This window comes from Lolium perenne, chromosome 3, assembly GCF_019359855.2.
Source record: "Lolium perenne isolate Kyuss_39 chromosome 3, Kyuss_2.0, whole genome shotgun sequence".
Lineage (NCBI taxonomy): Eukaryota > Viridiplantae > Streptophyta > Magnoliopsida > Poales > Poaceae > Lolium > Lolium perenne.
In genome coordinates this window covers 68,388,615-68,453,740 of record NC_067246.2, presented here as the reverse complement: position 1 = coordinate 68,453,740, position 65,126 = coordinate 68,388,615, and the positions used below count along the sequence as shown (strand labels likewise).

General features: G+C 46.5%; 3 protein-coding genes across 3 annotated transcripts in view; all 3 read right to left on the bottom strand.

The window, feature by feature from the left end:
• Positions 1-7,179: 7,179 nt before the first annotated feature.
• On the bottom strand, positions 7,180-9,523 carry LOC127341591 (uncharacterized). The gene has a single exon (XM_051367456.2). It carries the CDS (start codon positions 9,339-9,341, stop codon positions 8,802-8,804), a length of 540 nt encoding a protein of 179 aa, XP_051223416.1. The 5' UTR covers positions 9,342-9,523; the 3' UTR covers positions 7,180-8,801.
• Positions 9,524-15,277: 5,754 nt separating this feature from the next.
• On the bottom strand, positions 15,278-16,300 carry LOC139837907 (uncharacterized). Its single transcript, XM_071827222.1, has one exon. The coding sequence runs from the start codon at positions 16,298-16,300 to the stop codon at positions 15,278-15,280; it is 1,023 nt and encodes a 340-aa protein (XP_071683323.1).
• Positions 16,301-64,575: 48,275 nt separating this feature from the next.
• Positions 64,576-65,126, bottom strand: part of LOC127341596 (uncharacterized) — an 840-nt gene continuing 289 nt past the window's right edge. The window contains exon 1 of the mRNA XM_071827985.1: positions 64,576-65,126. This exon is cut by the window's right edge and continues 289 nt beyond it. Coding sequence (XP_071684086.1) covers positions 64,831-65,126 — 296 coding nt within the window. The 3' untranslated portion in view covers positions 64,576-64,830.

The following is a 65,126-nucleotide window of genomic DNA, read 5'->3' as shown; positions in this document are numbered from 1 at the left end:
TTCCGCCACTCTCTCGCCGCCGCCGCTGGGTCGCCGCCGGGGTCGCGCCGCAGGACCTCGAGCTTCCAGAGACAGAAGCACAGCACTGCGAGCAGGTAGGCGGTAGGGCCCGGGAGCACTCCGACGTCGTAGCCCGCGCTGCGCAGCCCCCACGCGAAGGCGAAGACGAGAAGGACGCAGAGAACCTGCGGGAACGCCCAGCGGACCCATCCTTCCAGCGCCGGGCCATGGCCCTGGCTCAGGTGCGCCGTCTTGGTCGGCGGTGGCGGGTCTCGCGCGACGAGGAAGGAGGTCGTCGCGGGCTCCATGTGCGCCGCTGCCATCGTGAGCTTCAGTTGCAGTAGCCGCCAGCCGTCGTACGTCAGCTGATTGAGTTGCAGGTGTCGGCGCTGCGCGGGCGTTTGTTTGTTGCGAGCATGGTTGTCGGTCGTGGTTATATAGGGCAGACACCGAGCTGAGCTGAGCGGCGCAGAGAAGCATCTTGGACAGCGACTATGTCCGCGATTGGGGCCAAATCAGCAAGCGCGTTCGACGTAGAAAAAAAATACTCGACAGATATGGTAAGCTTCTGACTCCTCAACTCTGACCAAGTGGTAGTTGACAAATTCAGTCGTCACGTCTTTGCCCTCAGTGCTAGTTCGTTTCTTCATATCATAAAGAAGGAACAACAAACTATCCTCTCTAATCATATATCTCTCTCTTCTTCTTCTTTTTGTGTGAGGACAAAGAAATTTCGTTGACATGAAATTCTTGGAGATGCAAACATCTACGGTTAGTGTACTTGTGTCATTGGCCCGATTTAGTCCTCATACTTGCCAAATGCACAATCGTTCGCCTGAACCTGACATTTTAACTCGATTTGGTCCAAATTAGCTCAGTAGTTGAAATTTCGGTGACGTGCAAGTGCAAGACACGTGAACATGGTCCACCTGCGCTGGAATTTTGTAGATTGCCACTAATTAAGAGCATCTCCACCGGTGCGTTTCGCCGGTAGAGGCGCCGACACTGCCGTATGAGGGTGCTATCACTGCATCCTCTATTTGGGGGTGTTGTTCCCATACTGGCGCCCCCAAACCGACGGCCCCGATATATGATTTGAATTAAAATCTCAAATAAAAGCATAGAAATTCGAATAAAAATGAGAAACTTTCCACAAACTAACACATAATTCGGAACATGGTTTACACAAACTAATATATAGTTTGGAACATGGTTTACACAAACTAATACATAGTTTGAACCATGGTTGACATAAATTAAAACATTGGAAAATGAGGAAACCTAATTACTGTTGGCATTGCAGATTTCGTGTGTTCGCTGCCAAGAAAGAACACTCTCAGGCACTCCCAGTCACCCAAACTGGAAAATCCAGCTGGTGATGATAGCCCTATTGGTCCTTTCGAGGAAGAACATCCAAAAACATCCGTGTCTATTTTTGCTGCGAAGAAACAACACTCAATCGCCGTTCTCCTTATTGTCGTTGTGGTAGTTCAGGTGGCAGCGAACACCTTGACGCTCATATCCCCCTCGCCTAGGTAGGAGAATGTGAGCACGCAACCGGCTTCGAGGTCGTGGTAGCGCGCGAACTTCTCCCAGCCGGCGTGGAGGTACATCTTGTCGCGCCCATCGAAGAGCATGCCCACCGGCATCAGTCGCAGGCAACCTCCCGAAGATGCAGCGAGGCCGGCTCATTGACGGCGACGAAGTCGGCTAACTTGTCCGGCAGCCTTTGTATGCCGAGTGGGTCGCCCTTGAGGACGACGACAAACTCGAACAACACTTCCCGATCCTCCTCCTCCTCCTGCAGGTCCGACAATGAAGACGATGGCGTCGCAAGTGACAGCGAGCGTGCAGCTCTGCTACGGCTACGACCACGGTCGCAACCTCGGCCTCTGCCTCTACCAGCCATGGCGTCGTCTCTTGAGATGGTGGCGGCTAGGGTTGGGGAGAGAGGTACTAGGGTTTGTGTGGGAGGGACGATGCGAGAGCGCCCTTTTTATAGGCCGAAGGGAGGCGGCGGAGCGGTGTCACTCATTAACGCCGGCACGGAGAGCTAGGCGCGACGAGACAGTTCGTTGCGCGTCTGTGGAAACTGCAGCACCGATGCGCGCCAATAACTTCTATCGCGAGGTAGGCGACGGTTAGGTTAAAATTGAATGTGCTGCTGATGCGTCGGCCCCGCCACTCCCCGCTGGGGTCTACTTTTGGGTTGTGTGGCTGACAGGCGGCTCCCACGTCCAAAAATTTTTGCCTCGCGAGGCGCCGGCGCGCCCGATTTGTGCCCTTCGCCAAGGGGCCGACACGGGGTTGCCGATGCTTCTATTGGGCTCGAAAAAGCGCCGGCGCTATTTGGGGTGCGCTGGTGTGAGCCCATTTTTGCTGCTCGCCCCCAAAATGATGTCGGGGCCGCTATGGGGCGCGCCGGTGGAGATGCTCTAAGCCAGTGCCCCCATTGATTCGGCTCAATTCCCGTTCTATGATGGTGCCGATCATACTTGATGGGGAGGTCGAGCCAGTTCGAGAAGGAGAAACAACATCGGGGAGAACATCGATATTCAACTTGGCCTCTATTTATACACGTATGGATTAGTAGTAAATTTTGTGTTACGGTGAATTCCACTTGTTATCCCATGTCTACGAATTTTTGTAACTAGTAAACTAATTTAATTTTTATGCCACATTTTAGGTAGGGCAAGCAATAGGAGGGATGATGGCACATCCATATCTTCTTGTGTGGAGGCAGTGGCAGAGGTTGCTGGGAAAATTTTGGGCAATTCTGTGGGGTGGGGGGGGGGGGGGGGGGGGGGGTAATGGATAAACATAAGATATTGTAGGCAATTTTTGCCAAATATAAAGAGATTCTAGAAAAAAAAATTTGTTGGGCTGGGGCCTGGGGCAGTGCCCCCCTCCCCACAAGTTGCACATAGCTCTGCCTCTTTGTAGAGGCCTCTTATATTGTACTCCAATCTGGCTACCTACCTCTAAATGACGAGGTGAGTACAAACGTCTTCATCTTAATTTTTCTTGCTTGTTGTGGTGGGCAACAATGCTCATGTTCTTGTAGGCGGTGGTGCACGTAGTGTTGGGGGGCGGGGCTGGAAAAACTCTCTTATTGCGGTAATAGAAGCTAAGATCTTAAGCCAATTAGCTAAATGGATGTCCCATAGGCCCAGATCTTGAAATGGATGAGTCTGAATTAAAATCAAAACTTATGCGACAAAAAGCAGAAAAAACAAGAACCCTCTCTATCTCTAAAGAGGTGGAGGGCCGATTCAAATACTACATCATTATCAATGTTGGGTAAACACCCTTGACCGCCCACTCTAAACACATACACACAACCGTAAACAGGTTGTTCTGGTCGCCGACGAATAGAGGACATGAACGGAACCTCTATGTACAATTGTAGATAGCCCACAAAAACAATTAATTTTTGCCATCAAACAACATGTTATTTCTAAGTAATCGCATAGACCAGATTAAGGCTACATGATGCAGGTAAAAGTTTAAAGCCACCTTAATGTTCACCATATAGTGCCCATAGACCTACAATGAAAGAGAGATGTTTAATTGTTTCTAGCACGCGGGTAGAGGAGGTTCCTCCACCACCGCCTGCACGCGGGCTTTGCCCGGCGATGAGGGAGGAGGGGTCGGGAGAGGAAGACGAGCTGCGCTAGGATTAGGTGCATCTCAGTCGACCACGCGTGACGCGAAGCGTTTCTTTCACCGCATTGATGGAAGACCGATGTTAGTGTTTAGCCATTTACCCTCACATTTACCCTCACATAACCGAATCTTCGACTCGTCCCTAATAGAGAAAGTTTTGAAGGCCAATAAATGCTTCATCATCACCATGAGATCTAACCAAAAGTGTTATTCCCCAAGCTTCTAATATAATTATAAGTCAGCTCTTGAACCAGTATATTTTCTGTTCGTCGATATACTTGATACAAAAATATAGTTTAGACGTGAAATTTTCCCTGGAGCGGAATGCATGAGAAATAAGCGAAACATTACGAAAATCGTGTAGATATAGTCATCGGTGGAAATTTACAGGAAAGACGTGGTGATTGGTCATTGCTCCGTGTGTGAAACAACACAGGTCATCGATCGATTTCATACGTGTACAGGTCAAACCCTGTGCTCCGGAGACAGCTCGTGGTCGTGGAGAACCTCCTCCGGCTCCGGCCGGCGTGCGCCGTCGTCGTCCACACGGGCATCGGTGCGGCAGGCGGCACCCAAGAAGTAGAGCCCGAGGCCCATGACGAGGAGGTCGAGCACCCAGATGCCGAAGGGCGGCGCCAGGCTTGGCACCGCGTTCAGGACGAGCAACCACACCCACCAGGCCAGATACAGCAAGATCGCCCACGGGAGAAGCCTGGCCCGTCGCAGCTCGGTCGCGTCGCCGACACGGGGAACATCACTGCTGCGGGCCGCAACCGCGAAGTAGAGCCCGAGGCCTATGGCGAGGACGGCGAGCACCCAGATGCTGAACTTAGGCTGGAGGCTCGGCACCGTGCTGGGGACGGAGAGCGCCATGGGGAAGCTCAGGAACAGCGAGATCGCCCACGGGACGATCCTGACCCGTCGCAGCTCGGTCGCGGCCGCCGGGTCGTCGTCGTCGCCCCGCAGCAGCTGGTGCTTCCTCAGGCAGACGTAGAGCAGCCAGAGGCCGTAGTAGGTGATGCAGTAGTCGCCGACCACGTACACGAGGTCGTGCGCGTCGTGGCGTGCGCGGTACAGTCCCCACGCGAAACCGCCGGTGACGAGCGAGAGGATCGCCCAGACCGCCCATCCGGGCTGGCCCAGCTGCACCGTCTTCGGCGGTGCCGGTTCTCGCGGTTCGAGGAAGGGGGCCGCGGCGTGCTCCATGCGCCGGGCAAGATCGCCGTGAGCTTACGGTGTAGCTCACCTGCTGCTTTCCGGCGTACAGGAACTGATTGCGCTGTAGGCGTCGGCGCGGCGGTGGTAAATGGTGTGCCTGCTGGCTGCGACTTGCGAGCAGCGGCTGCTCTTTATGGCGAGGACAGAGATAGAGTAGCATAGAGAAAAGGCTGGCACTGACTCTGTCCACGGGTTCCTTTTCTTTCTTTTTTTCTTAATCACGATACAAGGTAATATTATTGGAGTCAAGTAAGAATTACTACAACATATGGCTAGCATGATTCATCGACGCAAGCTAATGTTATAAGAGTCAATTGAGAATTAGCACAACCGTTAATTTTATTGAGTTTGTATAGTTGAATTTTGTGACATGTTATGACTATGCTATGTCCAATTACTCACTTAACTTTCAGAATTTGCAAGAATTTTTTGTCTAGATTTTTTTATGTCAGGTGAACCAGTTGCAGGAAAACTATGGAGACATGGCACGCATGAGGATTATAGAATTGCGTAGAATTCACTAAGCCGGGTTCGAGGAGACATATCGTTTAAGAAAAAGACTTGTCTTTTGTTGGATCGTAATTAGTTATGTTTGTATTATATAAATGCATCTTTGAAAGACATAAAATTTTCTTAAAATTAAATTAATGATTAATCTATTTGAGATATAATATTAATATATACATAGTTTTTTATTTAAAACAAAAATCTCATAGTATCGTGATATTACGATACGATATTGTCGACAAGAAAACGATATTACGGCTCCTTTGATTCATAGGATAGGAGAATTGTAGGAATAGGAAAAGGATATGATCAGTGGCGGAGCTACAACAAAATAGTTGGGCGGGCCAGTCTAAAGGGCAGAATTTTTTTAATTGACTAAATAAGAATTTGGGGAAATTTGGGTAAGAAATCATGCTTTGCTTTTTTGAGGGAGGGTGAGAAAATCGTGCTATTAAACAGCTAACTAGGAATTTGGGGATAGAAAAAAGATATATGTGCCAGTCTAGCGAAGATACAGGATCTTTTAAACTAGGACTAACAAAAAAAAATTGAGATGAGGACTAACAAATCTAGCTAGCTTTGCTACAGAGAGATTTTTTGGGGCTGCTACCTGCGACAACGTGTTCAACCAAGCAGTCCAAGCAGTGTAGTGTGTGTTCTTGGACTATTCTCTTATTGGGCTTTCTATCACAAGTTCACAACTTAGTACCATGTGTATTGCCTTCTTAGTGGGGAATAGGCCTGCTCGTCGGGTTGCTGGGTCACTCTGAATCTCCGCAAACCTGCCGTCCTGTTTGTGCGCTTGCTCGTTAGATGGCTTACTCTACATATTCTGCCGGACTGGGCCAACAACACATAGGTATAGAAGCTTTTGGCGAAAATCCTGGGCGGGCCATGGCCCAGGTCGGCCCCTACATAGCTCCGCCAGTGGATATGATTAGTATGTCATGCCTAGTAGAATCCTATAGGAAGATGAATTCTCTTTGATTGTACCAAAGTAATTTTTCCATGAGGTATGACCTCATGTTCTTTTCCTATAGGATTTGCACTAAAAGATTCCTATAGGATATGTTCCTATGAATTAAACAAGTGGTGTAGGAAAAAATCTCATAGGATCTATATCCTACATAGTTCCTACACAATTCATATGAATCAAAGGAGCCCTTAGATTGTTCACATTGTTCCATGAACTCCAACCCAAGAGTTTGACGTGCCCATTGATGGTCGAGCGCATGGAAACCACCTGTGCATACGCCTTCCAAGGGAGCCCCACGTATGTTGTTGTCGAGGAAGGAAAATCTCTAACAACTAGAGTTGTGTTCAAGGTTTCTTTTTTATATAACAAATTTGCGTGTGTATGTGAAGTGTCTACATATATTTTCCATGCTCGATTTCTTAATTATTTTGAAACTTATAGATATGATTTTGCCCCAAGTTATTATATCATGATCATATGAGTCTAGTTAAGGATCAGAAAATTTCTAGTCTCACATGCATGACTGTCATGCTCATATGATTCTAGTCAAGGATCAGAAAATTTCTAGTCTCACATGACTGTCATGCTCATATGATTCTATTCAAGGATCAGAAAATTTCTAGTCTCACATGAGTACATGACTGTCTGTCATCAAACCGATAGAAAACGAATTCGTCCGCGATTTATGAGACTCTACATTTGTTTGGGCACACAAATTTTGAGCACCTTGTTTCCGATGTCAGAATATACGCCTTTGCCACCATATCGCGGGTTGTGGAAACATGAAGAAGAACAGGACGGCGCCAAAAAAATAATAGGGTCAAAATCGTTAATATCCTATAGTAGATATTATCATGAGTCAAACTCACACCGACAATGGCAGAACAGTTTATAGCACAAAAAACAATAAATTTATGACTATGGAAAACAATTTTATACAGTTTATGGCAGAACAATTTGGGCTGGAATTGCTGAAGTTAGGCATCATTAACCGCATTGGCGATGGGAGGAATACCCAGATTATGCGTGACCAGTGGCTGCCTAGAGACAGTGGTCTGAAGATTACCGCTCTAAAGAAGAACTCCAGGAAATGGTGGGTTAGCCAACTGATGAATACGGAAGGTAAGAGTTGGAATGTGCCACTACTCCAAGAATTATTCCTTGAACACGATGTACAGGCTATCCAAAGCATCCAGATCCCTCCTCAGGCCCAATGTGATCGGATTGCTTGGCACTATGAGAGTAACGGGGTCTTTACCGTGAAAAGTGCATACAGACTCGCCATGAAGCTTAAACACCAAAATAGGGACAATGTGAGCAGCAGTACCAACGCGGATGGCGAACGCTCGCTCTGGAACTGTATCTGGAAATCAAGGGTGCCTCCGAAGGTCCGCGTCTTTGCTTGGAGGCTGGCTACCAATACCTTGCCTACTAAAACAAACAAACTCAGTCGGAAACTCGAGGTTTGCGACCGCTGCGACATCTGTGCTAGGGATGCAGAAGACGCGTATCATGCTGTTGTCAGATGCACCAAGGCGAATGGGCTCCGCTATGCTCTCCGCAAACACTGGAAGCTTCCACATGAGCACACCTTCAGAAAAACCGGGAAAGATTGGTTGCTGATCCTTCTCAACCAAGTTGACATGGACACCGGGGCAAGAATCTTACTTATGTTTTGGAGAGCCTGGCACTTAAGGAACAACATTGTGCATGATAACGGCAAAGAGACGATCGAACGATCGATCTCCTTTCTCCTTTCGTACGCCACTGCCCATGAGAACCTTGACGTCTGTGCGGATGACAAAGGGAAAACTCCCATGTGGAGCTCGAAGGAAAACGGTGATGGCGCCTCTTTGGGGGGCAGCACTGGGGGTTGGGATGCCCCGCCCCAAGGCTGGATCAAGCTCAACACGGATGCCTCCTTCATCTCCGCTGATCAAGCTAGCGGCGGTGGGGCTGTTGCGAGAGATTCCAATGGTGTGGTTCTGTTTGCAGCATGCTCTCCTATTCGGAACTGCAGTGACGCGGTTGATGCTGAAGCTAAGGCGGCGCTGAGAGGCATCGATCTTGCCTTCAGCCTTGGGCACACAAGAGTCATTCTGGAGTTGGACTGCGCTGGGGCGGTCTCTGCTCTTCGGTCTGTTGATATTGACAGATCAAAACAATGGGCTACTTATGACCATGCGAAGAGCATCCTAAAAAGCCTTGATGATCACCGTGTACTCCACACTAGAAGAGAGAGCAACAGAGTGGCTGATGCCCTTGCTAAGATGGCTAGATCAGCTGGAAGTTGCATTTGGTGGAGCCAGTTACCGGACATTATCTGTGACCTTGTAACACAGGACCAAAACTCGATTGTCTACCCGATAATATAATGCTCTCTTACACTCAAAAAAAAAAAAAAAATGAAACAGCAGCCAGGTCGAGGTACAGTTCAGACCCTCTGCTCCGGGGACACCTCGCGGAGATCCGTGCCGTCCGTCTGCGTCCGGCGGCCGGCGCCCGCACGGACGAAGAAGAAGTAGAACCCGACGGCTATGCAGGCGCTGGTGAACACCCATACGGCGACCTTGAACCCCGCGCTGGGCATGGCGTCGGCGACGCGGGCGGCGACGGTGTTGGCGAGCGCGACGGAGACGCACCACACGGCCATCCTGACCCGCCACCGCTCCGCCGCGACCGCCGGCGCCGGGTCGTCGCGGCGCAGGAGGTCGAGCTTGGCGAGGCAGCAGTAGAGCAGCGCGATGAGGTAGTAGGTGACGACGACGAAGGCGAGGTTGCGCGGCCGGTGGCGCGACTGGTAGACGCCCCACGCGAAGCTGCCGGAGAGGAGGAGGAACGCGAGCGCCAGGATCGCCCAGCTCCCCCACCCCGGCCGCGCCGGGCCATGGCCCAGCTGCGCCGTCTGCGGCGCCGGCCGCGGCGGCGCGTCCCGCGCCACCGGGTAGGATGTCGCCGCCGCGGCGGTCTCCATGTGTTCCGGTTCTGGGTATGGTGGTTGAGGGAGGGCTCGAGCTGCCGCTGCTGGTGCCGGAGAGCGTGGAGGGAGCTCTGCACGTGCCGGCGCGTTGCGGTGAGCACGACGGGAGCTGCCAGCGGCTGGCTTGTATAGGGGAGAGTGGCCGCAGATGCGAGGAAAGAGCAGGGAAGAAGCGGGGCAGATCGAGACGAATGGGCAAGCGCGTCTGACTTTTAGCGCGTGCTCAGGTACGGTCAACCGCTGGACTTAATAAACTACTGAACTGTGACAGATTCGCAACAAGATCAGCTTGGTATGAAGAAGATTTCAATAATTACAGATTTGTACCCCCAGATGTACTGTTAACGTGTCTCGCCTCACTGATTTCAAGGGTCAGGTTAGGTAAAATACAGTAGTAAGCTATTGTACGGAGATGAAGTGCAAGCAAACCGCATATAGACAGACAGGCACACGCAACGACGGAGCTACTCGAAGTTCAGGCCACCGGTTTTGCAACAAAATGTACCACGAATACGTCCAATATACTTTCCCCGCAAAAGGAAGAAGAACACGTCCAATACTTGGGCACTGGACAACTATGTTTCCCTAATCTACCTCCATCGAGAGAACGAACAGTGGAGCGAGAGGATGAACACGAGACAGGTTTTTTTTGTGCTACGTACTGCTTATGCAGCTTTTTTCATTCTCTTCCTTTTATTCAACGATTACAAAAGGGAAAAACGTGGGCGACGAGCTCCACTACTGATCGTGCCATCCCACGATCCAAGCTGTGCGCTACACGAGCTACGACTCAGCCAAAACGACGCACAAAATGCGCTCGGATGGTTCCGAGCTAAAACAGGAAATCGGCTAAGTGCTAAACCTGACGAAACTGACGAAACTGAAAAACACAACACTAGCCTAAGGTTCAGAGATGTGAGGGAGCAAGGGTTTAACCAACAACCTCCCCCTCAACCCTGGCGAGCGAACTGTGTATCAACGATTCCAACTTTGCCACAGAGCTCCTGGAAGCGAGTACGGCCAAGTGGCTTCGTCAAGATGTCCGCCTTCTGCTCGTTGATGCTGATGTAGTCCACGATCATCCCCTTCTCCACGCAATCACGGATATAGTGGTACCTCAGGTCGATGTGCTTGGTGCGCTCGTGCAGAACGGGGTTCTTGCAGAGCGAGATGGTCGATTTGTTGTTGATGAACAAAGTGACCAGCGCAGCTTCCTTGTTCAGCAGCTCGCCGAAGAGACGAGCGAGCCAAACGCCCTGACGCGCTCCCGATGACGCCGCGATGTACTCCGCTTCACAGGAGGATGTGGCGACGACACTCTGCTTCAGCGACTGCCAGCTGACAGGACTGTCGCCGAGGAAGAACAACACACCAGATGTGCTCTTCCTTGTGTCGATGTCGCCGGCGTGATCGGAGTTCGTGAACCCCACCAGAGTCTCGTGATCGCCGCGACGATACACGCAACCGAAGTTTAGTGTACCGGCGACGTAGCGGAGAAGATGCTTCACTGCCGCCAGATGATCTGCGACCGGTGCCTCCATGAACCTGCTCAGGAAGCCGACGGCATATGTGATGTTTGGCCGTGTATGCGTCAGGTACCTGAGGCTCCCGATGATGCTCCGATAGAACGTTGCATCCACCGGAGTCTCCTTTCTCTGGCGACTGAGGTTGCAGCGAGCTTCCATGGGCGTGCGAGTGGCGTTGCAGCCAGACATGCCTGCTCTGTTGAGCAGTTTGCCTGCATAGGCTCCCTGCGAGACGGTGATCTTCCCTCGTTCCTGCTTCACCTCCAGTCCCATATAGTATCGGAGGAGACCAAGATCACTCATTGAGAAGAGATTCTTCATCTCCTCCTTGAAACGACTCACCTCCAGCTTGTCGATGCCAGCGATCACCAAGTCATCGACATAGATGCCGACGATGAGCAGTGCTTGTCCCTTGCCTCGAGCGTACACGCCATGCTCCGAAGTGCAGCGTCTGAAGCCGAGCGACGCCAGGCTTGCGTCCAGCTTCTCGTTCCATGCCCTGGGAGCCTGCCTGAGGCCGTACAGGGCCTTGTGCAGCTTGTAGACGATGTGCTCATGTTCGTCCGCAACGAATCCTGGAGGTTGTGCGACGTACACTTCTTCTTCAAGGTCGCCATTTAGGAAGGCGAACTTCACGTCCATGTGATGGACCTCCCAGCCTCGGTGAGCTGCGACGGCGAGGATGAGTCGTACGGACTCGAGCCTGGCCACCGGCGCGAACACCTCCTCGAAGTCCACGCCCGCCCTTTGCACGTACCTTTTTGCGACGAGGCGTGCCTTGTGCTTCACGACGCGCCCATGCTCGTCCTTCTTCACCTTGAAGATCCACTTGAGGCCGATCGCTCGGTGGCCTGCAGGAAGTGAGGTGAGTGTCCATGTTCCATTTTCATCGATGGAGTGGAGTTCATCGAGCATCGCTCGCCGCCAGTGATCCTCGCGCTCTGCATCAGCGAAGGTAGACGGCTCCTCTCCCACAGCGAGGTGCAGTTCCTCGTCGTCGTCTGAACGTTCCTCCTCAAGCTGCGGTCGCTGCGCGAGCTGAGAAGGCACGGGTGGCGCTCCTAGCAGGTCAGTGATCAGGCGAAAACGGTGCGGGCCCGTCGCGCTGTCAGAGGCGTCGAATTGCGAGGAGTTTGTCGATGGTGGTGTTGCGAAACGCACAGGGGACGCCCTTGGAGTGAGGGCGTCGCCGCCCTGGTTCTGCGCCGTCGTGGACGAAGGAGAGGCAGCGATCGACGTTGATCGCACAGGTGGGCTTTGGCCTGAGCCCATTGATAACGCGTGAAGCACACGTCCGTTGGGAACCCCAAGAGGAAGGTGTGATGCGTACAGCAGCAAGTTTTCCCTCAGTAAGAAACCAAGGTTATTGAACCAGTAGGAGATGAAGGCCACGTGAAGGTTGTTGGTGAAGGAGTGTAGTGCGGCGCAACACCAGCGATTCTGGCGCCAACCTGGAACCTGCACAACACAATCAAAATACTTTGCCCCAACTTAACAGTGAGGTTGTCAATCTCACCGGCTTGCTGTAAACAAAGGATTAAACGTATAGTGTGGAGAATGATGTTTGCTTGTAGAAAACAATAGAGAACAGAGATTGCAGTTGATTGTATTTCAGATGTAAAAAAATGGACCGGGGTCCACAGTTCACTAGTGGTGTCTCTCCAATAAGATAAATAGCATGTTGGGTGAACAAATTACAGTTGGGCAATTGACAAATAGAGATGCATATACATATCATGATGACTACTATGAGATTTAATCAGGGCATTACGATAAAGTACATAGACCGCTATCCAGCATGCATCTATGCCTAAAAAGTCCACCTTCGGGTTAGCATCCACACCCCTTCCAGTATTAAGTTGCAAACAACAGACAATTGCATTAAGTATGGTGCGTAATGTAATCAACACAAATATCCTTAGACAAAGCATTGATGTTTTATCCCTAGTGGCAACAGCACATCCACAGAACTTTATGTCACTGTCCCAGATTCAATGGAGGCATGAACCCACTATCGAGCATAAATACTCCCTCTTGGAGTCACAAGTATCAACTTGGGCAGAGCCTCTACTAGCAACGGAAAGCATGCAAGAACATAAACAACACATATATGATAGATTGATAATCAACTTGACATAGTATTCAATATTCATCGGATCTCAACAAACACAACATGTAGCATTACAAATAGATGATCTTGATCATGATAGGCAGCTCACAAGATCTAAACATGATAGCACAAGAGGAGAAGACAACCATCTAGCTACTGCTATGGACCCATAGTCCAAGGATGAACTACTCACGCATCAGTCCGGAGGCGGGCATGGTGATGTAGAGCCCTCCGGTGATGATTCCCCTCTCCGGCAGGGTGCCGGAGGCGATCTCCTGAATCCCCCGAGATGGGATTGGCGGTGGCGGCGTCTCTGGGACTTTTTCCGTATCGTGGCTCTCGGTAATAGGGTTTTCGCGACGGAGAGTTTAAGTAGGCGGAAGGGCAGAGTCGGGGGGCGCTCGAGGGGCCCACACCATAGGGCGGCACGGGCCCCTCCTTGGCCGCGCCGCCTTGTGGTGTCGCCACCTCGTGGCCCCACTTCGTATCCCCTTCGGTCTTCTAGAAGCTCCGTGGAAAAATAAGACCCTGGGCGTTCATTTCGTCCAATTCCGAGAATATTTCCTGTGTAGGATTTCTGAAACCAAAAACAGCACAAAACAGGAACTGGCGCTTCGGCATCTCGTTAATAGGTTAGTGCCGGAAAATGCATATAAATGATGTAAAGTGTGTATAAAACATGTGAGTATCGTCATAAAACTAGCATGGAACATAAGAAATTATAGATACGTTTGAGACGTATCACCCATCATGGGAGAGACGGGCCCATCTCCTTCCGTTGCGCCCTTCTTCCCAGTCGTCGAGCGATCGACGTAGCTGGGGTACTCCACGGTGAAGGAGCTGCTCGCCGGCGGCTCCCCCGGTGCCTCCCAGTTCCAGCGTGCCTCCACGTTGAACACGACGTCGCGGGAGACGTGCAGGCGCTTGGTGGAGGGGTCGTACATCCGATAGGCCTTGGAGCCAACCTCGTACCCCACGAACACCATCGGCACACTCCGGTCATCCAGCTTCTGCAGGTGAGGGCGCACGTTCTTGACGTGGCCGACGCAACCGAACACGTGAAGGAAACGCACGTACGGCTTCGTGCCGTGCCATGCCTCATACGGCGTCATCCCGTCGACGCTGCGGGTGAAGCTTCTGTTCAGGATGAAGACCGCCGTGAGCACGGCCTCGCCCCAGAACAAATTCGACACTTGCTTCCCCTTCAGCATGCTCCTCGCCATCCCCAGCACCGTTTGGTTTCTCCTCTCCACCACACCATTATGTTGAGGGGAGTAGGGAGCGGTGAGGTGCCTCTGGACGCTGGACTCGACGCAGTGCTCGTAGAAGGTGGCCGACGTGAATTCTCCGCCGCGATCCGTGCGCAGGACATGGAGCTTGTGGCCGCACTCCACCTCCGCCGCAGCCTGGAATTTGACGATGGCGCGGGCGGCCTCGTCCTTGGTCTTGAGCAGCTCCACCCACATGTATCTGCTCCGGTCGTCGATGAGCAGGAGCACGTAGCGTCGGCCGCCCGGAGTCAGAGGAGAAACTGGCCCGCACAGATCACCATGCCAGTTCCAGTGGCTTCTCTGCTCTGAAGTGAGCCTTCTATGGGAATGGAAGGCGCCGCTGCTTCCCTGCGAGGCACGCCTCGCAGAGCTCATCGGCATTCTCGATGCGTGGGAGCCCTCGCACCAGTCCGCCATGCGCCATTTTCTTCAGGCCGTCGAAGTGGAGATGGCCGAGCCGCGCATGCCAGCGCCAGGCATCGGACTCGTACCCAACAGCGAGGCACACTGGATGCACTGGCAGAAAGAACAATTTGTACAGACGATTCGGTGAACGTTGTACCTTCATGACCAGGCGATCTCGCTGGTCGCGCACGGTGAGGACGCCGCGGCGGATTCGCATGACGTACTAGCTCTCATCGAGCTGGCCCAAGCTCACGATGCTGCTCTTTAGTGCGGGGATGTAGAACACCTCCGTGAAGGCGCGATGATCTCCCCCGTCGACGGCAAACACGACGGTGCCTCTACCGCGGATGTCGACGACAGATCCGTCCACGAACCGAACCTTGCCGGTGACAGAGCGATCGAGGTCGGCGAACGCGTCGGCTGCGCCGGTCATGTGGTTCGTGGCGCCCGTGTCCAGGAACCACACCTGGCTGCCCTGCTCGCAGGCGTGCGAGGGCGTGACGATCGCCCTCTGCTCGTTGAGGAAGACGTGGCCTCCAGTGCAGGCCAGCGTGTCGTCGATCACGGAGGAAGCCGAAGGGGGTGCGTGCTCGAGCACCTCCTCGACGCAGGCCATCATCATGGCTGGGCCCTCGTCCTCCTCATCCTGGGCGAGCAGCCCGCCGCAGCTTCGTCGCGCTGCTTCTTGCGGCATTCACGGGCCCAATGCCCTTTCTTTCCGCAGTAGCGGCAGCGATCCTTGGGAACGTCACCACCGGCGGCAGGCGCCAGTGCACCTCCCTGTTGCGGCAGGCCAACCTTGCCCTTTCCTTTGCCCGTGGATGCGCCGCCACGAGACTGCCTCTTCTTGGCTTCCCACTGCTGCTCCGTGAGCAGTAGTTGGCTGTTCGAGCCTGATCCGTCCAGATCGCCCTCCAGGCGCTCCTCGACGGCGCGCAGGTGACCCACCACCTCCTCTACGGTCATGGTGGATGGATCCATCATCGTCTCCATGCTGAAAGCGATCTGCACGAATTTCCAAGGCACAACGGACAAGAATTTTCTCACAATCTTTTCGTCGTCGCAGGCGTCGCCGAGGGAGCGCAGGGACGCGGCGAGGTTGGAGATACGCATACCGAACTCGTCGACTCGCTCGCCGTCCCTGAACCATACGGTCTCGAATTCGGTGCGTAGACGTCGCACGCGAGTGTCGCGGACATGATCCGTGCCCTGGTGCTGTACGCGGATGGCGTCCCACGCCGCCCGTGCGCTGCCCTTGCCAATTAGCATCAGGTGCATCTCCTTTGGGGTGGAGTGCAGGAGCGCTGCCAGTGCCTGCTTGTCCTCCCTCCGTGGAACGCCGTCGTCCTCGATGGCATCCCACAGCGAGGCAGCTTGGAGGTTGACCTCCATTACCTTCGACCAGTTCAGGTACTCACCGCGCACGAGCATCGGGAAGGAGAGGTTGGTGCCGCTGCCGCTAGCCTCGCGCACCACCTGCTGATGCACGACGATCTCGCCTCCCCCTCGATGCACCCTGCTCCTTCCACGGCTCTGCGATCGTCGTCGATCGTTCGTCGGAGGAGGGGTCTGCGAGAGGCGAGGGAGAGGAGGAGTTGGAATCCTCCTGCCGCCACGACCTTGCCCTGGTGGTTGCGCCATGGTCCTTCGATCTCTGCTCTGATACCAATTGTTTCCCTAATCTACCTCGATCGAGAGAACGAACAGTGGAGCGAGAGGATGAACACGAGACAGGTTTTTTTTGTGCTGCGTACTGCTTCTGCAGCTTTTCTCATTCTCTTCCTTTTATTCAACGATTACAAAAGGGAAAAACATGGGCGACGAGCTCCACTACTGATCGTGCCATCCCACGATCCGAGCTGCGCGCTACACGAGCTACGACTCGGCCAAAACAACGCACAAAATGCGCTCGGATGGTTACGAGCCAAAACAGGAAATCGGCTAAGTGCTAAACCTGACGAAACTGACGAAACTGGAAAACACAATACTAGCCTAAGGTTCAGAGATCTGAGGGAGCAAGGGTTTGATATAAGTTCTATAATCTCTCCCTTTTCAAATAATAAGTGTACTTTTAACTTTTGTATTAAGCATATCTCTCGTCTCTGACCAATTTCAGACACCAAATATGTTGGCTTCGGTTGATTTGGGTTAGGTTGTGGACACAAAATCGGATGTCCAGCCACATAAACCCATTTGGATTATGGCTGCCCAACGGTCCGATGCATTTGGTACGTCCGAATGGTATGATTTTTCTCCCAATTTTCCCAAGAAATATGAGGGAAAGAGGCAATAGAAACTAAATATGCTTAGAAAAATGCTACTTTAGAACATTACATAGCTTGCACAAATAGTGCAGAATCCAGATGCAAACGGACACACACGTTTCAATGTAAAATAGGCAAAGTACGATAGATATGTGTGATCACACAACATGTTGGAGGACGATGGCTCGCTTCTTCTCGAACCAAGCCATTTGGTCCGGCTGCACGAGGCTCAAGTTGGTCGGCATGATCCAGCTCTCCTCCGCGAGCAACTTGGCCTCGGCCACAAGCATTTGGATATAGCTTGTTTGAAGAGGTCGATGAAGGTGGCACATCTGGCCTCTTTTCTTGGTGTTATTTCTTGTCCCTCTTGACAATGGCCTCCTTCTTCACTAGTAGAAAATGGTGCTTTTGCACCGGTTGGTAAGGGTCATATGCACCGGATGCCCAACCGGTGCAAAGCATCCGGTGCAAAAGCCCCCCCCCCCCCCCCCCTTTTGCACCGGTTCAGTTGCGAACCGGTGCTAAAGGGGGCACCACGTGGCGGTTGTCGGACGCCCGAACGAGAACCGGTGCTAAAGGGTCTGCCACGGCAGGAAAATGCCCCAAAACGCTACCGCGGTAGAACCCCGCTACCGTAATTTTTTTCGAATTAATTTTCACTCCCTTTTTTTTCTTTTCTTCAGAATTTCTAATATTTTAGTTATTTCACAAGTTTAGACTCTAACTACCCTTATCTCTAGTCTAACTACTTACTCATGCTCAGACAACCCACTAGGTCACCCATCCTCCCACTACTCTAGCACAAGCACGCTTAACTTTCAAGTTCATTTCCATCCCGCATCCAAGTGCTTGTCGGACGCCCGAACGAGAACCGGTGCTAAAGGGTCTGCCGCGGCAGGAAAATGCCCCAAAACACTACCGCGGTAGAACCCCGCTACCGTAATTTTTTTCGAATTAATTTTCACTCCCTTTTTTTCTTTTCTTCAGAATTTCTAATATTTTAGTTATTTCACAAGTTTAGACTCTAACTACCCTTATCTCTAGTCTAACTACTTACTCGTGCTCAGACAACCCACTAGGTCACCCATCCTCCCACTACTCTAGCACAAGCACGCTTAACTTTCAAGTTCCTTTCCATATGTGATACTAGTATCATATCAATCATATTAACATATCGGTCGATGTCATATTTCTTTATTGTTTGAATTTCAAATAATTCTTTTAATAAACAAAAGTAATGATATAATAATAGTCTTGAATAAATAAATAAATAAACATTAACTTTATAATTTATATTATTTTTAATTATTTTCAATTTTCAATTTTTTTGCCAAACCTAAAACCTGAAAATTTGAAAATCTTATAATTTGCTAAAAGTAATAGTAATCTTTATGCATGATGCTATTATTAATTTTAATTTTAAAAAATAAAAAATATATAAAATCCTAAATTTCTAGGAAAAACTAAAATCTTCCTGCTTTCATAATTTAATTTGGAATTTTGAGAATCTAAAAATTGGCTAACCGGGTAAACCCCGGTGAATTCGAATGTAACTTTTTCCCACGATGATTTTGATATATTATACGTTTTTTCCCGACGTCGTATGCAAAAGTTAATGCGGTTTACCATTTTTCAAACTTTTTTTGCAAAAAAAATTGAAATTGAAATTTGTTAATTTTCCCTAATAGTAGGTTGCGTAACATACAGGAATCACAAAAGATTTTATTTTTTGAATTTTCTATCATTTTCTTTTCTATTTTACAGTGTTAAAAATGACGATCCACGAACCGGTGCTAAAGGGTTCGCGGCTGACACCAACCCTTTAGCACCGGTTCGTGTTACGAACCGGTGCTAAAGGTCCCGCACGAACCGGTGCTAATGCCGCAGCTGGTCCCCTGGACGTCTAGACCGCACGAACCGGTGCTAATGACCCCTTTAGCACCGGTTCATGCCAAATCCGGTGCAAAAGCTCTTTGGAGCAAAAAATCAAGGCCCTTGTTTCTACTAGTGCTTCTTGGCCCTCATCGCCTTCAAGGTCTCACTTAACGCAAGTGTCGAAGAATCGCACTAGAGATCGGTCTTGGTGGCCTTGTGCCCCTTGGCCGAGATGGAAGGGCACCCTTGCCCGTGTCTTCTTCAAAATCAATAGCCTAGCCTCCACTTGGGGCAATCCTTGACCACCCCCCAACAATGGACCATGTGGTATCCCTTTTCCATATAACCTTGAAGTACTCCAAAGCATGGGGAACCTACACATTCGTTAGATGTGCCAAAATTCACAAGCATGATCATAGCCGGAAGGGACATGATAGTGACCTTACCACATTGCCAAAGCCGAGAGGTCACTCAAGGGACACGAAACCCCGTGATCGATCGCCACACACAACTTGTTGGTTTCTTGTTGGATGTAGCCCCATCTTTTCAGATTGATAGTTGATGCAATCACTATGAATTCGGAAAAGAGCATGTTGTCGGCGCTCATTAAATTCTTGGGTGACCTTCCTCCAATAAGAATTACTTTTTTGCTAGGCACCGCAAATAGGATCTTGGATAATTCCAACCCAAGATTTGCAAAAGTATTGGACTCTTTGCCAGTGTAGGCAGCGGTCCTTTGGCTCACCTTCTTCCTTGGATCACCAGCGTTGGCGCGCCGCCCAGGCCCTGGCCGTCGGCATCACCGTCATTGTCGCCCACGACATCTACATCCCCGGAGGTGTCTTGGCCCATTGGTTGTCCATATTGGTCGAACAAAAGGTTCCACGCTGATGCCGTACCCTTAAATGATTCCCTCTGTCCCAAGGCAATCATCTGGGATGAATCTGCCACCATTGATCATGGCGTGCATGTAGGTGACGTCGTTATCTGCATAGTATTCTTGCCGATCATTGGACATCATAGGACGGTTGGCAAACGGTAATGGATGAACAAGCATACGTGCTAAGGGCATGCCTCATTGTCCTTGTAGGGTCGGGCATTCTGTCGAACAAGATGAGGGGCACGGGCATATTCTCAAGCGGGGTCGCCTGTATCTTCTTTGCAGGTGTCGGTCCCGAGTCACCACCCAAAGGCATGCGGTTGAGGTCAAGGCCAGGTTCCGCAAGGCCGCCCTTGTAGAACAGGACGTACGATCTCAACCCACCGAGAAGGGAAGTCGGCACATGGGCGTGCGCAATGGGAGGCGGCATATGAGGCTAGAGATGTACCAAAGGCGGCTTTGCAGCCTGGGAAGACATTGAGTTTCTAGACGAGGCGGCTTGAACCTGGGCGAGAGCCTCTTGCTTGATTAAGAGAATGACTTGTGCAGGGGTTGTAGAGGTTAGTACCCTGGTGTTGGCATTGATCTGAAGGACCATGGTCATCTCAGCAGCGGCCTTTGTTGCGACATCAGTGGCTTGTTGGGATTTCCTTGACCTCATGGTGGCATGCCGGTCACCATGCTTCTTACTCTCGATGGCCCTCTCTGCCGGCGTACGTAATATCTTTCTGCAGGGTCGTGGCCTTCTTCTTCTGGCCGGAGGCAGGGGCTTGCAATAGGCGACAGTTGGGGACAAAAGGGTGGCTTTTGGGGCGGTGGGTTTGATGTGCATGGCGACGATGACGTCCATCATAGGAAAGGGATTTTTATCACATACGGCATGCTACTTTTAGGTGGCGGGAGAAGAAGCGGTTTGTTTGTCACTGTCGGGCGGGCCCGAGAGTAGAAGAATTGAAGAGGGGGGCGCGCGGACGGGATGGCTGTCCGCGGCGACGCATTGCCAACCAAAGGTTGGACTGTTAATGGATCACCGCGGATAGCTCAGTCTGTTTGCGTCAACTCACTGGGATGGGTTTGTACTGCTTTCGTGTGCGCACGGGCCAAACGGACATGCGCGGTCCATTTGCATTTGCATCGGGCCACTGGAGGTGCCCTAAGTCAAATTTTGTAAAATTTGACCAACTTTATTAAAGGGGTGATGCAGCCCGACCTTCGGTCTTATCCACATCATGGTCATCATCAAGAACTACGCTCAAGTCCGACATCAGGGAAGCATGGAAGAGGAGATGGAAGAAGGATACGCGTCCAGGAAGGCCGGCACTACTGCCACGCTGCTCGACGCTGGAGGAAGATGACAGTGCCGCCCTGCCTAGGCCGGCACTGCCGCCCCCACTACGGAGTTCTCATAATCTGAACCATCCCACTATGCTCTGTGTATGCCTAAACTTCCCCTCCTTATTGGCTACATATATATAGGCTCCCACCTCCCCCCCTTCATGGATTAGATTTGATTTGAGAACTAAGCTCATGTCTCCACCCTCCCTTCGGGATTAGGGAAACCCCCTCCTTAGATTACCAAATCTATTGTATCAAGGCACTCCTTAGAGCATCCCCACTCGTCTCCCCGACGAGCCCCCCGAGCGACGATTTTCCCATCCAGACGGCATAATTCGGCCCAGTCGCGCCCCCGGTTCCTTGATTTCGTCCGAATTTGGGCCTTAATCCATCCGGCGAGCCCACGCCATCCCCGGTCCCCCGGGGATCTATCGGGGAGTCCGGACGAGTGAAAAGTGGGGAAGGGCCCGCTTTGTCGGCGACTGGACACACGAACCCAACCGCCACCTCGCTCAAAAATCTCCCCCCCCCCCTCGTATCTCTCTCGCCGCCGTCACCACCCCGCCGGCTTGTTGCCCAGATTCCGCCGCCACTCCTTCCCCACCTGCCTATATTCCGCCGTCTTTCGACGACGGCCTATCTGGCTGCTCCTCCGCCGACCTGTTTTCCGACGACGGCCTACTCCTCGTCGTTTGCGACTCGGGTTGCCTCGACCATGCCCGTCAGGTGTTCGTCCATTTGCCTCGCCGGCCATGGACTCGGACGAAGAGGAGGAGCAGATGTTCGTCGGGTTTCATCAATGATTGCAGCGGAGGTAACTTGATGAAGTGGATGATAACTTGTATGACGCAACGAGATCTCTCGATTGGTCCATGTCGCCAATGCAACAGCTCTCAACCCTGCAAGATATTCACAACTCCACACACTTGCGCACGTAGCCGCCGACCACGAAGCGGTAAGTTGCAACCTTCTAATTCCCAATGGAACAGCAGATCACACAAGACTTTCAGGGGTTCCACACCAAATCAATGCAATATGGTGTAGAGATTCAATAGAGTTGCAAGGCAAACAACTATGTACTAGGGTTTATCTTAAACGTGGTCTAAAGCTACTTTGGGGGCGTCCTGGACACTTATATAGGAGTTCAGGACGACCTCAGGTCGAAAAAGTACGAAAATAACCGACCCAGAATAGATCAGGTCGAGACAGACTCGGGCTCTGCCGGCCTGGGGGCCGGTCGACCGGGCCTGGGACCGGCCGGTCCGGTTTGGACCGGGACAGGGACCGGATGGCGACCGAGCGGGCGTCCAGGCTTACTGGATACACCCCGACTGGCACAACCGTGGGACCCGGTTTGGACCGGGCTGATCCGGCGTGGGAGCCGGTCGGACCGGGCCTTGGGCCGGGCGACCTGGCGGCACGGCCGGTTGAACGGGCTGGGCGCCGGCCTGAACATCTCCTCCTCTCGCGCATGTCTTCCGCTCCTCCCTTGCGCGTCCATGGGATGTCTTCTTGTCCAGCTCCATGTCCAGCTTCACGTCCATCTTCTTGTCCAGCTGCTCCTCTCCTCCTCGTGCGATGCTTGATCCTTCTTCATACCTGATCATACATAAGTAATACGACTTAGGAAGTATAAAGTTCTCATCGATCAAAGTATCACTTAGGAACAAGTTCACCTGTTGTTTAAGTAGCTTCGCACGGGCCCGTGTCATTGGTCCAATCCTAACTTCATTGGACTTGAGCTTCACAGCAGGATCACCTTCAACTTGTAATGACGGAGGTAGTAGTGAGGTAGGGATGTCCTCATCATCTCCCCCCCCCCCTTCAAAAGGCGTCGACCTTGACACTCCAAGGTCTTCTCCGTCATATGGTGTCAAATCAGCAACATTGAAAGAATTACTGACACCAAACTCATCAACTGGAAGATCTATCGAGTATGCATTATCATTGATCTTGGCAAGCACTTTGTAAGGACCAGCACCACGAGGAAGCAACTTGGACTTCCGCAGCTTCGGGAACCTATACTTGCGAAAATGTACCCAGACCATATCACCAGGCTTGAACAATATCTCCTTACGCTTCTTATTCAACCTTGCAGCATTGCTCTTGTCTTTCTTTTCTATCAACTCTTTAGTCTTCACATGAATCTTTCACACAAAACCTGCCCTCTTGGATGCCTCCATATTGATTCTCTCATGTATGGGTAGAGGCAACAAATCAAGCGGAGTAATGGGTTTGAAACCATACACCACCTTAAAGGGACACAGCTCTGTGGTAGAATGTACTGCCATGTTGTAATCAAACTCCACATGCGGCAAACAATCTTCCCACTCCTTCAGGTTCTTCTTGATCATGGATCTCAACAGTTGTGACAATGTTCTATTCACCACTTCAGTTTGACCATCAGTTTGAGGATGACAAGTAGTGCTGAAAAGTAGCTTTGTCCCCAGCTTTCTCCATAGCGTCTTCCAGAAGTAGCTCATAAACTTCACGTCACGATCAGAAACAATAGTCTTCGGGACTCCATGTGGACGTATGATGCGTGTGGTTGGCACGTCCGTTGGGAACCCCAAGAGGAAGGTGTGATGCGCACAGCGGCAAGTTTCCCTCAGTAAGAAACCAAGGTTTAATCGGACCAGTAGGAGTCAAGAAGCACGTTGAAGGTTGATGGCGGCGGGATGTAGTGCGGCGCAACACCAGGGATTCCGGCGCCAACGTGGAACCTGCACAACACAACCAAAGTACTTTGCCCCAACGAAACAGTGAGGTTGTCAATCTCACCGGCTTGCTGTAACAAAGAGTTAACCGTATTGTGTGGAAGATGATTGTTTGCAGAAAACAGTAGAACAAGTATTGCAGTAGATTGTATTTCAGTAAAGAGAATTGGACCGGGGTCCACAGTTCACTAGAGGTGTCTCTCCCATAAGACAAGCAGCATGTTGGGTGAACAAATTACAGTTGGGCAATTGACAAATAAAGAGAGCATGACCATGCACATACATATCATGATGAGTATAGTGAGATTTAATTGGGCATTACGACAAAGTACATAGACCGCCATCCAACTGCATCTATGCCTAAAAAGTCCACCTTCAAAGTTATCATCCGAACCCCTCCAGGTATTAAGTTGCAAAGCAACAGACAATTGCATTAAGTATGGTGCGTAATGTAATCAACAACTACATCCTTAGACATAGCATCAATGTTTTATCCCTAGTGGCAACAAGACAACACAACCTTAGAACTTTCTCACATCGTCCCGGTGTCAATGCGAGGCATGAACCCACTATCGAGCATAAGTACTCCCTCTTGGAGTTACAAGCATCTACTTGGCCAGAGCATCTACTAGTAACGGAAAGCATGCAAGATCATAAACAACACGTAGATATAACTTTGATAATCAACATAACAAGTATTCTCTATTCATCGGATCCCAACAAACGCAACATATAGAATTACAGATAGATGATCTTGATCATGTTAGGCAGCTCACAAGATCCGACAATGATAGCACAATGGGGAGAAGACAACCATCTAGCTACTGCTATGGACCCATAGTCCAGGGGTAGACTACTCACACATCACACCGGAGGCGACCATGGCGGCGTAGAGTCCTCCGGGAGATGATTCCCCTCTCCGGCAGGGTGCCGGAGGCGATCTCCTGGATCCCCCGAGATGGGATCGGCGTTGGCGGCGTCTCTGGAAGGTTTTCTGTATCGTGGCTCTCGGTACTGGGGGTTTCGTCACGGAGGCTTTAAGTAGGCGGAAGGGCAGGTCAAGAGGCGGCACGGGGGGCCCAAACCACAGGCCGGCGCAGCCAGGGGTGGGGCCGCGCCGCCCTAGGGTTTGGCCACCCCGTGGCCCCTCTTCGTTTCATCTTCAGACTTCTGGAAGCTTCGTGGAAAAATAGGCCCCTGGGCTTTGATTTCGTCCAATTCCGAGAATATTTCCTTACTAGGATTTCTGAAACCAAAAACAGCAGAAACAAAGAATCGGCACTTCGGCATCTTGTTAATAGGTTAGTTCCAGAAAATGCACGAATATGACATAAAGTGTGCATAAAACATGTAGATAACATCAATAATGTGGCATGGAACATAAGAAATTATCGATACGTCGGAGACGTATCAGCATCCCCAAGCTTAGTTCTGCTCGTCCCGAGCAGGTAAAACGATAACACAGATAATTTCTGGAGTGACATGCCATCATAATCTTGATCATACTATTTGTAAAGGATATGTAGTGAATGCAGCGATCAAAACAATGTATATGACATGAGTAAACAAGTGAATCATAAAGCAAAGACTTTTCATGAATAGCACTTCAAGACAAGCATCAATTAAGTCTTGCATAAGAGTTAACTCATAAAGCAATAATTCAAAGTAAAGGCATTAAAGCAACACAAAAGAAGATTAAGTTTCAGCGGTTGCTTTCAACTTGTAACATGTATATCTCATGGATATTGTCAACATAGAGTAATATAATAAGTGCAATAAGCAAGTATGTAGGAATCAATGCATAGTTCACACAAGTGTTTGCTTCTTGAGATGGAGAGAAATAGGTGAACTGACTCAATATTGAAAGTAAAAGAATGGTCCTCCATAGAGGAAAAGCATCGATTGCTATATTTGTGCTAGAGCTTTGATTTTGAAAACATGAAACAATTTTGTCAACGGTAGTAATAAAGCATATGCATCATGTAAATTATATCTTATAAGTTGCAAGCCTCATGCATAGTGTACTAATAGTGCCCGCACCTTGTCCTAATTAGCTTGGACTACCGGATCATCACAATGCACTGTTTTAACCAAGTGTCACAAAGGGGTACCTCTATGCCGCCTGTACAAAGGTCTAAGGAGAAAGCTCGCATTGGATTTCTCGCTATTGATTATTCTTCAACTTAGACATCCATACCGGGACAACATAGACAACAGATAATGGACTCCTCTTTTATGCATAAGCATGTAACAACAATTAATAATTTTCTCATTTGAGATTGAGGATATATGTCCAAAACTGAAACTTCCACCATGGATCATGGCTTTAGTTAGCGGCCCAATGTTCTTCTCTAACATATGCATGCTTAACCATAAGGTGGTAGATCTCTCTTACTTCAGACAAGACGGACATGCATAGCAACTCACATGAAATTCAACAATGAATAGTTGATGGCGTCCCCAGTGAACATGGTTATCGCACAACAAGCAACTTAATAAGAGATAAAGTGCATAATTACATATTCAATACCACAATAGTTTTTAAGCTATTTGTCCCATGAGCTATATATTGCAAAGGTGAATGATGGAACTTTAAAGGTAGCACTCAAGCAATTTACTTTGGAATGACGGGAAATACCATGTAGTAGGTAGGTATGGTGGACACAAATGGCATAGTAGTTGGCTCAAGTATTTGGATGCATGAGAAGTATTCCCTCTCGATACAAGGTTTAGGCTAGCAAGGTTATTTGAAACAAACACAAGGATGAACCGGTGCAGCAAAACTCACATAAAAGACATATTGAAAACATTATAAGACTCTACACCGTCTTCCTTGTTGTTCAAACTCAATACTAGAAATTATCTAGACCTTAGAGAAACCAAATATGCAAACCAAATTTTAGCATGCTCTATGTATTTCTTCATTAATGAGTGCAAAGCATATGATGCAAGAGCTTAAACATGAGCACAACAATTGCCAAGTATCACATTACCCAAGACATTAATAGCAATTACTACATGTATCATTTTCCAATTTCAACCATATAACAATTTAACAAAGGAGAAACTTCGCCATGAATACTATGAGTAGAAACCAAGGACATACTTGTCCATATGCTACAGCGGAGCGTGTCTCTCTCCCATAAAGTGAATGCTAGGATCCATTTTATTTAAACAAAACAAAAAACAAAAACAAACTGACGCTCCAAGAAAAGCACATAAGATGTGATGGAATAAAAATATAGTTTCAGGGGAGGAACCTGATAATGTTGTCGATGAAGAAGGGGATGCCTTGGGCATCCCCAAGCTTAGACGCTTGAGTCTTCTTGATATATGCAGGGGTGAACCACCGGGGCATCCCCAAGCTTAGAGCTTTCACTCTCCTTGATCATGTTGCATCATACTCCTCTCTTGATCCTTGAAAACTTCCTCCACACCAAACTCGAAACAACTCATTAGAGGGTTAGTGCAAAATAAAAATTAACATATTCAGAGGTGACACAATCATTCTTAACACTTCTGGACATTGCATAATGCTACTGGACATTAGTGGATCAAAGAAATTCATCCAACATAGCAAAAGAGGCAATGCGAAATAAAAGGCAGAATCTGTCAAAACAGAACAGTTCATATTGACGAATTTTAAAATGGCACCAGACTTGCTCAAATGAAAATGCTCAAATTGAATGAAAGTTGCGTACATATCTGAGGATCATGCACGTAAATTGGCTTAATTTTCTGAGCTACCTACAGGGAGGTAGACCCAGATTCGTGACAGCAAAGAAATCTGGAACTGTGCAGTAATCCAAATCTAGTACTTACTTTTCTATCAACGGCTTAACTTGGCACAACAAAACACAAAACTAAGATAAGGAGAGATTGCTACAGTAGTAAACAACTTCCAAGACACAAAATAAAAACAAAGTACTGTAGGTAAAAACATGGGTTGTCTCCCATAAGCGCTTTTCTTTAACGCCTTTCAGCTAGGCGCAGAAAGTGTGTATCAAGTATTATCGAAAGATGGTACATTCTCAGCGGGGTGTGGAGTTTTCTCAACCAGGCATAGTATATTAGATACATAAGTTTTAGCATCCCCCTTTTCATTAGTCTTAGGCGTGCTACTCTCATCAAACAAATTTTCAGGAACAAGCCAAGCATAGTTATTTTCTAGTGCATCATTCATAGCTAAGAGTTTACATGGTATTGGTGCTTTGATCTCCCCACCATCATCAATATTATTAGTGTATCTTATTCTATCCATGTCCATCTTTTCAAGGAGACTAACAAAATTAGTATGTGAACCAAGCATATTAAATTTAGCAAAGACCTTTCTAGCTTCTCTTCCTAGACCACCAAATTCTCTAAGAAGGGTTTCTAAAACAAAATCTTTCTTTTCCCCTTCTTCCATATCACCAAGTGTGAGAAACATGTGTTGGATTATAGGATTGAGATTAACAAATTTAGTTTCCAACAGGCGAACTAAATGCGCAGCAGCAATTTCATAAGTAGGCGCAAGGTCTACCAAGTGTCTATCTTCAAAATTTTCAATGGTACTAACATGATTGAAAAATTCTTCTATATTATTTCTCCCAACTATAGACCCACGTCCTACCGGTACGTCTTTTGTGGTAAAATTAAAAGGAAACATGATGAATTAAGTAAAGTAAATGCAAGTAACTAATTTTTTTGTGTTTTTTGATATAGCAAACAAGATAGCAAATAAAGTAAAACTAGCAACTAATTTTTTTGTATTTTGATTTAGTGCAGCAAACAAAGTAGTAAATAAAACTAAGCAAGACAAAAACAAAGTAAAGAGATTGAGAAGTGGAGACTCCCCTTGCAGCGTGTCTTGATCTCCCCGGCAACGGCGCCAGAAATTTGCTTGATGCGTGTGGTTGGCACGTCCGTTGGGAACCCCAAGAGGAAGGTGTGATGCGCACAGCGGCAAGTTTCCCTCAGTAAGAAACCAGGGTTTAATCGGACCAGTAGGAGTCAAGAAGCACGTTGAAGGTTGATGGCGGCGGGATGTAGTGCGGCGCAACACCAGGGATTCCGGCGCCAACGTGGAACCTGCACAACACAACCAAAGTACTTTGCCCCAACGAAACAGTGAGGTTGTCAATCTCACCGGCTTGCTGTAACAAAGAGTTAACCGTATTGTGTGGAAGATGATTGTTTGCAGAAAACAGTAGAACAAGTATTGCAGTAGATTGTATTTCAGTAAAGAGAATTGGACCGGGGTCCACAGTTCACTAGAGGTGTCTCTCCCATAAGACAAGCAGCATGTTGGGTGAACAAATTACAGTTGGGCAATTGACAAATAAAGAGAGCATGACCATGCACATACATATCATGATGAGTATAGTGAGATTTAATTGGGCATTACGACAAAGTACATAGACCGCCATCCAACTGCATCTATGCCTAAAAAGTCCACCTTCAAAGTTATCATCCGAACCCCTCCGGTATTAAGTTGCAAAGCAACAGACAATTGCATTAAGTATGGTGCGTAATGTAATCAACAACTACATCCTTAGACATAGCATCAATGTTTTATCCCTAGTGGCAACAAGACAACACAACCTTAGAACTTTCTCACATCTTGTCCTGTGTCAATGCGAGCATGAACCCACTATCGAGCATAAGTACTCCCTCTTGGAGTTACAAGCATCTACTTGGCCAGAGCATCTACTAGTAACGGAAAGCATGCAAGATCATAAACAACACGTAGATATAACTTTGATAATCAACATAACAAGTATTCTCTATTCATCGGATCCCAACAAACGCAACATATAGAATTACAGATAGATGATCTTGATCATGTTAGGCAGCTCACAAGATCCGACAATGATAGCACAATGGGGAGAAGACAACCATCTAGCTACGGCTATGGACCCATAGTCCAGGGGTAGACTACTCACACATCACACCGGAGGCGACCATGGCGGCGTAGAGTCCTCCGGGAGATGATTCCCCTCTCCGGCAGGGTGCCGGAGGCGATCTCCTGGATCCCCCGAGATGGGATCGGCGTTGGCGGCGTCTCTGGAAGGTTTTCCGTATCGTGGCTCTCGGTACTGGGGGTTTCGTCACGGAGGCTTTAAGTAGGCGGAAGGGCAGGTCAAGAGGTGGCACGGGGGGCCCAAACCACAGGCCGGCGCGGCCAGGGGTGGGGCCGCGCCGCCCTAGGGTTTGGCCACCCCGTGGCCCCTCTTCGTTTCATCTTCGGACTTCTGGAAGCTTCGTGGAAAAATAGGCCCCTGGGCTTTGATTTCGTCCAATTCCGAGAATATTTCCTTACTAGGATTTCTGAAACCAAAACAGCAAGAAAACAAAGAATCGCACTTCGGCATCTTGTTAATAGGTTAGTTCCAGAAAATGCACGAATATGACATAAAGTGTGCATAAAACATGTAGATAACATCAATAATGTGGCATGGAACATAAGAAATTATCGATACGTCGGAGACGTATCAACGTACAATCTCCCTGAAAAACAGGTTAGCAATATGCGACGCATCGTCGCTCTTGTGGCAGGCAATAAAGTGTGACATCTTAGAGAATCTATCCACTACCACAAATATAGAATCATGGCCTATTTTAGTACGCGGAAAACCCAACACAAAATCCATACTAATATCCTCCCAAGGTGTAGTAGGTGCCGGTAAAGGAGTATACAAACCGTGATGCTTCAGCTTGGACTTGGACTTGTTGCAAGTAATGCACCTCTTCACATACCTGTCCACATCCCGCCTCATCTTTGGCCAATAAAAGTGGTCAGCTAGCATGAGTAGCATCTTCTCAAGCCCAGAGTGACCCATCAAACCTCCAGCATGTGATTCCTGCAATAAGAGCAAACACACAGACGATTCTGGAACACATAGTTTGTTAGCTCTAAACAAGAACCCATCATGTATGTGATATTTTTCCCATGCTTTACCAATAGCACAAAAGCGATATGGTTCAGCAAAATCATGATCAGTAGCATACAAATCACATGGTATCTCTAAACCAGGAATTTTAAGATCAAGTTGAGTTAATAGCATATTCTTTCTAGATAGAGCATCAGCAACAATATTATATTTTACTTTCTTATGCTTAATAATGTATGGAAAAGACTCAATGAACTCAACCCACTTAGCAAGACGCTTATGCAAAGAAGATTGGGCTTTCAGATATTTCAAAGCTTCATGATCAGAATGTATGATAAATTCTTTTGGCCACAAGTAATGTTGCCAAACCTCAAGAACTCTAATTAAAGCATACAATTCTTTATCATATATAGGATAATTCAACTTAGCACCAGAAATTTTCTCAGAAAAATATGCAATTGGGCGACCCTCTTGCATCAACACACCACAAATTCCAATACCACTAGCATCACATTCAATCTCAAATTGCTTATTGAAATCAGGAAGTGTAAGCAACGGTGCAGAAGTTAACAACCTTTTCAGTTCATCAAAAGCATGATCTTGGGCTGCGCCCCACTCAAAGACAACACCCTTTTTAGTCAAATCGTTCAAAGCTGCAGCAATAGTACTAAAGTTGGGCACAAATATTCTATAAAACTCAGCTAGACCATGAAAACTCCGTACTTGACTCACATTCATGGGAGTAGGCCAATTTTGAATAGCTTTAATTTTAGACACATCTACTTCTACTCCATGCTTAGAGACAACATAACCCAGAAATATGACCTTATCTTTGCAAAATGTGCACTTCTCAAGATTACCATAGAGTTTATTATCATGCAACACTTGCAAAACATGTCGAATATGTATAGTATGATCAGATTCATTGCGGCTGTAGATTAATATGTCATCAAAGTACACAACCACAAATTTGCCAATAAAATCACGCAAAACATGGTTCATCAGTCTCATGAAAGTGCTAGGTGCATTAGTCAAACCAAAAGGCATTACTAACCACTCATATAAACCAAATTTTGTTTTAAAGGCTGTTTTCCATTCATCCCCTTCTTTCATCCTAATTTGATGATAACCACTACGCAAATCAATTTTAGAGAAAACAGCAGCACCACTCAATTCATCTAGCATATCCTCTAAACGGGGAATAGGATAACGATATCGAATAGTAATGTTGTTTATAGCTCTACAATCTACGCACATACGCCATGTACCATCTTTCTTAGGAACAAGAATAACAGGAACATCATAAGGACTAAGGCTTATGCGGATATAACCTTTGTCGAGTAGCGCTTGTACTTGCTTCTGTATCTCCTTCATCTCTTCGGGGTTCGTTCTATATGGCGCCCTATTGGGCAACGAAGCTCCAGGGATCAAGTCGATTTGATGCTCAATACCACGCAATGGTGGTAGTCCTGCGGGTACCTCCTCCGGAAACACGTCGCCGAATTCCTGCAAAACATTAGAAACACCAAGAGGAAGAGGGCTCATGTCGTTAGAAACTAAAACCGTACCCCTGTACATTAGCACAAGAGGCATGGCTGTAAGATCCTCACTAAATTCTCTCATGCATTCTTTGGTGGCTAAAAGCACTAAGGAATACACTCTCTCACTTTTCGTTATATCACTCACGACATTACAATTCTCTCGCCTATCTAAAGGAGCATCCTCCAAGTTTACTTCAACTTTCTGACGAGATTCATTGACAATCTGTTGTGGTGACATAGGCTGCAAGTTAATTTTCTTGCCCTTGAACTCCAAGTGATATTTATTTGCACGGCCATTGTGTTGCAAAGAACGGTCATATAGCCAAGGCCGACCCAATAGTAGGTGACACACCGTCATAGGAACCACATCAAAATCAATGGAATCCTTATACGGTCCAATCTCAAACTCAACACACACCATGTGGTTTACCTTCATCTCACCATTGTCGCTCAACCACTGAATATAGTATGGATGCGGGTGCGGTAGATACTTCAACTTCAGCTTGGTACACAACTCCTTGCTTGCTAAATTGCGGCAACTCCCGCCATCAATAATAACCTTGCAAGCCTTGTCAGGACCAACTAAAGCCTTCGTTTGGAACAAATTGCAGTGCTGAGTAGATGCACTAGGCAACACATTAAGAGCACGCTGAGACACAACAATAGTGCGAGCATTAGACGAATATGCATCTTCACCATCAGTGTCATAGTCATCATCTTCTGGAGCATATGGATCAACATCATCTCCAGTCTCATACTCATTGTCCTCATTAACTATCATAACTTTGCGGTTAGGACAATCTCTCTTGAAGTGACCCTTGCCACCACATGTATGGCAATTCATATCGCGGTTGCGCGCAGTAGACATGCTAGAACCACTCGTGCTTGCAGCAGGTTCGGGCTTCTTTGTGTTGGACACATTGGAGACCGGCTTGCTAGACGGAGTAGAGTAAGGTGCGAAGCGCGTAGATGGCGCCGACGCAGTAGATGGGGGCGCCCGAGGCGTGAAGCGCCCAGCTCCTGTAGCACGACCTTTAACCTTTGCTTCTTCAGCCAACTGTGATTCAGCTTCTCTTGCATGATGTAGCAATTGATTCATATTGGTGTAACTGTAATGACGAACAATGCCTTTGATATCATACTTCAGTCCATTGAGAAAATGATGCATTGTCATCTCTAGAGACTCACGGCCACGGCCACGCTGCATTAGCTTCAACATCTCCATGTAGTATTCATCAACAGTCTTCACACCTTGTCTCAATAGGGTCAAGTTATCATAAGTAGTACGCAAATAATTAGTGGGCACAAAACGATCGTGCATTGCCGCCTTCATACAAGCCATGTGATAATAGGCAGCTCACCATCCTCTTCACGAGCACGCACAAGTCCATCCCACCAACGTAATGCATAACCATCAAATTCGGAAGAAGCAAGCTTGATCTTCCTATCTTCAGTGTAATTATGTAAGCGCCATAACTTCTTAATCTTCAGCCCCCAAGAGAGGTATTCTTCAACATCAGCTCCTCCTTCAAACTTGGGTATGGAGAAGTTGGGCTTACCCAATCCATCTTCTTCCTCAAACCCACGACCTGGACGTCGGAGTTCAGCAAAACCACGACCACGGTAACCACTTCTAGCACCACGATTAGCATTAGGTGCTTCATCTTCTACTTCGTCTTCTTCTTATTGTTGTTGTGTCAGATTTCCAACAGCCAATTGCAAAGTTTGAAGACTGCGCTGGATATCCGTCATTTGATCTTTCATTGTGGTGACGGTCTCACTAGTAGCATCCAGCTTCTGGGAGATCCCTTGGACCATCCCCCTAAGCTCATCATCCTGAGTGCGGAATTCACGTCCCATCTCATTACGAAGAGCTTCATACTCCCTCCATGTCATGATATCAGCGGAATTCTTGTTTTCCTGGTTAACAATTTTTGCATCACTAGCAGACATGGTTAGTAGGTTAGTGCACTAAATCAAAAATATATATATGGTGGTACTCTCACAACTCACTCAAAACTGATAAGAAAAGGAAATCTTACCGCTCCAAAGAGAATTAGTATTGCTTACCACTGATACGTCTCCGACGTATCGATAATTTCTTATGTTCCATGCCACATTATTGATGATATCTACATGTTTTATGCACACTTTATGTCATATTCGTGCATTTTCTGGAACTAACCTATTAACGAGATGCCGAAGAGCCGATTCTTTGTTTCTGCTGTTTTTGGTTTCAGAAATCCTAGTAAAGAAATATTCTCGGAATTGGACGAAATCAACGCCCAGGGTCCTATTTTGCCACGAAGCTTCCAGAAGACCGAAGGAGAGTCGAAGTGGGGCCACGAGGTGGCCAGACACCAGGGCGGCGCGGCCCAGGCCCTGGCCGCGCCAGCCTGTCGTCTGGGCCCCTCGTGCCGCCTCTTTACCTGCCCTTCCGCCTACAAATAGCCTTCGTCGCGAAACCCCCAGTACCGAGAGCCACGATACGGAAAACCTTACTGAGACGCCGCCGCCGCCAATCCCATCTCGGGGGATTCTGGAGATCTCCTCCGGCACCCTGCCGGAGAGGGGATTCATCTCCCGGAGGACTCTTCACCGCCATGGCCGCCTCCGGAGTGATGAGTGAGTAGTTCACCCCTGGACTATGGGTCCATAGCAGTAGCTAGATGGTTGTCTTCTCCTCATTGTGCTTCATTGTTGGATCTTGTGAGCAGCCTAACATGATCAAGATCATCTATCTGTAATACTATATGTTGTGTTTGTCGGGATCCGATGGATAGAGAATACTATGTTATGTTAATTATCAAGTTATTACCTATGTGTTGTTTATGATCTTGCATGCTCTCCGTTATTAGTAGAGGCTCTGGCCAAGTTTTTGCTCTTAACTCCAAGAGGGAGTATTTATGCTCGATAGTGGGTTCATGCCTCCATTAAATCTGGGACATTGACAAAAAGTTCTAAGGTTGTGGATGTGCTGTTGCCACTAGGGATAAAACATTGATGCTATGTCTAAGGATGTAGTTATTGATTACATTACGCACCATACTTAATGCAATTGTCTGTTGTTTTGCAACTTAATACTGGAAGGGGTTCGGATGATAACCTGAAGGTGGACTTTTTAGGCATAGATGCATGCTGGATAGCGGTCTATGTACTTTGTCGTAATGCCCAATTAAATCTCACTATATTTATCATGTCATGTATGTACATTGTTATGCACTCTCTATTTGTCAATTGCCCGACTGTAATTTGTTCACCCAACATGCTTTTATCTTATGGGAGAGACACCTCTAGTGAACTGTGGACCCCGGTCCTATTCTTTACATCGCATACAATCTACTGCAATACTTGTTTTACTGTTTTCTGCAAACAATCATCTTCCACACAATACGGTTAATCCTTTGTTACAGCAAGCCGGTGAGATTGACAACCTCACTGTTTCGTTGGGGCAAAGTACTTTGGTTGTGTTGTGCAGGTTCCACGTTGGCGCCGGAATCCCTGGTGTTGCGCTGCATTACATTCCGCCACCATCAACCTTCAACGTGCTTCTTGACTCCTACTGGTTCGATTAAACCTTGGTTTCTTACTGAGGGAAAACTTACTGCTGTGCGCATCGCACCTTCCTCTTGGGGTTCCCAACGAACGTGTCAATTATACGCGCATCAAGATCTGTTTTACGGCGCCGTTGCAGGAGATCAAGACACGCTGCAAGGGGAGTCTCCACTTCCCAATCTCTTTACTTTGTTTTTGTCTTGCTTTATTTTATTTACTTACTTGTTTGCTGCACTTATATCAAAACACAAAAAAATTAGTTGCTAGCTTTACTTTATTTGTTGTCTTGCACTCTATATCAAAAACACACAAAAAATTAGTTTACTTGCATTTATTTTATCTAGTTTGCTTTATTTACTACTGCTAAAATGGCCACCCCTGAAAATACTAAGTTGTGTGACTTCACAACCACAAATAATAATGATTTCCTATGCACACCTATTGCTCCACCTGCTACTACAGCAGAATTCTTTGAAATTAAACCTGCTTTACTGAATCTTGTTATGCGAGAGCAATTTTCTGGTGTTAGTTCTGATGATGCTGCTGCCCATCTCAATAACTTTGTTGAATTGTGTGAAATGCAAAAATATAAGGATGTAGATGGTGACATTATAAAATTAAAATTTTTTCCTTTCTCATTAAGAGGAAGAGCTAAAGATTGGTTGCTATCTCTGCCTAAGAATAGTATTGGTTCATGGACTAAATGTAAGGATGCTTTTATTGGTAGATATTATCCTCCCGCTAAAATTATATCTTTGAGAAGTAGCATAGTGAATTTTAAACAATTAGATAATGAACATGTTGCTCAAGCATGGGAGAGAATGAAATCTTTGGTAAAGAATTGCCCAACCCATGGACTGACTACTTGGATGATCATCCAAACCTTCTATGCAGGACTAAATTTTTCTTCGCGGAACCTATTGGATTCAGCTGCTGGAGGTACCTTTATGTCCATCACTTTGGGGGCGGCTACAAAGCTTCTTGATGATATGATGATAAATTACTCTGAATGGCACACTGAAAGGGCTCCACAAGGTAAGAAGGTAAATTACTCGAAGAAACCTCCTCCTTGAGTGATAAGATTGATGTGATTATGTCTATGCTTGTGAATGGTAGATCTAATGTTGATCCTAATAATGTTCCTTTAGCTTCATTGGTTGCTCAAGAAGAAAATGTTGATGTGAATTTCATTAAAAATAATAATTTCAACAACAATGCTTATAGGAACAATTCTGGTAATAACTATAGGCCATATCCTTCTGCTAATGGTAATGGTTATGGTAATTCTTATGAGAATTCTTACAACAATAATAGGAGTGTACCCCCTGGTCTTGAAGCCATGCTTAAAGAATTTATTAGTACACAAACTGCTTTTAACAAATTTGTTGAGGAAAAGCTTGATAAAATTGATATTCTTGCTTCTAAGGTTGATAGACTTGCCTCTGATGTTGATCTTTTAAAATTGAAAGTTATGCCTAATAAGGACATTGATAATAAGATTACTACTACAGCAAATGCCATCCAAGTTAGAATTAATGAGAATATAAGATTAATGGCTGAATTGCGTGCTAGGTGGGATAGAGAAGAAAATGAAAAACTAGCTAAAGAGAATAATATAGCTAAAGTTTGGACTATTACCACCACTAGTAATGATAATGATTCACATGTTGCTACACCTCCTACTATCAATGGTAAAATAATTGGTGTTGGCAATGTTTCTACTCCTAGTGCAAAGCGTACAAAACTGCCTGAAATTGCTAAAACTGCTGAAACTGCTTGTGATAAAACTGCTGAAATTTTTTCCAACATTGGGGGTGATGATCCCATTGCTGTAGATCATAATGTTTTGGATTTTGATGATTGCCACATCTCTGAAGTTATAAAGTTCTTACAAAAACTTGCTAAGAGTCCCAACGCTAGTGCTATAAATTTGGCCTTTACAAAACATATTACAAATGCTCTCATCAAAGCTAGAGAAGAGAAACTAAAACTTGAAACTTCTATTCCTAGGAAGTTAGAAGATGGTTGGGAGCCCATCATTAAAATGAGGGTCAATGATTTTGATTGTAATGCTTTATGTGATCTTGGTGCAAGTATTTCTGTTATGCCTAAGAAAGTCTATGATATGCTTGACTTGCCACCATTGAAAAAGTGTTATTTGGATGTTAATCTCGCTGATAATGCTAAAAAGAAACCTTTGGGGAGAGTTGATAATGTTCATATTATGGTTAACAATAACCTTGTCCCCGTTGATTTTGTTGTCTTGGATATTGAATGCAATGCATCTTGCCCCATTATATTGGGAAGACCTTTTCTTCGAACCGTTGGTGCTACTATTGATATGAAGGAAGGTAATATTAAATATCAATTTCCTCTCAAGAAAGGTATGGAACACTTTCCTAGAAAGAGAATGAAGTTACCTTATGATTCTATTATTAGAACAAATTATGATGTTGATGCTTCGTCTCTTGATAATACTTGATATACACTTTCTGCGCCTAGCTGAAAGGCGTTAAAGAAAAGCGCTTATGGGAGACAACCCATGTTTTTACTACAGTATTTTTATTTTATTTTATATTTGAGTCTTGGAAGTTGTTTACTACTGTAGCAAGCTCTCCTTATCTTAGTTTTGTGTTTTGTTGTGCCAAGTAAAGTCTTTGATAGTAAAGTTCATACTAGATTTGGATTACTGCGCAGTTTCAGATTTCTTTGCTGTCACGAATTTCGACCTGCCTCCCTGTAGGTAGCTCAGAAAATTAAGCCAATTTACGTGCGTGATCCTCAGATATGTACGCAACTTTCATTCAATTTGGGCATTTTCATTTGAGCAAGTCTGGTGCCTCAATAAAATCCATCTTTACGGACTGTTCTGTTTTGACAGATTCTGCCTTTTATTTCGCATTGCCTCTTTTGCTATGTTGGATGAATTTCTTTGATCCATTAATGTCCAGTAGCTTTATGCAATGTCCAGAAGTGTTAAGAATGATTGTGTCACCTCTGAACATGTTAATTTTTATTGTCCACTAACCCTCTAATGAGTTGTTTCGAGTTTGGTGTGGAGGAAGTTTTCAAGGATCAAGAGAGGGAAATGATGCAATATGATCAAGGAGAGTGAAAGCTCTAAGCTTGGGGATGCCCCGGTGGTTCACCCCTGCATATTCTAAGAAGACTCAAGCGTCTAAGCTTGGGGATGCCCAAGGCATCCCCTTCTTCATCGACAACATTATCAGGTTCCTCCCCTGAAACTATATTTTTATTCCGTCACATCTTATGTGCTTTGCTTGGAGCGTCTGTTTGTTTTTGTTTTTGTTTTTGTTTGAATAAATGGATCCTAGCATTCATTGTGTGGGAGAGAGACACGCTCCGCTGTTGCATATGGACAAATATATCCTTAGGCTTTACTCATAGTATTCATGGCGAAGGTTGAATCTTCTTCGTTAAATTGTTATATGGTTGGAATCGGGAAATGCTACATGTAGTAATTCTAAAATGTCTTGAATAATTTGATACTTGGCAATTGTTGTGCTCATGTTTAAGCTCTTGCATCATATACTTTGCACCCATTAATGAAGAAACACCTAGAGCTTGCTAAATTTGGTTTGCATATTTGGTCTCTCTAAAAGTCTAGATAATATCTAGTATTGAGTTTTGAACAACAAGGAAGACGGTGTAGAGTCTTATAATGTTTACAATATGTCTTTTATGTGAGTTTTGCTGCACCGGTTCATCCTTGTGTTTGTTTCAAATAACCTTGCTAGCCTAAACCTTGTATCGAGAGGGAATACTTCTCATGCATCCAAAATCCTTGAGCCAACCACTATGCCATTTGTGTCCACCATACCTACCTACTACATGGTATTTCTCCGCCATTCCAAAGTAAATTGCTTGAGTGCTACCTTCAAAATTTCCATCATTCACCTTTGCAATATATAGCTCATGGGACAAATAGCTTAAAAACTATTGTGGTATTGAATATGTACTTATGCACTTTATCTCTTATTAAGTTGCTTGTTGTGCGATAACCATGTTTCTGGGGACGCCATCAACTACTCTTTGTTGAATATCATGTGAGTTGCTATGCATGTCCGTCTTGTCTGAAGTAAGAGAGATCTACCACCTTAATGGTTGGAGCATACATATTGTTAGAGAAGAACATTGGGCCGCTAACTAAAGCCATGAATCATGGTGGAAGTTCCAGTTTTGGACATATATCCTCAATCTCATATGAGAACACTAATTGTTGCCACATGCTTATGCATTAAAGAGGAGTCCATTATCTGTTGTCCATGTTGTCCCGGTATGGATGTCTAAGTTGAGAATAATCAAAAGCGAGAAATCCAAAATGCGAGCTTTCTCCTTAGACCTTTGTACAGGCGGCATGGAGGTACCCCATTGTGACACTTGGTTAAAACATGTATATTGCGATGATCCGGTAGTCCAAGCTAATTAGGACAAGGTGAGGGCACTATTAGTATACTATGCATGAGGCTTGCAACTTGTAAGATATAATTTACATAACTCATATGCTTTATTACTACCGTTGACAAAATTGTTTCATGTTTTCAAAATAAAAGCTCTAGCACAAATATAGCAATCGATGCTTTCCTCGTTGAAGGACCTTTCTTTTACTTTTAATGTTGAGTCAGTTCACCTATTTCTCTCCACCTCAAGAAGCAAACACTTGTGTGAACTGTGCATTGATTCCTACATACTTGCATATTGCACTTGTTATATTACTCTATGTTGACAATTATCCATGAGATATACATGTTATAAGTTGAAAGCAACCGCTGAAACTTAATCTTCCTTTGTGTTGCTTCAATACCTTTACTTTGATTTATTGCTTTATGAGTTAACTCTTATGCAAGACTTATTGATGCTTGTCTTGAAGTACTATTCATGAAAAGTCTTTGCTTTATGATTCAGTTGTTTACTCATGTCATTACCATTGTTTTGATCGCTGCATTCATTACATATGTTTACAATAGTATGATCAAGGTTATGATGGCATGTCACTCCAGAAATTATCTTTGTTATCGTTTACCGCTGGACGAGCAGAACTAAGCTTGGGGATGCTGATACGTCTCCGACGTATCGATAATTTCTTATGTTCCATGCCACATTATTGATGATATCTACATGTTTTATGCACACTTTATGTCATATTCGTGCATTTTCTGGAACTAACCTATTAACGAGATGCCGAAGAGCCAGTTGTTGTTTTCTGCTGTTTTTGGTTTCAGAAATCCTAGTAAAGAAATATTCTCGGAATTGGACGAAATCAACGCCTGTGGTCCTATTTTGCCACGAAGCTTCCGGAAGACCGAAGGAGAGTCGAAGTGGGGCCACGAGGTGGCAGACACCAGGGCGGCGCGGCCCAGCCCTGGCCGCGCCGGCTTTGTCATCTGGGCCCCTCGTGCCGCCTCTTTACCTGCCCTTCCGCCTACAAATAGCCTTCGTCGCGAAACCCCCGCATCGAGAGCCACGATACGGAAAACCTTACCGAGACACCGCCGCCGCCAATCCCATCTCGGGGATTACGGAGATCTCCTCCGGCACCTGCCGGAGAGGGGATTCATCTCCTGGAGGACTCTTCACCGCCATGGTCGCCTCCGGAGTGATGAGTGAGTAGTTCACCCCTGGACTATGGGTCCATAGCAGTAGCTAGATGGTTGTCTTCTCCTCATTGTGCTTCATTGTTGGATCTTGTGAGCTGCCTAACATGATCAAGATCATCTATCTGTAATACTATATGTTGTGTTTGTCGGGATCCGATGGATAGAGAATACTATGTTATGTTAATTATCAAGTTATTACCTATGTGTTGTTTATGATCTTGCATGCTCTCCGTTATTAGTAGAGGCTCTGGCCAAGTTTTTGCTCTTAACTCCAAGAGGGAGTATTTATGCTCGATAGTGGGTTCATGCCTCCATTAAATGCAGGACATGTGAGAAAGTTCTAAGGTTGTGGATGTGCTGTTGCCACTAGGGATAAAACATTGATGCTATGTCTAAGGATGTAGTTATTGATTACATTACGCACCATACTTAATGCAATTGTCTGTTGTTTTGCAACTTAATACTGGAAGGGGTTCGGATGATAACCTGAAGGTGGACTTTTTAGGCATAGATGCATGCTGGATAGCGGTCTATGTACTTTGTCGTAATGCCCAATTAAATCTCACTATATTTATCATGTCATGTATGTGCATTGTTATGCCCTCTCTATTTGTCAATTGCCCGACTGTAATTTGTTCACCCAACATGCTTTTATCTTATGGGAGAGACACCTCTAGTGAACTGTGGACCCCGGTCCTATTCTTTACATCGCATACAATCTACTGCAATACTTGTTTTACTGTTTTCTGCAAACAATCATCTTCCACACAATACGGTTAATCCTTTGTTACAGCAAGCCGGTGAGATTGACAACCTCACTGTTTCGTTGGGGCAAAGTACTTTGGTTGTGTTGTGCAGGTTCCACGTTGGCGCCGGAATCCCTGGTGTTGCGCTGCATTACATTCCGCCACCATCAACCTTCAACGTGCTTCTTGACTCCTACTGGTTCAATTAAACCTTGGTTTCTTACTGAGGGAAAACTTACTGCTGTGCGCATCGCACCTTCCTCTTGGGGTTCCCAACGAACGTGTCAATTATACGCGCATCAACCACTTGTAGTAACAACTAGTGCACGGATGTAGCAAAGCGAATATCAAGGGTATAAGAACAATCACATGACAAAACAGGATATATGTGGGGCTGTAGGTAGGCTACCTATTTGCACCAATAACAAGCTCTAGCGCTGACCGTAGACAACCAAAGATACTCACACAAGGCGATAAATGTGGCAATGCAACTATATGTATGAAAGGTTGCAATGCACTCGAGAGACGCTAGCAAAGCTCAACGAGACAGACACAAGATTGCTCAACTACAGGTGCAGTAAAGAAAACTTAGGCCTTCACTTGATTCTACTAACACTTCACTTTTTTTTTTTGAAAATTTTCTATTTATCACACGCAGCTATGTAGCTCTTTTTGCTTCTTTTCAATGTTCTTTTTTTTTGATTTTATGACTCAACTCCTTGATAACACGGCCAACAGATAATGCAAAACACCAAAACCCTAATGAGCAGTCTGTCGAGCGGTAAAGCTAGTCTCTTCTGGGAAGTTCCTAGTCACTTATATCGAAAGGTTGTGGCTATGGTTTGGACAAACACACTGTATGCTATGTGGACTCGGAGCAACAAAAAATGACTCTAGATGAAAGCGGAAACATAAACCCTAACAATACTAGATGGAAGAAAAAGATACGCAAAAACAACTACAAAAAACAACTAAAACTTGAAATTAGTGCAATCTAAGGCTATGGCAAACCCTAACCCTAATTTTTTTTGGCTTTTTCTGGATAGGAAACACTCACAACTCAACTATGGGGTGGATTGTGGATGGCTTAACGAGGAAACCCGAGAATCTGATACCAAGATGATAAGGGGTGGCCCGATCTTCTCAGTAAGCAACGGGGGTGATGATGATCACGGGGTGATTGCAGCGGAGGTAACTTGATGAAGTGGATGATAACTTGTATGACGCAACGAGATCTCTCGATTGGTCCATGTCGCCAATGCAACAGCTCTCAACCCTGCAAGATATTCACAACTCCACACACTTGCGCACGTAGCCGCCGACCACGAAGCGGTAAGTTGCAACCTTCTAATTCCCAATGGAACAACAGATCACACAAGACTTTCAGGGGTTCCACACCAAATCAATGCAATATGGTGTAGAGATTCAATAGAGTTGCAAGGCAAACAACTATGAACTAGGGTTTATCTTAAACGTGGTCTAAAGCTACTTTGGGGGCGTCCTGGGCACTTATATAGGAGTTCAGGACGACCTCAGGTCGAAAAAGTACGAAAATAACCGACCCAGAATAGATCTGGTCGAGACAGACTCGGGCTCGGCCGGCCTAGGGGCCGGTCGATCGGGCCTGGGACCGGCCGGTCCGGTTTGGACCGGGCCAGGGACCAGATGGCGACCGGGCGGGCGTCCAGGCTTACTGGATACACCCCAGCTAGCATAAGAATGGGACCCGGTTTGGACCGGGCTGATCCGGCGTGGGAGCCGGTCGGACCGGGCCTGGGGCCGGGCGACCCGGCGGCATGGCCGGTTGACCGGGCTGGGCGCCGGCATGAACATCTCCTTCTCTCGCGCATGCCTCCCGCTCCTCCCTCGCGCGTCCATGGGATGTCTTCTTGTCCAGCTCCATGTCCCGCTTCACGTTCATCTTCTTGTCCAGCTGCTCCTCTCCTCCTCGTGCGATGCTTGCTCCTTCTTCATACCTGATCATACATACGTAATACGACTTAGGTAGTAGAAAGTTCTCATCGATCAAAGTATCACATAGGAACAAGTTCACATGTTGTTTAAGTAGCTTCGCACGGGCTCGTGTCATTGGTCCAATCCTAACTTTATTGGACTTGAGCTTCACAGCAGGATCACCTTCCACTTGTAATGACGGAGGTAGTAGTGAGGTAGGGATGTCCTCATCATATCCCGCCGCACCCGCCTGCTTCTTCCTCGCCCACCAAAGACGCTCACCGCGTCGCTCGCCGCTGCGCCACCCTACGCGCTTCCCCAAAGAGCTGCTCCCCTGCGCCCCGCCCCCACCCTAGTTTCGCCGGCTCGCCGCTCTCGCTATTCCCTTGCTCAGCACCTCCCCGCTCCGCTCCTGCTCCTGGCTGCACCATCGAGACGCCGGCCAAGGGCCCCAAACTATCGCGCACGCGCACACTTGCTCCAGCTCGCTCAGCTCCGCTTCATCCCAATTGATTTTCAGCAAGTTCTTGCCCAGTGGCATTGCCAGGGACATCACACCGGCACTGTCGGGCCAACCATTCCGGCAGTACCGGCCGCAACACCACGGCACTGCCGCGCGCAGCACCCCGGCGCTGTCGCCATGTGTTGTTTTTGCACAGTTTTGACCTTACTTTTGTCCAGTTTTGACACCCCTTTTGACGCAAATTTCGACAACTTTTCCGAGCTTATTTGACTCCAAAATTTTGACAACTTCCATCGCCTGTTTTGAGCCAAATTTTCGGGCATTGACTTCAATTGCTCGGTTTCCGATTTGGAGTGCCTTTGGTCCGTGACAATCGCTTCTACGCCTACATCGACATCGCGACGACGGCATCGGCACCCTGGATTCCGGCGCAACTTTGACACCATCATCGACATCGCAAGTTCGTGTGCTTGACACCGCCTAACCTTTTCATCTAGGTATAACTTGCACCCCTCACCCTTGTAGCCCCGTTTCTTTATTTGTGTACCTATCCTATTGAGACTGGCTTTTCGAGTGTTGCGAAGCATTGCACAAGTGTCACGACAGTGAGAGGGTAGGTGTGTGCATTGTGTTGAGCAAAGCTGATGTGAACATGACTACCTCGGATACGATCGCACAAATTATTAATGGACTTATTTATCAGGTGAATTCTAGTATTAGTTTTAAAATATATTATTATATTGTTGGGGACCAAAATACTATACACACTTTTATCATATGCAGAATAAACGACGAGCTCTATAAACCACGGATTAAGATGCGAAATACTGAAATACTGAAGTCCACGTGTATACGTACATGTGTTACAAATTTACATGTGTAGGTGCTGCCACCCTTTCAAGATGGTGCCAACGTGAGTGCAGCCCATGCATGCTTTATTCCATCGTTAAATCCATTAGAAAGAGTGATGAGGACATCCCTACCTCACTACTACCTCCGTCATTACGAGAAGATGATCCTGTCGTGAAGCTCAAGTCCAATGAAATCAGGATTGGACCAATGACACGAGCTCGTGCGAAGCTACTTAAACAACAGGTGAACTTGTTCCTAAACGATACTTTGATTGATGAGAACTTTATACTGCATAAGTGCTATTACTTATGTATGATCAGGTATGAGGAGGGAGCAAGCATCGCACGAGGAGGAGAGGAGCAGCTGGACCAGAAGATGGACGTGAAGCTGGACATGGAGCTGGACATGAAGACATCCCATGGACGCGCGAGGGAGGAGCGGGAGGCATGCGCGAGAGGAGAAGATGTTGTCCAGGTCGGTGCCAGATCCGGTCCGACCGGCCGTGCCGCTGGACCAACCGGTCCCAGGCCCGGTCCGACCGGATCCCGCGCCGGGTCCGTCCGGTCCAATCCGGCTGTGGCGCTTGTGCCAACCGAGCACTATCCAGTATGCCCGGGAGCCTCGCCCGGTCACCACCCGGTGCCAGGTCCGGTTTGAACCGGACCGGCCGGTCCCAGACCCGGTCGACCGGCCGCCAGACCGGCCGACTCCGAGTCTGTCTCGACCAGATCTATTCTGGTTCGGTTATTTTCGTACTTTTTTAACCTGAGGTCGTCTTGAACCCCTATATAAGTGCCCAGGACGCCCCCAAGTTGTTTTAGACCACGTTTAAGATAAACCCTAGTTCATAGTTGTTTGCTTTGCAACTCTAATGAATCTCTACATCCAATTGCATTGATTTGGTGTGGAATCCCTGAAAGTCTTGTGTGATCTGTTGTTCCATTTGGAATTAGTAGATTGCAACTTACCGCTTCATGGTCGGCGGCTACGTGCGCAAGTGTGTGGAGTTGTGAATATCTTGCAGGGTTGAGAGCTGTTGCATTGGCGACAGGGACCAATCGAGAGATCTCGTTGCGTCATACAAGTTATCTTCCACTACATCGTCGTGTTTCTCGGCTGCTATCACCCCGTGATCATCATCACCACCGTTGCTTACTGAGAAGATCGGGCCACTCCTTATCAACTTGGTATCAGATTCTCGGGTTTCCTCGGTAAGCCATCCACAATCCACCCCATATTTGAGTTGTGAGTGTTTTCCTATCCATAAAAAGCCAAAAATATTAGGGTTAGGGTTTGCCATAGCTTTAGATTGCACTAATTTCAAGTTTTAGTTGCTTTTCGTAGTTGTTTTTGCGTATCTTTTTCTTCCATCTAGTATTGTTAGGGTTTGAGTCTCCGCTATCATCTAGTTTCCGTTCTGTTACTCCGAGTCCACATAGCGTACAGTGTGCTTGTTCCCAACCATAGACACAGCCTATCGATATAAGTGACTACGAACTTTCCCAGAAGAGACTAGTTTTACCGCTCGACAGGCTGCTCATTAGGGTTTTGGTGCTTTGCATACTTTGTTGGCCGTGTTATCAAGGAGTCGTGTCATAAAATCAAAAAAAAAGAAAATAGAAAAGAAGCAAAAAGAGCTACATAGCTGCGTGTATTACAAAAATAAAATACAAAAATAAAAAGTGTGAAGTGCTAGTAAGATCAAGTGAAGGCCTAGTTTACTTTTCTGCACCTGTAGTTGAGCAATCTTGTGTCTGTTTCATTGAGCTTTGCTAGTGTTTCTCGAGTGCATTGCAACCTTTCCTCCATATAGTTGCATTGCCACATTTATCGCCTTGTGTGAGTATCTTTGGTTGGCTACGGTCAGCGCTAGAGCTTGCTATTGGTGCAAATATGTAGCCTACCTACAGCCCCACATATATCCTGCTTTGTCGTGTGATTATTCTTATACCCTTGATATTCGCTTCGCTACATCCGTGCACTAGTTGTTACTACAAGTGGTAAGCAACACTAATTTACTTTGGAATGGTAAGATCTCCTTTTCTTATCAATTTTTGAGTGAGTTGTGAGAGTACCACCATATATTTTTGATTTAGTGCACTAACCTACTAATCATGTCTGCTAGTGATCATAAACTTTTTAACCAGGAAAACAAGGATTCGGCAGATATCATCACATGGAGGGAGTATGAAGATCTTCGTAATGAGATGCGACGTGAATTCCGTACTCAGGGTGATGAGCTTAGGGGAACGGTCCAAGGGATCTCCCAGAAGCTGGATGCTACTAGTGAGACCGTCACTACAATGAAAGATCAAATGACGGATATCCAACGCGCTCTTCAAACTTCGCAAATGTCTGTTGAAAATCTTACAAACCAACAGCAACAAGAGGATGAAGACCTTGATCCACAGGATGCAGTCCCTGGTCGTGGTGTTGGACGTGGTAACCGTCCTCGTGGTTGGGTTGAACTGGGACCCCATGGTCGTGGACATGATGAAGAAGATGGATTGGGTAAGCCTAAGTTCTCCGTACCCAAGTTTGAAGGAGGAGCTGATGTTGAAGAGTACCTCACTTGGGAGCTCAAGATTGAGAAGTTATGAAACTTACATCCGAATTACACTGAAGATAGGAAGATTAAGCTTGCTTCTTCCGAATTTGATGGCTATGCATTGCGTTGGTGGGATGCACTTGTTCGTAATCGACAGGAGGATGGTGAGCCACCTATTATCACATGGCGTGCTATGAAGGAGGCGATGAATTCTCGTTTTGTGCCCACTAATTATTTGCGTACAATATATGATAAGTTGACCCTATTGAGGCAAGGTGAGAAGACTGTGGATGAATACTACATGGAGATGGAGTTGCCTATGCAGCGTGGTCGTGTCCGTGAGTCTCTAGAGATGACAATGCAGTGTTTTCTCAATGGATTGAAGTATGATATCAAAGGCATATTTCGTCTCTACAGTTACACCAATATGAATCAATTGTTACATCATGTAAGAGAAGCTGAATCACAGATGGCTGAAGAAGCCAAGGTTAAAGGTCGTGCTACGGGAGCTGGGCGCCTCCACCTATGGCGCCGGCGCCATCGACGCGCTCCGCACCTTACTCTACTCCGCCTAGCAAGCCGGTCTCCAATGTGTCCAACGCAAAGAAGTCCGAATCTGCTGCAAGTACGAGTGGTTCTAGCATGTCTACCGCGTGCAATCGTGATATGGCTTGTCATACATGTGGTGGCAAGGGTCACTTCAAGAGAGATTGTCATAACCGCAAAGTCATGATTATCAATGAGGACAATGAGTATGCGACTAGAGATGATGTTGATCCTAATGCTCCAGAAGATGATGACTATGACACTGATGGTGAAGATGCATATCCGTCTGATGCTCGCACCATTGTTGTGTCGCAGCGTGCTCTTAATGTGTTGCCTAGTGCATCTACTCAGCGCTGCAATTTGTTCCAAACAAAGGCTTTAGTTGGTCCTGACAAGGCTTGCGAGACAACCAGAAGCAGAAGGTAAAATACGAGGTACTTTATTGCTTAGTCTAGCTTTTAGCAAGGTCATTATTGATGGCGGGAGTTGACGCAATTTAGCAAGAAAGGATTTGTGTACCAAGCTGAAGTTGAAGTATCTACCGCACCCGCATCCATACTATATTCAGTGGTTGAACAACAATGGTGAGATGAAGGTAAACCACATGGTGCGTGTTGAGTTTGAGATTGGACCGTATAAGGATTGCATTGATTTTGATGTTGTTCCTATGACGGTGTGTCATCTACTATTGGGTCGGCCTTGGCTCTATGACCGTTCTGTGCAACACAATGGCCGTGCCAATACATATCACTTGGAGTACAAGGGCAAGAAAATCAACTTACAGCCTATGTCACCACAACAGATTATCAATGAATCTCGTCACAAAATTGAAGTAAACTTGGAGGATGCACCTTTAGATAGGCGAGAGAATTGTAATATTGTGAGTGATATAACGAAAAGTGAGCGAGTGAATTTCGTAGTTTCATTAGCCACCAAAGAAGACATGAGAGAATTTAGTGAGGATCCTACGGCCATGCCTCTTGTGCTTTTGTACAGGGGTACGGTTTTGGTTTCTAACGACATGACCCCTCTTCCTCTTGGTGTTTCTAATGTTTTGCAGGAATTCAATGACGTGTTTTCGAAGGAGGTACCCGCAGGACTACCACCATTGCGACGTATTGAGCATCAAATTGACTTGATTCCCGGAGCTTCGCTACCCAATAGGGCGCCATATAGAACAAATCTCGAAGAGACGAAGGAGATACAGAAGCAAGTACAAGCGCCACTCGACAAAGGTTATATCCGCATAAGCCTTAGTCCTTGTGTTGTTCCTGTTATTCTAGTTCCTAAGAAAGATGGTACATGGCGTATGTGCGTAGATTGTAGAGCTATAAACAACATTACTATTCGATATCATCATCCTATTCCCCGTTTAGAGGATATGCTAGACTAATTGAGTGGTGCTACTGTGTTCTCTAAAATTGATTTGCGTAGTGGTTATAATCAAATTAGGATGAAAAAAGGGGATGAATGGAAAACAGCCTTTAAAACGAAATTTGGTTTATATGAGTGGTTAGTAATGCCTTTTGGTTTAACTAATGCACCTAGCACTTTCATGAGACTGATGAACCATGTTTTGCGTGATTTTATTGGCAAGTTTGTGGTTGTGTACTTTGATGATATATTAATCTACAGCCGCAATGAATCTGATCATACTATCCATATTCGACATGTTTTGCAAGTGTTGCGTGATAATAAACTCTATGGTAATCTTGAGAAGTGCACATTTTGCAAAGATAAGGTCATATTTCTTGGGTATGTTGTCTCTAAGCATGGAGTAGAAGTAGATGTGTCTAAAATTGAAGGTATCCAAAATTGGCCTACTCCCATGAATGTGAGTCAAGTAAGAAGTTTTCATGGTCTAGCTGGGTTTTATAGAAGATTTGTGCCCAACTTTAGTACTATTGCTGCACCTTTGAATGATTTAACTAAAAAGGGTGTTGTCTTTGAGTGGGGCGCAGCCCAAGATCATGCTTTTGATGAACTTAAGAGATTGTTAACTTCTGCACCGTTGCTTGCACTTCCTGATTTCAATAAGAAATTTGAGATTGAATGTGATGCTAGTGGTATTGGAATTGGTGGTGTGTTGATGCAAGAGGGTCGCCCCATTGCATATTTTTCTGAGAAACTTTCTGGTGCTAAGTTGAACTATCCTATATATGATAAAGAATTGTATGCTTTAATTAGAGTTCTTGAGGTTTGGCAACATTACTTGTGGCAAAAAGAATTTATCATACATTCTGATCATGAAGCTTTGAAATATCTGAAAGCCCAATCTAATTTGCATAAGCGTCTAGCTAAGTGGGTTGAGTTCATTGAGTCTTTTCCATACATTATTAAGCATAAGAAGGGAAAAGATAATATTGTTGCTGATGCTCTATCTAGGAAGAATATGCTATTAACTCAACTTGATGTTAAAATTCCTGGTTTAGAGATACTATGTGATTTGTATGCTACTGATCATGATTTTGCTGAACCATATCGCTTATGTGCTCTTGGTAAAGCATGGGAAAAATATCACATACATGATGGGTTCTTGTTTAGAGCTAACAAACTATGTGTTCCAGAATCGTCTGTGCGTTTGCTCTTACTGCAGGAATCACATGCTGGAGGTTTGATGGGTCACTTTGGGCGTGAGAAGACGCTACTCATGCTAGCTGACCAGTTTTATTGGCCAAAGATGAGGCGGGACGTGGACAGGTAGGTATGTGAAGAGGTGCATTACTTGCAACAAGTCCAAGTCCAAGCTGAAGCCTCACGGTTTGTATACTCCTTTACCGGCACCTACTACACCTTGGGAGGATATTAGTATGGATTTTGTGTTGGGTTTTCCGCGTACTAAAAGAGGCCATGATTCTATATTTGTGGTAGTGGATAGATTTTCCAAGATGTCACACTTTATTGCCTGCCACAAAAGCGACGATGCGTCGCATATTGCTAACCTGTTTTTCAGGGAGATTGTACGTTTACATGGAGTCCCGAAGACTATTGTTTCTGATCGTGACGTGAAGTTTATGAGCTACTTCTGGAAGACGCTGTGGAGAAAGCTGGGGACGAAGCTGCTTTTCAGCACTACTTGTCATCCCCAAACTGATGGTCAAACTGAAGTGGTGAATAGAACATTGTCACAACTGTTGAGATCCATGATCAAGAAGAACCTGAAGGAGTGGGAAGAGTGTTTGCCGCATGTGGAGTTTGCTTACAACAGGGCGGTACATTCTACCACAGAGCTGTGTCCTTTTGAGGTGGTGTATGGTTTCAAACCCATTACTCCGCTTGATTTGTTGCCTCTACCCATACATGAGAGAATTAATATGGAGGCATCCAAGAGGGCAGATTTTGTACGGAAGATACATGTGAAGACTAAAGAGTTGATCGAGAAGAAAGGCAAGAGCAATGTTGCAATGATGAATAAGAAGCGTAAGGAGATATTGTTCAAGCCTAGTGATATGGTCTGGGTACATTTTCTCAAGGATAGGTTCCCGAAGCTGCGGAAGTACAAGTTGAAGCCTCGTGGTGCTGGTCCTTACAAATTGCTTGCCAAGATCAATGATAATGCATACTCGATAGATCTTCCAGTTGATGAGTTTGGTGTCAGTAATTCTTTCAATGTTGCTGATTTGACACCATATGACGGAGAAGACCTTGGAGCGTCGAGGTCGACGCCTTTTGAAGTGGGGGAGATAATGAGGACATCCCTACCTCACTACTACCTCCGTCATTACAAGAAGATGATCCTGCTGTGAAGCTCAAGTCCAATGAATTCAGGATTGGACCAATGACACGAGCTCGTGCGAAGCTACTTAAACAACAGGTGAACTTGTTCCTAAACGATACTTTGATTGATGAGAACTTTATACTGCCTAAGTGCTATTACTTATGTATGATCAGGTATGGGGAGGGAGCAAGCATCGCACGAGGAGGAGAGGAGCAGCTGGACCAGAAGATGGACGTGAAGCTGGACATGGAGCTGGACATGAAGACATCCCATGGACGCGCGAGGGAGGAGCAGGAGGCATGCGCGAGAGGAGAAGATGTTGTCCAGGATGGTGCCAGATCCGGTCCGACCGGCCGTGCCGCCGGACCAACCGGTCCCAGGCCCGGTCCGACCGGGTCCGTCCGGTCCAAACCTGCTGTGGCGCTTGTGCCAACCGGGCACTATCCAGTATGCCCGGGAGCCTCGCCCGATCACCACCCGGTGCCAGGTCCTGTTTGAACCGGACCGGCCGGTCCCAGACCCGGTCGACCGGCCGCCAGACCGGCCGACTCCGAGTCTGTCTCGACCAGATCTATTCTGGGTCAGTTATTTTCGTACTTTTTCGACCTGAGTTCGTCCTGAACCCCTATATAAGTGCCCAGGACGCCCCCCAAGTTGTTTTAGACCACGTTTAAGATAAACCCTAGTTCATAGTTGTTTGCTTTGCAACTCTAATGAATCTCTACATCCAATTGCATTGATTTGGTGTGGAATCCCTGAAAGTCTTGTGTGATCTGTTGTTCCATTGGGAATTAGTAGATTGCAACTTACCGCTTCGTGGTCGGCGGCTACGTGCGCAAGTGTGTGGAGTTGCGAATATCTTGCAGGGTTGAGAGCTGTTGCATTGGCGACAGGGACCAATCGAGAGATCTCGTTGCGTCATACAAGTTATCTTCCACCACATTGTCGTGTTTCTCCGCTGCTATCACCCCGTGATCATCATCACCACCGTTGCTTACTGAGAAGATCGGGCCACCCCTTATCAAAGAGGGAATACAAGAATGTTGGATCTAGCAAGCCAAAGCGTATTTTGCATGCTAGTCATCAGGTGTGGCTCAGCGACAAGAACGTGCAGGGGCAGGAGAACCAAGAGATGGGCCATCCTCATCTAGCGCCAAAACGTGGGCTTCCCTTAGGGCCTGCATGACATCAGCAGAAGGACGGACGTGCGTGCATGCTGGATGATACCGACTGTCAGTGTTCGCATCTCTTCAATAAATAGGCAGCCGCCAGCTGCGTTTAGGTTAGATTTTGATTAGATTAAAAGTTAGTTATTGCTGCAACTCTCGTGTACTTCTTTTGAGGCCAACGTCTAGAACAAAACTGACTATTTGAAATCTCACCATATCCAATAAAGTTTTCATCTTTCATTCACAATATTCTGATTGCATCATTAGTTCTTACTTGTTATCGATTTCAGGTAGGAATTAAGACCCTCGCTGGTTAGGCTGATCGTGCATTCGCAAGATCAGTAACAACCGGAGATTGTCCTAGCGATTACATTGGCGCACGAGCTTTGCACGTGTAGTCGGATCGTCAAGCACGAACTCCACCAACAAATCGACGTTATCATCATCTCATCGAAAGATCGGACACCTTTGCCCTATCAAAAGCTCCGAAATAAGCTCGGTGAGAAGGATACACAAAAGAAGAAGAAAGTGTGACATATACATAGAGAAAAATAAAGCTTCTAAGCATAGAAAAAAGTGAAAAAAAAGAGAAAAGAAATATAGAAAAAGAGTGTGTGTGCCACCGATATCGAGGAGTCCAAAGCTTCGAAGCAAAAGAGAGATAAGAGAAGAGTGTCATCTTGTGCAAATCTTGTTGCTTCTCTCATATGCAACCAAGCTACGGTCTCTCTTGTGTTGGCGTGACACCGAGCATATAGTCTTCGTGAGGACCATCTTTGTCACTTACTCACTTCCTTGGTAGCGCTAACCCCATTGTTCTCCGTGTGTGTGTTTCTGTGTTTCCTTGACATAGATCACCACTTTTGACATTTGACTTTGGATTTTACCCACATTTGACAATAGATTTTTCCGTTGGTCTTTTTCGGTTGCTATCCACTCCTTACCCACCACATATAGATTTTCTTAGCCTTTTGCGTGCGCTTTGAGTGTGTGTGTGAGTAACCCCGATACATTTTAACTTTTCTCTTGACTTGAACCATTTTTTCGATACTTTCTTGAAAGGTGGGATACTTGCGTAGCTTTCCTTCCACCATACATATACACCTATCCTAGTGAGACCTATACATGATGACCCCACAAGAACAAGCTGAGATGAGAGCATACTCCGCTGAGCTAGATGCTTGAGAAGCCAAGATGAGCTCCCATGACAAAGCCGAGTGCAAATCCTACTTCAAACAATTTGAGAGCAAGAGTGACACACCACATGAGTCGAGTGAGGACGCTTTGATTTCTAACAATTTAACCTCTACTCCTATTGTGTTGTCTTCCTCTTTGCTAGGTTGCTCGGACATCGACGACGCCATTGCCATGGAGATGAGGGACTCCAGTATATGTGAGATGAGGGACTCCACTATATGTGAGATGAGAAACTCCACTATATGTGAGATGAGTGAATCCACTATATGTGATCTTGAGTGCCTCCATTTCGAGAGCATGAGTGATACACCAAGTGAGATGAGAGTGGTAGTTGATAGGTCATGTGAGTCCATTTCGAATTCTAACAACTTACCCGCTACCTCTAGCGTGTTCTGTTGTGTCTCATTAGGTTACATGGATGACGAGACGTCGATCATGGAGAAGATGTACATGGTGCATGAAGATGATGATATCACACCATGTTTTCTTGAAGATGAACATGGAGGCCACATGGATCCTACCACTTCCACAACACATACCTCATATGCGTGGGACTACAAAGGTAACTATGTGAGTGTTGATCATGCCATGATCCCACTAGTGGACATCATGACTTATGATTGCTTGCATGAAAGTGATGATACAAATGCTATGTCATATGATTCTTTCATTTTCCAATGTGATGCTTTGCTTGATAACATTGTTGATCATGTGAACTTGATTTCTTGTGACACCATGACCATGCCATGCTATGAGTGTTTCAATATATCTCCCATTGCATGCAACTTGTCGAACAATTGCTCTTTCCCATGTGTTGCTTGCAATGAGGACATTGATGCTTGTGTTGTGACAACATTGATGAACAATTTCTCTTTCCCTAGGTTTGTCGTTAACAATGATACAACTTTAAACATGTTTTGTGCAAAATGCTTGCAATATTCTCCCATTATTGCAACCAAAATGTTGAATACTTGCTCTTTTCAATGATTGGTTTGCAATGATGTTAATATGCTTGTGAATGAGATTGCCCCCAAGCTCTCTCAAATTTTGGAGACTTTGCATATATCCATGTTGAGTATGTTTCCATGTTTACTCCGCATATTCACCATATCTATTATGATGCTTTGCTTAACGCTAATGGTGATGTGCAAAAGAAATGAAACATCATGATGGATGATGTGTTCATATACCATGCACACACACATTTTCTTGTTGTCTAACATGTGTGTAGGTACCCAAAATCCAATGTCAACCTCGATTGAGCACGAGTTGACAAAAAGAGCTCTTGAGAGCATAATATAAGTAAGTACAAGATCGAACCCGACTCTAATACCTTTCCCATGTTTTGCATTGAACATGCCGAACAATTTATTTTTCTTGTGGTTCACTTGCAAGCATGATGATGCAATTCTCATCGTTGGTGTTGCCACAAATATGAGGACCAATTTCTCTTTTCGATTGTTTGTGTGCACACATGTTGATGATATCTTGGACAAATTCTCCTCTTGTTGCTTCAAGGATGTTGAACAATTTCTCTTTACGATACCTTGAGTGCAAATGAGTTTATACATGAGTTGGACACCATGGTCCTCTCACAATTTGGAGTTTTTGTGTTTCCACATTTGGAAGATGTTCATACGGAGTTCTTACACATTGACCTTGCACATGCATTATTCTTGATATATTTGCGGTGTGCTAAAGGTGTTATGAACAATAATGGACATGTCATTCATGATGTGCTCCTCTATCACGCACACACATATTTTGCTTGGTCTTTGTTATTGAAGTAAAAGTGGCATATGGATGAGCGTCAACGAATGGGTTAAACCCACACATCTATGGAACAAGATCTCTCAATGATAGCACACCGACACTTTGATAAGGTGACCTCCTTCTACTTAGGCCCTCTTGCTAAACCCGTTGGACTTTGGCTATGCTTTGATTGCTCCTTTTTTGTGCTATCGATAGGTTTCATGACAAGTGCAGGTACATTCAAGCGTTGGTTTCATCTACCCCCTATACACATTCATGATGCGTTTTCGTCGAGGATGACTCCTTTTCACGTGGGGGGAGATGATGCAGCCCGACCTTCGGTCTTATCCGCATCATGGTCATCATCAAGAACTACGCTCAAGTCCAACATCACGGAAGCATGGAATAGGAGACGAAAGAAGGAGACGCGTCCAGGAAGGCCGGCACTACTGCCACGGAACGGCCGACACTACTGCCCTGCTCGACGCCGGAGGAAGATGACATTGTCGCCCTGCCTACGCCGGCACTGCCGCCCTCACTACGGAGCTCATAATCCGAACCATCCCACTATGCTCTTTGTATGCCTAAACTACCCTTCCTTAGTGGCTACCTATATATAGGCTCCCACCTCCCCCCTTCATGGATTAGAGTTGATTTGAGAACTAGGCTCATGCCTCCACCCTCCCTTTGGGATTAGGGAAACCCCCTCCTTAGATTACCAAATCTATTGTATCAATGCACTCCTTATATGATTTATCTTTCGCACATGTGATTCTACCACCGGTCTCTCACACGTGTGACTCTATAGATCGTATACTAGTCTTTCTCTCGGAGATTCAACCTCGTGTCTTTCCATCAAGAGATTCTAATGGGATAGTGGTTCGGGCTATCGGGAGTAAACCGGAATTGTATCGGGTTGGGTTTTGCGTGCGTTCATCGTGTTCTTCGTGCTCATCCCTCCCCCTTCTGTTCTTGGTCAAATTCGTGAGATCGGGCAACCCACGTGGCCTTAGGCCCCATCAAGGGGTATACAGCAAATCGGCACCAAATTGGTACAACATGAAACTACATTTGAAGATAGATCTAGTGATAGTAAATTAGCATCATAAATATTGTTACTTTTCTTCGTAGGGTTGATCAAAATTTAAAATATTTGACTTAATATAAGAGCAAGAATTACAGATATTCGATAGCGGAGGAAGTAGGTAAGCGGGGTTGGATGCTTTCACATTTGCATGTGTTTCATCATTGGAACATGTTGATCTAGCATTAAGGTTGTTAACCGACGGTACAAGTCTCCCATCTCATGCCCACCATTCTTTTCTCTCCCATCCCACCTACAGCTCCTCCTCCTCAAGGCCCTTCTAGCACCTCCTCGGACAGATCCTTCTACATGTAGGGATCTTCCCTTTTTCTACTCCTCCATTGGTCGTCGTGGCATGGGACACCATGGATGAGCCACTCCTCCGATGAATCGTTCTACCCGTAGGACTCCTTGCTACTTCCTCTCCTTCTCCATGAGTGGTCACGGGTTGGGACACCATAGATGAACTTGAGTTTGAGTTCGTGATCCAAAACAAGTGGATTCCCATAGTGGAGCTTGTGGGCCTTGGGAAGGCATCGGGATTGCAAGAAATAGGTCCTGGTTCGCCTGACCTGGTGACGGAGAGGCTGCGGTGAGCTAGATTCATCATCGCGCACACCGGCGAAATCGATGCTCAAACACAAGGTCTGTTTTCACGAATTTTTCTGATGTTGCATTTGTGTTTTAAAAATGTTGCAAACTCATGTGCAATTTCTACATATACATGAGCGAAATGCTAAAACAATTATAGGATTACCTGCAAATGCTGCTTGAATGCTGCAAATATTTTCGCGACAAGTTGCAAATGTTATACTCTCCCTTGCTGCATACGAGTGTTGATTTTTACTCTGGGATTTTGCTGTGGCGGGTCGAAATTTTCTGCGACTAGCGGGGATTCATTGCATGCACATTCATTTTACTTCATAGGTGTTTTCGAAATTCTACCATAACATGTGTACAACTTTGACCCACTGAATAAAATGACGCAACGATGCTACAATATTAAAAAAACATTTTGCTACACAGATGGGTGGTATGCTACAATGATCAGATTGACGAGATTTGTTGTTTTAGTGACATACTACCTCCGATTCAAGGAATAAGGCGCCCTCGTTTTACGTGTTTTTCGTTTGACTAAGTATTACTTCAAATATATAAAGATTGTTTGTATAAAATTAACATCATTAGAAAGTGTTTTTCAATACGAATCCAACGATACTAATTACATATAATATAACAAAGATTTTGTTGCTCAATTTTTATGGTCAAAGTTCGTCTTGGAATACGCTGTGCCTTATTCCTTGGGACGGAGGTAGTATGATGGTGGGAAGCGGCCAGGCGGGGATGGAATCACACGATTCCCTAGGGATGCTCAGCACTATGCTTACTCATTTTCATGAAGGGACGAACCATAAGAAAGGTCACTAAAGATCAGACAGATGGCTCCAGGAAGCTTTTTTTGAAATATTCAAAAACGGCATTTGAAACATTGAAAAAATCTAAAAAAAATCCTAGATGTAGATATTGATGAAATCTACTGCTGGGTAACAGATCAATCCAAAACTCTTTGTATTTTAAGCCTAGAAAAACTGACATGTTGTCAAAACTTGAAAATTTGCCAGCTTGTCATGTTTGTATAGCCTAGAACAATGAATTTGAATTGAGGCTTTGTACGCCGGTGGACTTCAATATCATCTACACCTAAGATTTTCACTCTAAATTTTTTGAAACTTCATTTTTTGATTTGGAAGCTTTTGTTCTGAACCATGGAGCTCAGGTTCCATTTCTGGTTTACGATCGCTTCCGGCTGAAGCTCACACGAACGGTTGCACTATGGATGTAGATATGGTCGCAAGAAAAATGGTGGAACTAGATAAGAAGAATAGAAGAACCAAACGGGATACACTCCGATACCGAGACCTCGAAAGAAAATAAGATACTCGAGAAAAAGCCTCTTGTTCTTTGAAGTATACGTAGAAGGCCTGAGGGCGGTACTATAAAAAAGGGTTAGTCGTTAGTCGTGGATGATGGGCTAGATGGAATTCCACCAGAGTTTAAGAGTTTGCATAACATTTACATGGGATCTTCAATGATTGGGAAAATTTCACGCCATTGTTTGCGAGGTAGGCGAGAAAGATGTATCATTTCTTCATGGAGCATATTGCATTAAAATGCTTAACGTCAATCCCTCAAAGACTTGTTCAAACTCCACAACTTCTAAGAACTTGAAACCATGCTCGCGAGGTACTGGTTGCTCTATCCTGCTCAAGATTGTATGCTAGCACTTGCGTCATCTAAAATCTTAAATTTATCTATTGATCATAAATCCTAACCATCACCGAGAACAACACCCAAAAGAGACTATGACATGGTTTATCACGGACTCATGTCTCCATCATAGGGAAAAGCGACTACATATTTATGTCCTACAATCCCCCAATAATTCTTTTACTTTGTATTGTGTCACTTTTCCTCTTTAACTTGATTTTTGGCGGGAAACACTTTACTTTGATTTGTGTGTTCACTTTCATTTGTTTTTGATGCATCAACCACTAGATCCTCATTGGGTTAGTTCCCTCTTGGAACAAATGTACTTTGGATGAATGCAGTAGGCTATGCAGAATGTCCTCAATGACGGTTTTAACATCTATGTTGGCTTGTAAATGTGTAGCAACTCTAAATACTTCCACTGCTTCCTAGTGTTTCATAACAAGCAACACTTTTTTGGCTTCATCTTGCAAAACTCATGCCATAAGGGGAGTAGAGGCTTTCAGTTTTAAGTGAGCACGAAAGTTAAAACATTGGTAAGGGAAACATGTGGTGATTCATATTCAACAGATTCAATAAGACCTGAGTTAAAGAGATTTTGTTTTAAGTGAGCATTTTAGTTTTGATGAAACACTGGGAGGGTGCTGAACTCGCCAGTAGGGAGAGTTAAACTCTATCTTTGGAAGTGATATTGAGGTAATCTATTTCACTTCCCCGCTGTGTTGGGGTCTACAAGATGAAGAAAATAGTGAAATCCTCTTTACACTCTGGTTATGCAGTTGCAACATCAATTAGTGAAAATTTTATTCAGATTATCTATGGACCTTTGAACCTTTCTCCCGATGCATATCTCTAGGGCAACATGTGAGGTGATGAACACTTGGTATGGGTGTTTGCATTTTCTGGTTTTATTTCAGAATTTAACCGGTGCTATTTTTTCAGTGGTAGGTGAAGCCCATCAACAACTAGACGTCTGTGGTAACTTCGTCAACCTCAAAATCTGTCAGCTCAATACCTCGGAGGTTCTCATAGGGGTAGGGTATTCGTGTGTGCATGTGTGTTCATAGGGTGAGTGCATATGCATGTTTGTGAGTGTGTTGTTGTACTGTGTTCTAAAAAAAAACATGTGAGATGATGACTGAGGTTCAAGGGCATCGAGAGGATAAATGGAGAGAAAAAAGCTAGACATGATAGTCCATGACACCCTCCGAACTTTGCATACTGTTGTCCTATCACATCCCTAATATATCAGCCATGTACTAGAACACTTTTTTTTGCGAATAGGGCACTGGCATAAAAAGAAACAGTAAACAGTACAAAGCATCCCAAAAAAATCGAAAATTACAACGCGATCCTTGAGAAGCCCTTCATCTTCAACCTCCAGACCGTGTCGACGGCGCGCCGCTGCTGCCGCTCCTCCCTGAGTCGGCTTGACGTTGTTGGTTGCGGACGGGAAGTCGTCGAACGGATCAAGAAGACCACATCCGTTCGGCGAGCACTCCCACGAGCCTCTCGACGTTGCCGCCGAGCAAGACATGATAGTCCATGACACCCTCCGAACTTTGCATATTGTTGTCCTGTCACATCAGGTTTAATATATGTGCAGTGTTCTAGGAAAAAAAATCTGTGCCACCTACAAATTTATTTTATGTGTAATTTTGTAGCCAAATATTAGTATTACGTGCAATTTTCACTTATTAGGAGCACGTTTCGTAGGTCGCATCCCATTTACTCGCACGTGGGAAGCAAAGAATGGATCATTTGATTCCCAGAAGCCTTTGTGTTGTGGCCCAACCAGTTCTCAAAGCACATCTAAACCTGCCCCTCGAGGAACGTCCAAATTGACCGTTTCCACTGGGTCTATCATGTTCTCAGCACCAGCGATGCAACCTTTGCACTTCAAGGAATGTGACTTGTTTAGGCTCACTCTACCTTAAACTTTTTCACCCATTCACTTCAAATCAACACAACCATGGTTCATATCAATTAGATGGGCGTCGATCATATGAATCCATTTCGACAATCGGTTTTGAGTTTGTGCAGCCGTAAATCGTAAATTTTGTGTTCATGCTTAGATACTTTTTGAGTGAATTTCATCAAATTTTTCGCACACGGTCGACCTTTTGAAATTTCCTTTGAGGGGTGGGTTCACATTACGCACAACTTTCGTGTTGTACGTTCACAACTTTTTAGACGGAAGGCTCGAAGTGAGCCCGGCTTTGAATTAACGAAGCCATCAACCGGCTAGGAGTTACACCAAGAGTTACAACACACACCCGCCAAGCGCACAACCCACACCACAATAAAAGACAACACAGAAAAGCAAGCCGAAGCGCCAATGTATCCATGAAGAGGGAGCCTTGTCTTCTGTTGCACCAGAGCGATCACAGCACCAAGACTGAAACTCAAGGGGGAACTCAACGACGGGCCGGCCATCTAGCAGAGCTTGAGGAACCAAAGGAGGGAGGGTCTTGCAGCGACGCCTCCAAGAAGGTGAATGGCGCAAGAATGCGTCATCATCGTCGACAGAGAAGGACCTGCAGAGTTTTCACCCAGACCCGAGAACCACCACCCATGGAGCTCGGGCTAGGTCCAGACCAAACACGCAACATCATCCCCTGACATTGGGATAGGGACACCGGCAAGAACTACGACCAAACGCCGACCTAGCAAAACCCCCCAAGGCGCTAGGAAGGAAATCAGCTACCGCAGCAAACCATGTAAATGCAGCCAAGCCGACATTGCGGGAGGGCTGCGACACCAGCGGGAGGTCACATAGTGCTCCACAAGACACTACTAGAGAGGCTTATACGAAGCGAGGCCTCCAAGAGGCGCAGATTGAGGCGGAGGGATGGAGTACATCATTTCAAACAGGAGGGCCATCATCGGGACGCCTTCAACAATGTAACGACACCCGCAGGTGACGCCGTCGCCGACACAGGTTAGAACCATGTGCTGCTTTCGCCGAGGTCCAAACCTAGATAGAAATTCCGGACGCCGTCGCGAGGACGTAGAGCGAACAACGAAGATCACCGCCGCACCTCCAACCTAAGTCACACTATGAGCTAGCCCCAACTCAACTCATCCGCAGGAAACACGTGCTAGCTGGCAGAGGTATCGGCCAAACCCAGATCTAGACGTCCAAGACCCTAGATTGGCGGCACCACGATGTCCACCATCCCCAGCGCGCGAGCACACCTGCACAAGCATGACCACGTTGTTCGGAGGGAGAACAGACTGCAGCCGCTGGAGTAGCTGCAGTACTGAGAGCCTCGTCCCAGATAGCTAGCAAGGGCGTCGCCCCAGCGACTCCAGAAAGGCGGGACGACACCCCAACGGCGCCCCACCGCCGGAAGCTCAACCGAGCTCCGACAAGCCCGAGCGGGCAGATCGCCAAAACCGGCGCCGCCGGTCCAGTCCGGGCACGACACCAGCTGCGACGGAAGGTGGCCGAGGAGGCCTTTGCGTGCAGACACCAACAGAGAGCGACCCCAAAACGTCCGGGCCCGACAGTCCCAGATCTAGGCCCGCGGGCCCAGATCGGCCGCCGCCACCATGGACGCGGGAGCATCGGCTGGCGACGCGCTGGGCACCACCGTCGCGATCGCCCGCCTCGCCGCCAGCCACGGCGAGATCCGCGTCGGCCTGGGCTGGAGCCGGCGCCCTCCAACGTCGCCTGGTCGGGCCCGCCCTGTCGGGCCTCCCAAGCGCACGGGAGAGGAGAAAATCGCCGCCGCCAGCACCGCTCGGGCTTTGCCCGGTGGCTCCCGCTGGCAGCGGTGGCGGGGGAAGGAGGGGGAAGGGGGAGAGGGTGGGGAGGCCGGGGCGTCCCGGTCGCCCACGGGGGAGGCGACGGGAGCGGGGGCACTTAGGTTGGATCAAAATCGTATGTTCACAACTTTGAGGGGTAGGTTCACAACTTTTGAAATTGTGTTCCGTTGAAATTTTTGTGTTCATACAGCAGTCATATTCAGGTTATATTCAGCCTAATTTTGTATGTACGTAGCGAAACCGCTTTAGTCACCGTCGGTGAAAGTGGTATGGTGATCTTTCCGCACGCAAGCGTGGTGTTAGGCAGGCCCGGGCGGCCATATGTGCGCCGTGTGCTAGCTGCACAGGGCCCCAAGATTTTGGGGGCCCCAAATTTCTATGTAGGCCTATATATTTATATATAAAGAAAAGTAATCAAGGAAAGTTACCTGAGCTTTGCCACTTTGGATCTTCGCTGGACGTGGATGCCAGGACGCCCACGCGTGTAGACATGCGACTCTTGGTGAATCGTGCCTAGGAAGCATGATCGTGAACGCCGCGCGAGTCACGGGGCAGATTGCCATCGAACCATCCTCTTCAGTCCTCAGCTATTCCAAATTTTCGATCGATCCATCCAGACAGCATAGTGATTCATCTAGCAATTAGGAAGCCAGCGATGTTTCCTTGACCCAGCGACGCCGCGACGACAGATAACGGACAACTCGAGCTGTGACGCATCTGTCCGACGACTAGATGAGGTAATTAGATTTTTGTCATCTTGATCGCTGATGAACAACAGTATGCAGCTGTGGTCTTTTAATTTATTATTTTGATGTTTTTATGTGCTGTTTTAGAAACAATGAGACGCGATTCCGATGCCAAAAACGCAAGAGAAAATAGAAGATTGAGAGTGAAGTGTTGGAGAAGATTGATTGCGAGAATATCATTGAAGATTTTATCTCCAAGAACCCTAAAAAAATGATGTTGTTCAAATAAACATTATGCAACCCGAAGTGGAATAGGTATGCTTCTTAATTTATATCCAATTTTCTTACTCCGTATAAGATGTTAAGACATGTACACTATATTTGTTGAATAGTTCAAATTTTCTTGTAAGATAGAGGGCCCATTTTAGAGTTTCGCACAGGGCCCTGGATTTCGCCGGCCCGGCCCTGGTGTTAGGCTTCGTGGACAGCCTTTTGGCATACGTGTGTGGATCACATAAGCACCCAGCTCTTTATCTTCGAATTTGTGGATTGAATTTTCTATACATTTTCCTTATAGGAAAAACGAAAAGCAACACACGGGTGGTACAAACGTAGATAATGTTTGTAGATAGTAACGGCATGTTCATCCACACGGTGGTCCAGCAGAGAGACCCATAATTCGAGAACTCTGCTCCGGTGACATCTGGTGGGGCAGGACGCCAGTCCGATGCCCACGCCGGTGATCACCAACACTGCGATCTTCAGCGCCACCCGACGATCACCAAGGCGACGCGGGCGGCGATGATGATGGCGAGCGCCACCGAGACCACCCACACGCCGACCGTGACCCGCCTCCGCTCGGGCGCCACCGCCGGGTCGTCACGCCGCAGGAGGTTCTGCTTCACGAGGCAGCAGCAGAGCACCACGACGAGGTCGTAGGTGACGACCACGAAGGCGAGCTTCCGCGGGCTGCGCCGCACCTGGTACGCGTCCCACGCGAACTCGCCGGTGAGGACGAGCGACACGACCGCCAGGAACGCCCAGCGCCCCCACCCGC

What these genes read in the sequence shown, in the direction of transcription:
- LOC139837907 (XM_071827222.1), bottom strand. Translation starts at nt 16,300, where the DNA reads ATGGCGCAACCACCAGGGCAAGGTCGTGGCGGCAGGAGGATTCCAACT.
- LOC127341591 (XM_051367456.2), bottom strand. Translation starts at nt 9,341, where the DNA reads ATGGAGACCGCCGCGGCGGCGACATCCTACCCGGTGGCGCGGGACGCG.